This window comes from Perissodus microlepis, chromosome 13 (assembly GCF_051167445.1).
Source record: "Perissodus microlepis isolate ML-2025 ecotype Zambia chromosome 13, ASM5116744v1, whole genome shotgun sequence".
Taxonomy (NCBI): Eukaryota; Metazoa; Chordata; class Actinopteri; order Cichliformes; family Cichlidae; genus Perissodus; species Perissodus microlepis.
Window position 1 is genome coordinate 316,940 of NC_140473.1, and position 72,089 is coordinate 389,028.

Consider the following 72,089-nt stretch of genomic DNA (forward strand, 5'->3'; position numbering starts at 1 on the left):
CCAGCCCACAACCCCCCCACCCTCACCTTTACTACAGAGTCCTCTCCCCACTCTCCTACCTCCCTCGCTTCCCCCCCTTCCTGACACTATGACACCCCCCTCCTCCAATCCCTCTCTCAGCAGCAAGACATCTTCTCCCCCCCCCTCCTCCCAAACATCTCCCAGTGTCACAGTGGATCAGGTCAGGAGCCAACTGAGGAAGCTTCGCCCCAGAAAGGCAGCAGGCCCAGACAAGGTGTGTCCTAGGATGCTAAAGGCATGTGCTGCTAAACTTGGGGAGCCGCTACAACGAGTCTTCAACCTCAGTCTGCGACTGGGGAGAGTGCCCGCCCTATGGAAGACATCCTGCATCGTCCCGGTCCCCAAAAGGAACCGGCCCAATGAGCTGAATGACTTCCGACCGGTGGCACTGACGTCACATCTTATGAAGACTCTAGAGCGGCTCTTCCTCAACCTCCTCCGACCACAGGTACAACATGCCCAGGACCCACTACAGTTTGCATACAAGGCGGATGTCGGAGTGGAGGATGCCATCCTGTACCTCCTGCATAGAGCCCACTCACACCTGGATGGGGGAAAGGGCACGGTCAGGATCCTGTTTCTTGACTTTTCCAGTGCCTTTAATACCATCCGGCCCTGTATGCTTCAGGAAAAACTGAACAGGATGGAGGTGGACCCCTGCCTGGTGGCTTGGATCTAGAGGGGGAGGAGGTGGAGGTGGTCAACAAGTACAAGTACCTCGGGCTGTGGGTGGACAACAAACTGGACTGGTCATGCAACACAGAGCACCTGTATAAAAAAGCCCAAAGCCGACTGTACTTCCTCAGGAGGCTGAGGTCTTTTAACATCTGCAGGAAGCTCCTGAGGATGTTTTACCAGTCAGTGGTTGCTGGAGTACTTTTCTATGCTGTGGTGTGCTGGGGGAGCAGCACAGCAAAGAAGGACTCATCCAGGCTGGAGAAACTGATCAGGAAGGCGGGCTCTGTGGTCGGCATGAAGCTAGACACTCTGGTAACAGTGGCAGAGAAAAGGACACTAAAAAACTGCTGGACATTATGAACAATGCTGGGCATCCTCTGCACACGGCCATTAACAACCAGAAGAGTCTGTTCAGTGACAGGTTGCTTCTCCCCAAGACAAGAACCAACAGACTTAAAAACTCCTTTGTCCCACACGCCATCAAACTGTTTAACTCCTCTCTGGAGGGGAGAGGGAGGGGAGACAGGAGGACAAAGGAGGGGGGAACAACTAAGCTGTAGTGCCTCTTCACCTCACTGTGCAATACCTTTTGTGCAATACTTTTGTTAATAGTCAACGGTGCAATAGACTCCATACTTGAAATGTGCAATTCACTTGTATTTTTATTTTTATTCCTATTTATTCTATTTATCCCCTTCGTATATTTTATTTATATATGTCTCTGTATTTATATATGTGTGTGTGTGTATATATATATATATATAATATTCTGTAACTGTAACTTCTGTCGGTGCTGTGTTTTTGGAAACCGAATTTCCCAGAGGAACCCACCCGAGGGATTAATAAAGTTTTATCTTATCTTATCTTATCTTATCTTATCTTATCTTATCTTAATTTCTCAATAGCCTCTGGTCTTAAACTCAACATTCCAAAATGTGAACGTCTCCCTGTTAAATTCTGCACAGATACTATTATATCAGGTGTTCCTGTTAAAAATAATGTTAAATATCTTGGTATTATCATTCAAAGAGACCAAGATGCCAGATTATCTGAAAATTTTGACCCTCTTATAACTGCAATACAACATAGATTTAATCTTTGGCTTCAAAGAGATTTATCCATTACTGGAAGATCCTTGGTAGCCAAAGTTGAAGGCCTCTCCCGACTTATTTATGCAACTATGGCACTTGATGTTTCGAAAGAATTATGCACAAAAATTGATAAAATATTTGGTCGACACCCCCATCTCCTAGTAGACTTAATTTTTGGCCTGTTAGCCAGAGATGGGACTGAAACACCTCAGAGCTATGCTAAAAAGTGGGCTTTGTGGATGGCTTTGTCAACCTGGATTTATTTAAATCCAGGTTGAAGACTCACCTATTCTCAGCTGCATTTGAATAAAGCACCAAATCCACACTTTTAAGCTTAAATTTCAAAACTTACATTTAACTACTGATTTTATCTACTCTTCTGATTTTATCTGTTTTGATTTTATATACTGTTTTGTTTGTTCGTTTGTTTGTTAATTAGTTTGTTTGTTTGTTTGCTTGTTTTAATGAATTTTAAATCATGCTTTTTATTTGTTTTTGTTTCTAATGTCTCTGTAAAGCACTTTGAATCACCTTGTTGTTGAATTGTGCTATACAAATAAACTTGCCTTGCCTTGCCTTGCTGCTCTTCTTTCTGAAAGCAGCTGCAAAAACCAAAACCAATTAGACCTCTGAACTCCACACAGGCCTACAGATGATCAATAACTATAAAACAAAAAATCTCTGAATGTCTCACTTACACTTCTCCAAGACAAGATGGCTGAGGCCAACCGGACTTTTGCTGTCCTTGCTTCTTGGGGAAGCTTTTTCCAGTCTTTCTGTGGCACAATCTTTCCGTTTGGAGCTCTTGATTCGCCCATCTGACGTCCTGTCCTCTATCCTGAGGAACCAGGGATCAGAGTGGCGGTCTGCAGTTTGTACAAAGATCACTTGGTTACTACTGAATCAAAACACCTGAAGTAAAAGCCCCAAATTAAGATGACTTTAACAGGTAAAGGACTTTACTCACCTAGATATTTACGCACACCCACAGCACGTGGTGTGGTAAAGGTCGGCCAAGATTTTGACCACATGTCAGAAACTGGATCAAAATTGGACTAAACTCACTTGAACTCTGACTTTTTCTGCACTTAGAACTATCACAAGACATTAAAACAAAACATCGGGCATTGATGACATCATAGGAATCTAACATTCTAATCTATGCAAACTGTCTCCAAGGCTACATAATATCAAATTAAATCATAGCAAAGGAGTAAAAAGCAGGATCAGTCTTAGGGTGTATGTTACATGTTTGCCAGTTTGGATGAGTGAGTGCAGTACTTCATCGGCCTGTGTTGTAGCAACCTGTTGAACCTGCTGAGAAACTGTTCTTTGTCCACTGTGCCCCAAACTTCACATGCTCCATAAAAGTCGAGGCCTAGAGACCTCTGCATAGTTATTAGCATTAGGTTATCAGTATCATCTGATATATATGACATTTACAGTACAGTACTCACACATGACATAGGAGAGAATAAATATGAACATTTTGACATAAATTTGATCATATGAAATTGGATTTTTTTTTTAAATATGAAAAAATTTAACTTTTTCCTTCCGTCATACTTCAGAAATATAATATGTTAATTTTTTGAACATTTTAAAACATTTAAGTTTGCTCGTTGTATTTATAAGATCCTACATTGACGTGCTCCACAATCATTGGTCAGTCATGTTAAAATCCATTATCAGTGGAAAACAAACCTGATCCTCTACTAGAGGCGATTGTGCAATACCTTTTAGACATAACACTCAGCAAACAGTTATTATTAGTTAAAGTCAGTGAGATTTGGAGTGATACATGACACATGACGGAATAAGACACGCAGACTTAGCATGGCGAACCGACGAGGAACACGTACACTGTGAATACATACAGAGGGAAAAGGGGACTAGAGATGGGACATGGACATAACTAAGCACAAGCAGAACATGATGGCTGGGGGGGAAAACACACGCGACAGAAGGAATGGGTCACAAGGGCAAAGCATGTAAACGAGAGGAGGAGACGGGAGAAAAAGACATTACTGAAATACATGAAGGGCCAGGGCTGGGACAGCCAACCAGTCACAGACAAAGAGCCACATCATGCACCTGGGCACACATGAACATCACCCATCCCTTCCTCTGTCCTGCGTTCAGTTTAGGGTATCGAACTCAGGACCCTAGCCTCATCAGGCCGGGGTCTTTGTGTGGAGTCTGCATGTTCTCTCCAGCTTCCTCCCACAGTCTAAGGACATGCAGTTGGTGGGGGTCTTATCGCCCCGTTCACATTCACACAGAGATGAATTGAAGATCACCTTGTGGTTAGTGCCTTCTATTCGATGTACAGACTGAATAATAACACCTTCTAATTAGTTCTGTCTCCTATTGGTGCTCTTCTACGAGTAGTCAGTGCTTGATGGCTTACTAAGCTTAACTTTTTTCCACAACATTGATAACAAACACACACAAAACAACAACAACATATGTTATCTAAAAAAAACTTGATTGGACCACAGTTTTGATGTTCATCCTACATGTTTATTGAGATTGTCTAGTGTCTGCGACGGTATCTTCTCCCACGTCTGCGGACACCTGAGGCCTTGTGGGGTCTCCTGTGTCTGCGGGCGGGGCGAGAGGGCCTCGCATGTTTGCGTCTATACCTGCGTCGTGGCATTGTCCAAAACGGCGGTACCTGCTCCACGTCACGGGTTCTATTTATGGACTCACCTGGCAACTTTAGTGATGTCACTGCTGATGTTGTCACTGTTGGTGTGACCTCATGACCCATTCATGCCATCTGAACTGTGGTGTAATTATGAGGTCACAGGGGGACGTGAATTTATTCACAAAGTTGATAGAGAGTTTGGGTCATAACTCAAAGACGCAATGATGCAGTCAAATCATTTGGAATTAAATATCTCTGTCAGGGCGCCCCAGGGTGGCTGTGGCTACAATGTAGCTTGCCATCACCAGTGTGTGAATGGGTGGATGACTGGATGTGTAAAGTGCTTTGGGGTCCTTAGGGACTAGTAAAGCGCTATACAAATACAGGCCATTTACCATCTGTAAATTACAAGATTTAGAGGGTTCTGACATCACAGTCATCTTTCTGACATGACATCCAGTCTCTCTGCTGTGATGTCAAATATCAATGCCAGATTCGTCTCTCTGTTGTGATGTCAGATATCAATGCCAGATTCGTCTCTCTGTTGTGATGTCAAATATCAATGCCAGATTCATCTCTCTGTTGTGATGTCAAATATCAATGCCAGATTCGTCTCTCTGTTGTGATGTCAGATATCAATGCCAGATTCGTCTCTCTGTTGTGATGTCAAATATCAATGCCAGATTCGTCTCTCTGTTGTGATGTCAAATATCAATGCCAGATTCGTCTCTCTGTTGTGATGTCAAATATCAATGCCAGATTCGTGTCTCTGTTGTGATGTCAAATATCAATGCCAGATTCGTGTCTCTGTTGTGATGTCAGATATCAATGCCAGATTCATCTCTCTGTTGTGATGTCAAATATCAATGCCAGATTCGTGTCTCTGTTGTGATGTCAAATATCAATGCCAGATTCGTGTCTCTGTTGTGATGTCAAATATCAATGCCAGATTCATCTCTCTGTTGTGATGTCAAATATCAATGCCAGATTCGTGTCTCTGTTGTGATGTCAAATATCAATGCCAGATTCGTCTCTCTGTTGTGATGTCAAATATCAATGGCAGATTCGTGTCTCTGTTGTGATGTCAAATATCAATGCCAGATTCGTGTCTCTGTTGTGATGTCAAATATCAATGCCAGATTCATCTCTCTGTTGTGATGTCAAATATCAATGCCAGATTCGTGTCTCTGTTGTGATGTCAAATATCAATGCCAGATTCGTCTCTCTGTTGTGATGTCAAATATCAAAGCCAGACTCGACCTCTCTGTTGTGATGTCAAATATCAATGCCAGATTCGTGTCTGTGTTGTGATGTCAAATATCAATGCCAGATTCGTGTCTCTGTTGTGATGTCAAATATCAATGCCAGATTCGTGTCTCTGTTGTGATGTCAAATATCAATGCCAGATTCATCTCTCTGTTGTGATGTCAAATATCAATGCCAGATTCATCTCTCTGTAGTGATGTCAAATATCAATGCCAGATTTAATTCTCTGTTGTGATGTCAAATATCAAAGCCAGACTCGACCTCTCTGTTGTGATGTCAAATATCAATGCCAGATTCGTGTCTGTGTTGTGATGTCAAATATCAATGCCAGATTCGTCTCTCTGTTGTGATGTCAAATATCAAAGCCAGACTCGACCTCTCTGTTGTGATGTCAAATATCAATGCCAGATTCGTGTCTGTGTTGTGATGTCAAATATCAATGCCAGATTTAATTCTCTGTTGTGATGTCAAATATCAATGCCAGATTTAATTCTCTGTTGTGATGTCAAATATCAATGCCAGATTCATCTCTCTGTAGTGATGTCAAATATCAATGCCAGATTTAATTCTCTGTTGTGATGTCAAATATCAATGCCAGATTCGTGTCTCTGTAGTGATGTCAAATATCAATGCCAGATTTTAATTCTCTGTTGTGATGTCAAATATCAATGCCAGATTCGTGTCTCTGTTGTGATGTCAAATATCAATGCCAGATTCATCTCTCTGTTGTGATGTAGTTATAAAAACACAACAGCGCGGGAAAAAGACTTTGTGACACGCAGGCAGAACAAAGACTTTGTGACACGCGCGCGGGAAAAAGACTTTGTGACACGCAGGCAGAACAAAGACTTTGTGACACGCAGGTAGAACAAAGACTTTGTGACACGCGCGCGGGAAAAAGACTTTGTGACACGCAGGCAGAACAAAGACCTTGTGACACGAGTGCGGGAAAAAGACTTTGTGACACGCAGGCAGAACAAAGACTTTGTGACACGCGCGTGTGAAAAAGACTTTGTGACATGCAGGCAGAACAAAGACTTTGTGACACGCGCGCGTGAAAAAGACTTTGTGACACGCAGGCAGAACAAAGACTTTGTGACACGCAGGCAGAACAAAGACCTTGTGACACGCGCGCGGGAAAAACACTTTGTGACACGCAGATAGAACAAAGACTTTGTGACACGCAGGCAGAACAAAGACTTTGTGACACGCAGGCAGAACAAAGAGCTTGTGACACGCGCGCGGGAAAAACACTTTGTGACACGCAGATAGAACAAAGACTTTGTGACACGCAGGCAGAACAAAGACTTTGTGACACGCAGGACGAACAAAGACTTTGTGACACGAGTGCGGGAAAAAGACTTTGTGACACGCGCGCGGGAAAAACACTTTGTGACACGCAGATAGAACAAAGACTTTGTGACACGCAGGCAGAACAAAGACTTTGTGACACGCAGGCAGAACAAAGACTTTGTGACAAGCGCGCGGGAAAAAGACTTTGTGACACGCTGGCAGAACAAAGACTTTGTGACAAGCAGGCAGAACAAAGACTTTGTGACACGCGCGCGGGAAAAAGACTTTGTGACACGCAGGCAGAACAAAGTCTTTGTGACAAGCGCGCGGGAAAAAGACTTTGTGACACGCAGGCAGAACAAAGACTTTGTGACACGCAGGCAGAACAAAGACTTTGTGACAAGCGCGCGGGAAAAAGACTTGGTGACACGCAGGCAGAACAAAGACTTTGGGCGCTCATGCATGTACCGGCTCACTCCTGGTGGCCGATTGGCGGGGCCGGGCGCCTGTGGCCCGGCTGGGCTCCTTCCGGGGGGTGGGATGCCCTCAGGCCTCTGGCCTCTGGGCCTGAAGCTCGGTCCTCTCTGGCACAGCTGGCCTCACAGCTATATAAATAATTTGCATTTACTGAATATGTACTGACTGAGTCCCACTGTTCAAAAGTTGAATAAAGAAACAAACTACTTTTTGCCTCTTTTTTTTTATTTATTAAAACCACTTTATAGAACATCACATCCGTTACAGTGTAGAATCCATGTCATTTACAGTTTACAAATGACAAAATGTTTACATAAAATCATGAAGGGTTTACATGATATCACCCACTACTAACATTACTTTATTTACTGTATCTTCTGAAAAAATACCGCTATTTATACAGCACAAGACTTAAGAATATTTAACAGGAGCAAGTTTCATTGTTCCCTGCTTTTACTACCACACTGTTCAACAAACGCAGCAAACCTTCACCATCTTATCCAGAAGGGTCACCTCTTCACCCTCACATGGAAGAAGTAATCTGATTGGCATGGTGGTATGTTTGAAGCAGGTCCCTTGTGTAGCGCTGGAACCCAGTCATGATGTGCCATCCATTTCATAGGCTGGTTTGCTGCAATAATGCCAAATAATGAGCAACTCTATAAATAGAAGGTAGTTCTGCAAAATCACTCAGTAGGATGTTTGTTCTAATTTGCTATGAGCTCAGAGTGCATCGAAAATAAAACTAATAGGCTATAAAGAGTGATATGAACATATTAAGAACTTACCGGAATGAAAATGTCTGGAACACCAACAGATATTTGGAGATGGAAGAGAACTGGATATCAGCTCGTCTCACAGCTGCTATCCAGGCTAGACGCCTTCGTTTGGTAACATCGATACACGAGCTGCCTCATGTTGCTTCCAGGTTGGGAAACAATGAAAAGACAAACCCTTTTCAAGCTTATTCTCTTGCCGGTCGTGCGATCGAACATTGCAGCCGACCACACAGCAAGAACAAACCATGGCTGTTGTGTGTGCCTTCGCTCCTTTTTCGCTTGCGCTTAGACCCCCAAAATGGCGGATCGGGCCAAAATCCTTTCCACGCCCACCCCCGTGACATCACGCTCCAAAGCCCTATAGAACAGAGTTTGAATGAAAGCAACAGAATTCTAAAACAAACAATAGAATTTGAATAAAAAGAGTAGAATTAGAATGAAAACAAAATCATTTGAATGAAAACAGAGGAATTTCAATGAAAAGAACGGAATTAGAATGAAATGAATAGAATTTGAATGAAAACAACGGAATTTGAAAACAAACAACGGAATTTGAATGAACAGAACAGAATTTGAATCAAAACAACGGAAATAGAATGAACAGAACAGAATTTGAATCAAAACAATGAAATTTGAATGAAAACAACAGAATTAGAATGAAATGAATAGAATTTGAATGAAAACAACGGAATTAGAATGTATAGGGCTTTGGAGTTGACGTCACGCCGCAATGCATTGTGGGAGCGTGGCACCATTTTCGGGGTCTACGAATCAAAACAAACACACTGTGTTGGAACGACGATTACAAGATGCTTAAAAGCAGCTCAAAAGAGAATGGACTGTATAGAGACCGATTTCGTCCAGAGGCGAAGCGGCGGTTCTTGCAGAAAATAACGTGCATTGGAAATGTGGACCCGTATGAAACACGGCCGTGGAGTAGAAACCCTGAAGACCAACCGCTATTGACGTAGCCTGATATATTTTCGTACCTTATCTGTGGAATCAGCGCGTACAAGTCGTCATCCAAACAAAGGTAAGTCAGCTCGAGCACTGCGAGTAAAATGCGTTTGATTTCCCTGCAAACATTCACATTAGTGCAGCATAAATTCATTCATGAGGGGAAATTACAGTGATAACATGTGGAGGCTGTTAGATGGATAACATAGTGAGTTGTGTGTGACATTGTCCTGAAGGATTTAGTTATTCTTTATGGTTAAAGAAATTGCAATGATTTATTCATATTTATTATAAATAATTCTAATTATACATCTTGCTTCCATATTTGTATCCTGTGTCACTAAAAATACATTTTATTTTAATTTTATACATTGATTAATGACCTGCAGAATCTCCTTATCATATTAAGTGATTCATAATTGTCACTTTATGCTTTCTCCATCTCTAAAGTGATGACATCCTTGCATTACATACTTTAGGTTCATTTTCTGCAGGCAGGTTTCTGACAGAGAACAGGTAGATTTAGAATATATCATGCAGCGTTCTATAGATGGACACATAAAGAAATGAAAAATTACACGTACGTGCTAACTTTCTAAACACTTTGTTACATTTATGATAAAGTAGATAAAACACATTTATGTCGGCCTTGGCTCATAGTTCTTGTCTTTAAATGAACTTTGTGTGTGTTTCAGGTACTGCACTCTCAAAGACTGAATGAACCAGCATTGCAGCCGCGGGTCACTGTGAGCATCACAGGGAAGGTTGAAGCCGCCCACTGCACCTGTAAGGCCGGAGTCGCGGAGACCTGCACCCACGTCGCTTCTCTTCTGTTTAATGTAGAAGCAACAGTGTTGATCTGTGGCACAAGGACTGTTACAGATGAACCTGCATACTGGGTTTTGCTGGGTAATATGACCAAGATACAGGTCAGAGGCCATAAGGTAGACTTCTCCTCTTCAGCTGCCCAAAAAAAGGCTCTTGATCAAAACATAAACAGACCATCCGTAATGAAAGGTCAAAGGAGCCTCAAAAAAGAAAAATCCCACCTGCTACTGTGGAGGAGTTGTCACTGCTATAATGTTTTATCTAGGGGTCCAGATTTATGCCTGTAGTGCACTGCCGTGTAAATAATTTGCATTTACTGAATATGTACTGACTGAGTCCCACTGTTCAAAAGTTGAATAAAGAAACAAACTACTTTTTGCCTCTTTTTTTTTATTTATTAAAACCACTTTATAGAACATCACATCCGTTACAGTGTAGAATCCATGTCATTTACAGTTTACAAATGACAAAATGTTTACATAAAATCATGAAGGGTTTACATGATATCACCCACTACTAACATTACTTTATTTACTGTATCTTCTGAAAAAATACCGCTATTTATACAGCACAAGACTTAAGAATATTTAACAGGAGCAAGTTTCATTGTTCCCTGCTTTTACTACCACACTGTTCAACAAACGCAGCAAACCTTCACCATCTTATCCAGAAGGGTCACCTCTTCACCCTCACATGGAAGAAGTAATCTGATTGGCATGGTGGTATGTTTGAAGCAGGTCCCTTGTGTAGCGCTGGAACCCAGTCATGATGTGCCATCCATTTCATAGGCTGGTTTGCTGCAATAATGCCAAATAATTAGCAACTCTATAAATAGAAGGTAGTTCTGCAAAATCACTCAGTAGGATGTTTGTTCTAATTTGCTATGAGCTCAGAGTGCATCGAAAATAAAACTAATAGGCTATAAAGAGTGATATGAACATATTTAGAACTTACCGGAATGAAAATGTCTGGAGCACCAACAGATATTTGGAGATGGAAGAGAACTGGATATCAGCTCGTCTCACAGCTGCTATCCAGGCTAGACGCCTTCGTTTGGTAACATCGATACACGAGCTGCCTCATGTTGCTTCCAGGTTGGGAAACAATGAAAAGACAAACCCTTTTCAAGCTTATTCTCTTGCCGGTCGTGCGATCGAACATTGCAGCCGACCACACAGCAAGAACAAACCATGGCTGTTGTGTGTGCCTTCGCTCCTTTTTCGCTTGCGCTTAGACCCCCAAAATGGCGGATCGGGCCAAAATCCTTTCCACGCCCACCCCCGTGACATCACGCTCCAAAGGCCTATAGAACAGAGTTTGAATGAAAGCAACAGAATTCTAAAACAAACAATAGAATTTGAATAAAAAGAGTAGAATTAGAATGAAAACAAAATCATTTGAATGAAAACAGAGGAATTTCAATGAAAAGAACGGAATTAGAATGAAATGAATAGAATTTGAATGAAAACAACGGAATTTGAAAACAAACAACGGAATTTGAATGAACAGAACAGAATTTGAATCAAAACAACGGAAATAGAATGAACACAACAGAATTTGACTGAACAGAAGAGATTTTGAATCAAAACAATGAAATTTGAATGAAAACAACAGAATTAGAATGAAATGAATAGAATTTGAATGAAAACAACGGAATTAGAATGTATAGGGCTTTGGAGTTGACGTCACGCCGCAATGCATTGTGGGAGCGTGGCACCATTTTCGGGATCTACGAATCAAAACAAACACACTGTGTTGGAACGACGATTACAAGATGCTTAAAAGCAGCTCAAAAGAGAATGGACTGTATAGAGACCGATTTCGTCCAGAGGCGAAGCGGCGGTTCTTGCAGAAAATAACGTGCATTGGAAATGTGGACCCGTATGAAACACGGCCGTGGAGTAGAAACCCTGAAGACCAACCGCTATTGACGTAGCCTGATATATTTTCGTACCTTATCTGTGGAATCAGCGCGTACAAGTCGTCATCCAAACAAAGGTAAGTCAGCTCGAGCACTGCGAGTAAAATGCGTTTGATTTCCCTGCAAACATTCACATTAGTGCAGCATAAATTCATTCATGAGGGGAAATTACAGTGATAACATGTGGAGGCTGTTAGATGGATAACATAGTGAGTTGTGTGTGACATTGTCCTGAAGGATTTAGTTATTCTTTATGGTTAAAGAAATTGCAATGATTTATTCATATTTATTATAAATAATTCTAATTATACATCTTGCTTCCATATTTGTATCCTGTGTCACTAAAAATACATTTTATTTAAATTTTATACATTGATTAATGACCTGCAGAATCTCCTTATCATATTAAGTGATTCATAATTGTCACTTTATGCTTTCTCCATCTCTAAAGTGATGACATCCTTGCATTACATACTTTAGGTTCATTTTCTGCAGGCAGGTTTCTGACAGAGAACAGGCAGATTTAGAATATATCATGCAGCGTTCTATAGATGGACACATAAAGAAATGAAAAATTACATGTATGTGCTAACTTTCTAAACACTTTGTTACATTTATGATAAAGTAGATAAAACACATTTATGTCGGCCTTGGCTCATAGTTCTTGTCTTTAAATGAACTTTGTGTGTGTTTCAGGTACTGCACTCTCAAAGACTGAATGAACCAGCATTGCAGCCGCGGGTCACTGTGAGCATCACAGGGAAGGTTGAAGCCGCCCACTGCACCTGTAAGGCCGGAGTCGCGGAGACCTGCACCCACGTCGCTTCTCTTCTGTTTAATGTAGAAGCAACAGTGTTGATCTGTGGCACAAGGACTGTTACAGATGAACCTGCATACTGGGTTTTGCTGGGTAATATGACCAAGATACAGGTCAGAGGCCATAAGGTAGACTTCTCCTCTTCAGCTGCCCAAAAAAAGGCTCTTGATCAAAACATAAACAGACCATCCGTAATGAAAGGTCAAAGGAGCCTCAAAAAAGAAAAATCCCACCTGCTACTGTGGAGGAGTTGTCACTGCTATAATGTTTTATCTAGGGGTCCAGATTTATGCCTGTAGTGCACTGCCGTGTAAATAATTTGCATTTACTGAATATGTACTGACTGAGTCCCACTGTTCAAAAGTTGAATAAAGAAACAAACTACTTTTTGCCTCTTTTTTTTTATTTATTAAAACCACTTTATAGAACATCACATCCGTTACAGTGTAGAATCCATGTCATTTACAGTTTACAAATGACAAAATGTTTACATAAAATCATGAAGGGTTTACATGATATCACCCACTACTAACATTACTTTATTTACTGTATCTTCTGAAAAAATACCGCTATTTATACAGCACAAGACTTAAGAATATTTAACAGGAGCAAGTTTCATTGTTCCCTGCTTTTACTACCACACTGTTCAACAAACGCAGCAAACCTTCACCATCTTATCCAGAAGGGTCACCTCTTCACCCTCACATGGAAGAAGTAATCTGATTGGCATGGTGGTATGTTTGAAGCAGGTCCCTTGTGTAGCGCTGGAACCCAGTCATGATGTGCCATCCATTTCATAGGCTGGTTTGCTGTAATAATGCCAAATAATTAGCAACTCTATAAATAGAAGGTAGTTCTGCAAAATCACTCAGTAGGATGTTTGTTCTAATTTGCTATGAGCTCAGAGTGCATCGAAAATAAAACTAATAGGCTATAAAGAGTGATATGAACATATTTAGAACTTACCGGAATGAAAATGTCTGGAGCACCAACAGATATTTGGAGATGGAAGAGAACTGGATATCAGCTCGTCTCACAGCTGCTATCCAGGCTAGACGCCTTCGTTTGGTAACATCGATACACGAGCTGCCTCATGTTGCTTCCAGGTTGGGAAACAATGAAAAGACAAACCCTTTTCAAGCTTATTCTCTTGCCGGTCGTGCGATCGAACATTGCAGCCGACCACACAGCAAGAACAAACCATGGCTGTTGTGTGTGCCTTCGCTCCTTTTTCGCTTGCGCTTAGACCCCCAAAATGGCGGATCGGGCCAAAATCCTTTCCACGCCCACCCCCGTGACATCACGCTCCAAAGGCCTATAGAACAGAGTTTGAATGAAAGCAACAGAATTCTAAAACAAACAATAGAATTTGAATAAAAAGAGTAGAATTAGAATGAAAACAAAGTCATTTGAATGAAAACAGAGGAATTTCAATGAAAAGAACGGAATTAGAATGAAATGAATAGAATTTGAATGAAAACAACGGAATTTGAAAACAAACAACGGAATTTGAATGAACAGAACAGAATTTGAATCAAAACAACGGAAATAGAATGAACACAACAGAATTTGACTGAACAGAAGAGATTTTGAATCAAAACAATGAAATTTGAATGAAAACAACAGAATTAGAATGAAATGAATAGAATTTGAATGAAAACAACGGAATTAGAATGTATAGGGCTTTGGAGTTGACGTCACGCCGCAATGCATTGTGGGAGCGCGGCACCATTTTCGGGGTCTACGAATCAAAACAAACACACTGTGTTGGAACGACGATTACAAGATGCTTAAAAGCAGCTCAAAAGAGAATGGACTGTATAGAGACCGATTTCGTCCAGAGGCGAAGCGGCGGTTCTTGCAGAAAATGACATGCATTGGAAATGTGGACCCGTATGAAACACGGCCGTGGAGTAGAAACCCTGAAGACCAACCGCTATTGACGTAGCCTGATATATTTTCGTACCTTATCTGTGGAATCAGCGCGTACAAGTCGTTATCCAAACAAAGGTAAGTCAGCTCGAGCACTGCGAGTAAAATGCGTTTGATTTCCCTGCAAACATTCACATTAGTGCAGCATAAATTCATTCATGAGGGGAAATTACAGTGATAACATGTGGAGGCTGTTAGATGGATAACATAGTGAGTTGTGTGTGACATTGTCCTGAAGGATTTAGTTATTCTTTATGGTTAAAGAAATTGCAATGATTTATTCATATTTATTATAAATAATTCTAATTATACATCTTGCTTCCATATTTGTATCCTGTGTCACTAAAAATACATTTTATTTAAATTTTATACATTGATTAATGACCTGCAGAATCTCCTTATCATATTAAGTGATTCATAATTGTCACTTTATGCTTTCTCCATCTCTAAAGTGATGACATCCTTGCATTACATACTTTAGGTTCATTTTCTGCAGGCAGGTTTCTGACAGAGAACAGGTAGATTTAGAATATATCATGCAGCGTTCTATAGATGGACACATAAAGAAATGAAAAATTACATGTATGTGCTAACTTTCTAAACACTTTGTTACATTTATGATAAAGTAGATAAAACACATTTATGTCGGCCTTGGCTCATAGTTCTTGTCTTTAAATGAACTTTGTGTGTGTTTCAGGTACTGCACTCTCAAAGACTGAATGAACCAGCATTGCAGCCGCGGGTCACTGTGAGCATCACAGGGAAGGTTGAAGCCGCCCACTGCACCTGTAAGGCCGGAGTCGCGGAGACCTGCACCCACGTCGCTTCTCTTCTGTTTAATGTAGAAGCAACAGTGTTGATCTGTGGCACAAGGACTGTTACAGATGAACCTGCATACTGGGTTTTGCTGGGTAATATGACCAAGATACAGGTCAGAGGCCATAAGGTAGACTTCTCCTCTTCAGCTGCCCAAAAAAAGGCTCTTGATCAAAACATAAACAGACCATCCGTAATGAAAGGTCAAAGGAGCCTCAAAAAAGAAAAATCCCACCTGCTACTGTGGAGGAGTTGTCACTGCTATAATGTTTTATCAGGGGTCCAGATTTATGCCTGTAGTGCACTGCCGTGTAAATAATTTGCATTTACTGAATATGTACTGACTGAGTCCCACTGTTCAAAAGTTGAATAAAGAAACAAACTACTTTTTGCCTCTTTTTTTTTATTTATTAAAACCACTTTATAGAACATCACATCCGTTACAGTGTAGAATCCATGTCATTTACAGTTTACAAATGACAAAATGTTTACATAAAATCATGAAGGGTTTACATGATATCACCCACTACTAACATTACTTTATTTACTGTATCTTCTGAAAAAATACCGCTATTTATACAGCACAAGACTTAAGAATATTTAACAGGAGCAAGTTTCATTGTTCCCTGCTTTTACTACCACACTGTTCAACAAACGCAGCAAACCTTCACCATCTTATCCAGAAGGGTCACCTCTTCACCCTCACATGGAAGAAGTAATCTGATTGGCATGGTGGTATGTTTGAAGCAGGTCCCTTGTGTAGCGCTGGAACCCAGTCATGATGTGCCATCCATTTCATAGGCTGGTTTGCTGCAATAATGCCAAATAATTAGCAACTCTATAAATAGAAGGTAGTTCTGCAAAATCACTCAGTAGGATGTTTGTTCTAATTTGCTATGAGCTCAGAGTGCATCGAAAATAAAACTAATAGGCTATAAAGAGTGATATGAACATATTTAGAACTTACCGGAATGAAAATGTCTGGAGCACCAACAGATATTTGGAGATGGAAGAGAACTGGATATCAGCTCGTCTCACAGCTGCTATCCAGGCTAGACGCCTTCGTTTGGTAACATCGATACACGAGCTGCCTCATGTTGCTTCCAGGTTGGGAAACAATGAAAAGACAAACCCTTTTCAAGCTTATTCTCTTGCCGGTCGTGCGATCGAACATTGCAGCCGACCACACAGCAAGAACAAACCATGGCTGTTGTGTGTGCCTTCGCTCCTTTTTCGCTTGCGCTTAGACCCCCAAAATGGCGGATCGGGCCAAAATCCTTTCCACGCCCACCCCCGTGACATCACGCTCCAAAGGCCTATAGAACAGAGTTTGAATGAAAGCAACAGAATTCTAAAACAAACAATAGAATTTGAATAAAAAGAGTAGAATTAGAATGAAAACAAAATCATTTGAATGAAAACAGAGGAATTTCAATGAAAAGAACGGAATTAGAATGAAATGAATAGAATTTGAATGAAAACAACGGAATTTGAAAACAAACAACGGAATTTGAATGAACAGAACAGAATTTGAATCAAAACAACGGAAATAGAATGAACACAACAGAATTTGACTGAACAGAAGAGATTTTGAATCAAAACAATGAAATTTGAATGAAAACAACAGAATTAGAATGAAATGAATAGAATTTGAATGAAAACAACGGAATTAGAATGTATAGGGCTTTGGAGTTGACGTCACGCCGCAATGCATTGTGGGAGCGCGGCACCATTTTCGGGGTCTACGAATCAAAACAAACACACTGTGTTGGAACGACGATTACAAGATGCTTAAAAGCAGCTCAAAAGAGAATGGACTGTATAGAGACCGATTTCGTCCAGAGGCGAAGCGGCGGTTCTTGCAGAAAATGACATGCATTGGAAATGTGGACCCGTATGAAACACGGCCGTGGAGTAGAAACCCTGAAGACCAACCGCTATTGACGTAGCCTGATATATTTTCGTACCTTATCTGTGGAATCAGCGCGTACAAGTCGTTATCCAAACAAAGGTAAGTCAGCTCGAGCACTGCGAGTAAAATGCGTTTGATTTCCCTGCAAACATTCACATTAGTGCAGCATAAATTCATTCATGAGGGGAAATTACAGTGATAACATGTGGAGGCTGTTAGATGGATAACATAGTGAGTTGTGTGTGACATTGTCCTGAAGGATTTAGTTATTCTTTATGGTTAAAGAAATTGCAATGATTTATTCATATTTATTATAAATAATTCTAATTATACATCTTGCTTCCATATTTGTATCCTGTGTCACTAAAAATACATTTTATTTAAATTTTATACATTGATTAATGACCTGCAGAATCTCCTTATCATATTAAGTGATTCATAATTGTCACTTTATGCTTTCTCCATCTCTAAAGTGATGACATCCTTGCATTACATACTTTAGGTTCATTTTCTGCAGGCAGGTTTCTGACAGAGAACAGGTAGATTTAGAATATATCATGCAGCGTTCTATAGATGGACACATAAAGAAATGAAAAATTACATGTATGTGCTAACTTTCTAAACACTTTGTTACATTTATGATAAAGTAGATAAAACACATTTATGTCGGCCTTGGCTCATAGTTCTTGTCTTTAAATGAACTTTGTGTGTGTTTCAGGTACTGCACTCTCAAAGACTGAATGAACCAGCATTGCAGCCGCGGGTCACTGTGAGCATCACAGGGAAGGTTGAAGCCGCCCACTGCACCTGTAAGGCCGGAGTCGCGGAGACCTGCACCCACGTCGCTTCTCTTCTGTTTAATGTAGAAGCAACAGTGTTGATCTGTGGCACAAGGACTGTTACAGATGAACCTGCATACTGGGTTTTGCTGGGTAATATGACCAAGATACAGGTCAGAGGCCATAAGGTAGACTTCTCCTCTTCAGCTGCCCAAAAAAAGGCTCTTGATCAAAACATAAACAGACCATCCGTAATGAAAGGTCAAAGGAGCCTCAAAAAAGAAAAATCCCACCTGCTACTGTGGAGGAGTTGTCACTGCTATAATGTTTTATCTAGGGGTCCAGATTTATGCCTGTAGTGCACTGCCGTGTAAATAATTTGCATTTACTGAATATGTACTGACTGAGTCCCACTGTTCAAAAGTTGAATAAAGAAACAAACTACTTTTTGCCTCTTTTTTTTTATTTATTAAAACCACTTTATAGAACATCACATCCGTTACAGTGTAGAATCCATGTCATTTACAGTTTACAAATGACAAAATGTTTACATAAAATCATGAAGGGTTTACATGATATCACCCACTACTAACATTACTTTATTTACTGTATCTTCTGAAAAAATACCGCTATTTATACAGCACAAGACTTAAGAATATTTAACAGGAGCAAGTTTCATTGTTCCCTGCTTTTACTACCACACTGTTCAACAAACGCAGCAAACCTTCACCATCTTATCCAGAAGGGTCACCTCTTCACCCTCACATGGAAGAAGTAATCTGATTGGCATGGTGGTATGTTTGAAGCAGGTCCCTTGTGTAGCGCTGGAACCCAGTCATGATGTGCCATCCATTTCATAGGCTGGTTTGCTGCAATAATGCCAAATAATTAGCAACTCTATAAATAGAAGGTAGTTCTGCAAAATCACTCAGTAGGATGTTTGTTCTAATTTGCTATGAGCTCAGAGTGCATCGAAAATAAAACTAATAGGCTATAAAGAGTGATATGAACATATTTAGAACTTACCGGAATGAAAATGTCTGGAGCACCAACAGATATTTGGAGATGGAAGAGAACTGGATATCAGCTCGTCTCACAGCTGCTATCCAGGCTAGACGCCTTCGTTTGGTAACATCGATACACGAGCTGCCTCATGTTGCTTCCAGGTTGGGAAACAATGAAAAGACAAACCCTTTTCAAGCTTATTCTCTTGCCGGTCGTGCGATCGAACATTGCAGCCGACCACACAGCAAGAACAAACCATGGCTGTTGTGTGTGCCTTCGCTCCTTTTTCGCTTGCGCTTAGACCCCCAAAATGGCGGATCGGGCCAAAATCCTTTCCACGCCCACCCCCGTGACATCACGCTCCAAAGGCCTATAGAACAGAGTTTGAATGAAAGCAACAGAATTCTAAAACAAACAATAGAATTTGAATAAAAAGAGTAGAATTAGAATGAAAACAAAATCATTTGAATGAAAACAGAGGAATTTCAATGAAAAGAACGGAATTAGAATGAAATGAATAGAATTTGAATGAAAACAACGGAATTTGAAAACAAACAACGGAATTTGAATGAACAGAACAGAATTTGAATCAAAACAACGGAAATAGAATGAACACAACAGAATTTGACTGAACAGAAGAGATTTTGAATCAAAACAATGAAATTTGAATGAAAACAACAGAATTAGAATGAAATGAATAGAATTTGAATGAAAACAACGGAATTAGAATGTATAGGGCTTTGGAGTTGACGTCACGCCGCAATGCATTGTGGGAGCGTGGCACCATTTTCGGGGTCTACGAATCAAAACAAACACACTGTGTTGGAACGACGATTACAAGATGCTTAAAAGCAGCTCAAAAGAGAATGGACTGTATAGAGACCGATTTCGTCCAGAGGCGAAGCGGCGGTTCTTGCAGAAAATAACGTGCATTGGAAATGTGGACCCGTATGAAACACGGCCGTGGAGTAGAAACCCTGAAGACCAACCGCTATTGACGTAGCCTGATATATTTTCGTACCTTATCTGTGGAATCAGCGCGTACAAGTCGTCATCCAAACAAAGGTAAGTCAGCTCGAGCACTGCGAGTAAAATGCGTTTGATTTCCCTGCAAACATTCACATTAGTGCAGCATAAATTCATTCATGAGGGGAAATTACAGTGATAACATGTGGAGGCTGTTAGATGGATAACATAGTGAGTTGTGTGTGACATTGTCCTGAAGGATTTAGTTATTCTTTATGGTTAAAGAAATTGCAATGATTTATTCATATTTATTATAAATAATTCTAATTATACATCTTGCTTCCATATTTGTATCCTGTGTCACTAAAAATACATTTTATTTAAATTTTATACATTGATTAATGACCTGCAGAATCTCCTTATCATATTAAGTGATTCATAATTGTCACTTTATGCTTTCTCCATCTCTAAAGTGATGACATCCTTGCATTACATACTTTAGGTTCATTTTCTGCAGGCAGGTTTCTGACAGAGAACAGGCAGATTTAGAATATATCATGCAGCGTTCTATAGATGGACACATAAAGAAATGAAAAATTACATGTATGTGCTAACTTTCTAAACACTTTGTTACATTTATGATAAAGTAGATAAAACACATTTATGTCGGCCTTGGCTCATAGTTCTTGTCTTTAAATGAACTTTGTGTGTGTTTCAGGTACTGCACTCTCAAAGACTGAATGAACCAGCATTGCAGCCGCGGGTCACTGTGAGCATCACAGGGAAGGTTGAAGCCGCCCACTGCACCTGTAAGGCCGGAGTCGCGGAGACCTGCACCCACGTCGCTTCTCTTCTGTTTAATGTAGAAGCAACAGTGTTGATCTGTGGCACAAGGACTGTTACAGATGAACCTGCATACTGGGTTTTGCTGGGTAATATGACCAAGATACAGGTCAGAGGCCATAAGGTAGACTTCTCCTCTTCAGCTGCCCAAAAAAAGGCTCTTGATCAAAACATAAACAGACCATCCGTAATGAAAGGTCAAAGGAGCCTCAAAAAAGAAAAATCCCACCTGCTACTGTGGAGGAGTTGTCACTGCTATAATGTTTTATCTAGGGGTCCAGATTTATGCCTGTAGTGCACTGCCGTGTAAATAATTTGCATTTACTGAATATGTACTGACTGAGTCCCACTGTTCAAAAGTTGAATAAAGAAACAAACTACTTTTTGCCTCTTTTTTTTTATTTATTAAAACCACTTTATAGAACATCACATCCGTTACAGTGTAGAATCCATGTCATTTACAGTTTACAAATGACAAAATGTTTACATAAAATCATGAAGGGTTTACATGATATCACCCACTACTAACATTACTTTATTTACTGTATCTTCTGAAAAAATACCGCTATTTATACAGCACAAGACTTAAGAATATTTAACAGGAGCAAGTTTCATTGTTCCCTGCTTTTACTACCACACTGTTCAACAAACGCAGCAAACCTTCACCATCTTATCCAGAAGGGTCACCTCTTCACCCTCACATGGAAGAAGTAATCTGATTGGCATGGTGGTATGTTTGAAGCAGGTCCCTTGTGTAGCGCTGGAACCCAGTCATGATGTGCCATCCATTTCATAGGCTGGTTTGCTGCAATAATGCCAAATAATTAGCAACTCTATAAATAGAAGGTAGTTCTGCAAAATCACTCAGTAGGATGTTTGTTCTAATTTGCTATGAGCTCAGAGTGCATCGAAAATAAAACTAATAGGCTATAAAGAGTGATATGAACATATTTAGAACTTACCGGAATGAAAATGTCTGGAGCACCAACAGATATTTGGAGATGGAAGAGAACTGGATATCAGCTCGTCTCACAGCTGCTATCCAGGCTAGACGCCTTCGTTTGGTAACATCGATACACGAGCTGCCTCATGTTGCTTCCAGGTTGGGAAACAATGAAAAGACAAACCCTTTTCAAGCTTATTCTCTTGCCGGTCGTGCGATCGAACATTGCAGCCGACCACACAGCAAGAACAAACCATGGCTGTTGTGTGTGCCTTCGCTCCTTTTTCGCTTGCGCTTAGACCCCCAAAATGGCGGATCGGGCCAAAATCCTTTCCACGCCCACCCCCGTGACATCACGCTCCAAAGCCCTATAGAACAGAGTTTGAATGAAAGCAACAGAATTCTAAAACAAACAATAGAATTTGAATAAAAAGAGTAGAATTAGAATGAAAACAAAGTCATTTGAATGAAAACAGAGGAATTTCAATGAAAAGAACGGAATTAGAATGAAATGAATAGAATTTGAATGAAAACAACGGAATTTGAAAACAAACAACGGAATTTGAATGAACAGAACAGAATTTGAATCAAAACAACGGAAATAGAATGAACAGAACAGAATTTGACTGAACAGAAGAGATTTTGAATCAAAACAATGAAATTTGAATGAAAACAACAGAATTAGAATGAAATGAATAGAATTTGAATGAAAACAACGGAATTAGAATGTATAGGGCTTTGGAGTTGACGTCACGCCGCAATGCATTGTGGGAGCGTGGCACCATTTTTGGGGTCTACGAATCAAAACAAACACACTGTGTTGGAACGACGATTACAAGATGCTTAAAAGCAGCTCAAAAGAGAATGGACTGTATAGAGACCGATTTCGTCCAGAGGCGAAGCGGCGGTTCTTGCAGAAAATAACGTGCATTGGAAATGTGGACCCGTATGAAACACGGCCGTGGAGTAGAAACCCTGAAGACCAACCGCTATTGACGTAGCCTGATATATTTTCGTACCTTATCTGTGGAATCAGCGCGTACAAGTCGTCATCCAAACAAAGGTAAGTCAGCTCGAGCACTGCGAGTAAAATGCGTTTGATTTCCCTGCAAACATTCACATTAGTGCAGCATAAATTCATTCATGAGGGGAAATTACAGTGATAACATGTGGAGGCTGTTAGATGGATAACATAGTGAGTTGTGTGTGACATTGTCCTGAAGGATTTAGTTATTCTTTATGGTTAAAGAAATTGCAATGATTTATTCATATTTATTATAAATAATTCTAATTATACATCTTGCTTCCATATTTGTATCCTGTGTCACTAAAAATACATTTTATTTAAATTTTATACATTGATTAATGACCTGCAGAATCTCCTTATCATATTAAGTGATTCATAATTGTCACTTTATGCTTTCTCCATCTCTAAAGTGATGACATCCTTGCATTACATACTTTAGGTTCATTTTCTGCAGGCAGGTTTCTGACAGAGAACAGGCAGATTTAGAATATATCATGCAGCGTTCTATAGATGGACACATAAAGAAATGAAAAATTACACGTATGTGCTAACTTTCTAAACACTTTGTTACATTTATGATAAAGTAGATAAAACACATTTATGTCGGCCTTGGCTCATAGTTCTTGTCTTTAAATGAACTTTGTGTGTGTTTCAGGTACTGCACTCTCAAAGACTGAATGAACCAGCATTGCAGCCGCGGGTCACTGTGAGCATCACAGGGAAGGTTGAAGCCGCCCACTGCACCTGTAAGGCCGGAGTCGCGGAGACCTGCACCCACGTCGCTTCTCTTCTGTTTAATGTAGAAGCAACAGTGTTGATCTGTGGCACAAGGACTGTTACAGATGAACCTGCATACTGGGTTTTGCTGGGTAATATGACCAAGATACAGGTCAGAGGCCATAAGGTAGACTTCTCCTCTTCAGCTGCCCAAAAAAAGGCTCTTGATCAAAACATAAACAGACCATCCGTAATGAAAGGTCAAAGGAGCCTCAAAAAAGAAAAATCCCACCTGCTACTGTGGAGGAGTTGTCACTGCTATAATGTTTTATCTAGGGGTCCAGATTTATGCCTGTAGTGCACTGCCGTGTAAATAATTTGCATTTACTGAATATGTACTGACTGAGTCCCACTGTTCAAAAGTTGAATAAAGAAACAAACTACTTTTTGCCTCTTTTTTTTTATTTATTAAAACCACTTTATAGAACATCACATCCGTTACAGTGTAGAATCCATGTCATTTACAGTTTACAAATGACAAAATGTTTACATAAAATCATGAAGGGTTTACATGATATCACCCACTACTAACATTACTTTATTTACTGTATCTTCTGAAAAAATACCGCTATTTATACAGCACAAGACTTAAGAATATTTAACAGGAGCAAGTTTCATTGTTCCCTGCTTTTACTACCACACTGTTCAACAAACGCAGCAAACCTTCACCATCTTATCCAGAAGGGTCACCTCTTCACCCTCACATGGAAGAAGTAATCTGATTGGCATGGTGGTATGTTTGAAGCAGGTCCCTTGTGTAGCGCTGGAACCCAGTCATGATGTGCCATCCATTTCATAGGCTGGTTTGCTGCAATAATGCCAAATAATTAGCAACTCTATAAATAGAAGGTAGTTCTGCAAAATCACTCAGTAGGATGTTTGTTCTAATTTGCTATGAGCTCAGAGTGCATCGAAAATAAAACTAATAGGCTATAAAGAGTGATATGAACATATTTAGAACTTACCGGAATGAAAATGTCTGGAGCACCAACAGATATTTGGAGATGGAAGAGAACTGGATATCAGCTCGTCTCACAGCTGCTATCCAGGCTAGACGCCTTCGTTTGGTAACATCGATACACGAGCTGCCTCATGTTGCTTCCAGGTTGGGAAACAATGAAAAGACAAACCCTTTTCAAGCTTATTCTCTTGCCGGTCGTGCGATCGAACATTGCAGCCGACCACACAGCAAGAACAAACCATGGCTGTTGTGTGTGCCTTCGCTCCTTTTTCGCTTGCGCTTAGACCCCCAAAATGGCGGATCGGGCCAAAATCCTTTCCACGCCCACCCCCGTGACATCACGCTCCAAAGGCCTATAGAACAGAGTTTGAATGAAAGCAACAGAATTCTAAAACAAACAATAGAATTTGAATAAAAAGAGTAGAATTAGAATGAAAACAAAGTCATTTGAATGAAAACCGAGGAATTTCAATGAAAAGAACGGAATTAGAATGAAATGAATAGAATTTGAATGAAAACAACGGAATTTGAAAACAAACAACGGAATTTGAATGAACAGAACAGAATTTGAATCAAAACAACGGAATTAGAATGAAATGAATAGAATTTGAATGAAAACAACGGAATTAGAATGTATAGGACTTTGGAGTTGACGTCACGCCGCAATGCATTGTGGGAGCGTGGCACCATTTTCGGGGTCTACGAATCAAAACAAACACACTGTGTTGGAACGACGATTACAAGATGCTTAAAAGCAGCTCAAAAGAGAATGGACTGTATAGAGACCGATTTCGTCCAGAGGCGAAGCGGCGGTTCTTGCAGAAAATAACGTGCATTGGAAATGTGGACCCGTATGAAACACGGCCGTGGAGTAGAAACCCTGAAGACCAACCGCTATTGACGTAGCCTGATATATTTTCGTACCTTATCTGTGGAATCAGCGCGTACACGTCGTCATCCAAACAAAGGTAAGTCAGCTCGAGCACTGCGAGTAAAATGCGTTTGATTTCCCTGCAAACATTCATATTAGTGCAGCATAAATTCATTCATGAGGGGAAATTACAGTGATAACATGTGGAGGCTGTTAGATGGATAACATAGTGAGTTGTGTGTGACATTGTCCTGAAGGATTTAGTTATTCTTTATGGTTAAAGAAATTGCAATGATTTATTCATATTTATTATAAATAATTCTAATTATACATCTTGCTTCCATATTTGTATCCTGTGTCACTAAAAATACATTTTATTTAAATTTTATACATTGATTAATGACCTGCAGAATCTCCTTATCATATTAAGTGATTCATAATTGTCACTTTATGCTTTCTCCATCTCTAAAGTGATGACATCCTTGCATTACATACTTTAGGTTCATTTTCTGCAGGCAGGTTTCTGACAGAGAACAGGCAGATTTAGAATATATCATGCAGCGTTCTATAGATGGACACATAAAGAAATGAAAAATTACACGTATGTGCTAACTTTCTAAACACTTTGTTACATTTATGATAAAGTAGATAAAACACATTTATGTCGGCCTTGGCTCATAGTTCTTGTCTTTAAATGAACTTTGTGTGTGTTTCAGGTACTGCACTCTCAAAGACTGAATGAACCAGCATTGCAGCCGCGGGTCACTGTGAGCATCACAGGGAAGGTTGAAGCCGCCCACTGCACCTGTAAGGCCGGAGTCGCGGAGACCTGCACCCACGTCGCTTCTCTTCTGTTTAATGTAGAAGCAACAGTGTTGATCTGTGGCACAAGGACTGTTACAGATGAACCTGCATACTGGGTTTTGCTGGGTAATATGACCAAGATACAGGTCAGAGGCCATAAGGTAGACTTCTCCTCTTCAGCTGCCCAAAAAAAGGCTCTTGATCAAAACATAAACAGACCATCCGTAATGAAAGGTCAAAGGAGCCTCAAAAAAGAAAAATCCCACCTGCTACTGTGGAGGAGTTGTCACTGCTATAATGTTTTATCTAGGGGTCCAGATTTATGCCTGTAGTGCACTGCCGTGTAAATAATTTGCATTTACTGAATATGTACTGACTGAGTCCCACTGTTCAAAAGTTGAATAAAGAAACAAACTACTTTTTGCCTCTTTTTTTTTATTTATTAAAACCACTTTATAGAACATCACATCCGTTACAGTGTAGAATCCATGTCATTTACAGTTTACAAATGACAAAATGTTTACATAAAATCATGAAGGGTTTACATGATATCACCCACTACTAACATTACTTTATTTACTGTATCTTCTGAAAAAATACCGCTATTTATACAGCACAAGACTTAAGAATATTTAACAGGAGCAAGTTTCATTGTTCCCTGCTTTTACTACCACACTGTTCAACAAACGCAGCAAACCTTCACCATCTTATCCAGAAGGGTCACCTCTTCACCCTCACATGGAAGAAGTAATCTGATTGGCATGGTGGTATGTTTGAAGCAGGTCCCTTGTGTAGCGCTGGAACCCAGTCATGATGTGCCATCCATTTCATAGGCTGGTTTGCTGCAATAATGCCAAATAATTAGCAACTCTATAAATAGAAGGTAGTTCTGCAAAATCACTCAGTAGGATGTTTGTTCTAATTTGCTATGAGCTCAGAGTGCATCGAAAATAAAACTAATAGGCTATAAAGAGTGATATGAACATATTTAGAACTTACCGGAATGAAAATGTCTGGAGCACCAACAGATATTTGGAGATGGAAGAGAACTGGATATCAGCTCGTCTCACAGCTGCTATCCAGGCTAGACGCCTTCGTTTGGTAACATCGATACACGAGCTGCCTCATGTTGCTTCCAGGTTGGGAAACAATGAAAAGACAAACCCTTTTCAAGCTTATTCTCTTGCCGGTCGTGCGATCGAACATTGCAGCCGACCACACAGCAAGAACAAACCATGGCTGTTGTGTGTGCCTTCGCTCCTTTTTCGCTTGCGCTTAGACCCCCAAAATGGCGGATCGGGCCAAAATCCTTTCCACACCCACCCCCGTGACATCACGCTCCAAAGCCCTATAGAACAGAGTTTGAATGAAAGCAACAGAATTCTAAAACAAACAATAGAATTTGAATAAAAAGAGTAGAATTAGAATGAAAACAAAGTCATTTGAATGAAAACAGAGGAATTTCAATGAAAAGAACGGAATTAGAATGAAATGAATAGAATTTGAATGAAAACAAACAACGGAATTTGAATGAACAGAACAGAATTTGAATCAAAACAACGGAAATAGAATGAACACAACAGAATTTGAATCAAAACAATGAAATTTGAATGAAAACAACAGAATTAGAATGAAATGAATAGAATTTGAATGAAAACAACGGAATTAGAATGTATAGGGCTTTGGAGTTGACGTCACACCGCAATGCATTGTGGGAGCGTGGCACCATTTTCGGGGTCTACGAATCAAAACAAACACACTGTGTTGGAACGACGATTACAAGATGCTTAAAAGCAGCTCAAAAGAGAATGGACTGTATAGAGACCGATTTCGTCCAGAGGCGAAGCGGCGGTTCTTGCAGAAAATAACGTGCATTGGAAATGTGGACCCGTATGAAACACGGCCGTGGAGTAGAAACCCTGAAGACCAACCGCTATTGACGTAGCCTGATATATTTTCGTACCTTATCTGTGGAATCAGCGCGTACACGTCGTCATCCAAACAAAGGTAAGTCAGCTCGAGCACTGCGAGTAAAATGCGTTTGATTTCCCTGCAAACATTCATATTAGTGCAGCATAAATTCATTCATGAGGGGAAATTACAGTGATAACATGTGGAGGCTGTTAGATGGATAACATAGTGAGTTGTGTGTGACATTGTCCTGAAGGATTTAGTTATTCTTTATGGTTAAAGAAATTGCAATAATTTATTCATATTTATTATAAATAATTCTAATTATACATCTTGCTTCCATATTTGTATCCTGTGTCACTAAAAATACATTTTATTTAAATTTTATACATTGATTAATGACCTGCAGAATCTCCTTATCATATTAAGTGATTCATAATTGTCACTTTATGCTTTCTCCATCTCTAAAGTGATGACATCCTTGCATTACATACTTTAGGTTCATTTTCTGCAGGCAGGTTTCTGACAGAGAACAGGCAGATTTAGAATATATCATGCAGCGTTCTATAGATGGACACATAAAGAAATGAAAAATTACATGTACGTGCTAACTTTCTAAACACTTTGTTACATTTATGATAAAGTAGATAAAACACATTTATGTCGGCCTTGGCTCATAGTTCTTGTCTTTAAATGAACTTTGTGTGTGTTTCAGGTACTGCACTCTCAAAGACTGAATGAACCAGCATTGCAGCCACGGGTCACTGTGAGCATCACAGGGAAGGTTGAAGCCGCCCACTGCACCTGTAAGGCCGGAGTCGCGGAGACCTGCACCCACGTCGCTTCTCTTCTGTTTAATGTAGAAGCAACAGTGTTGATCTGTGGCACAAGGACTGTTACAGATGAACCTGCATACTGGGTTTTGCTGGGTAATATGACCAAGATACAGGTCAGAGGCCATAAGGTAGACTTCTCCTCTTCAGCTGCCCAAAAAAAGGCTCTTGATCAAAACATAAACAGACCATCCGTAATGAAAGGTCAAAGGAGCCTCAAAAAAGAAAAATCCCACCTGCTACTGTGGAGGAGTTGTCACTGCTATAATGTTTTATCTAGGGGTCCAGATTTATGCCTGTAGTGCACTGCCGTGTAAATAATTTGCATTTACTGAATATGTACTGACTGAGTCCCACTGTTCAAAAGTTGAATAAAGAAACAAACTACTTTTTGCCTCTTTTTTTTAATTTATTAAAACCACTTTATAGAACATCACATCCGTTACAGTGTAGAATCCATGTCATTTACAGTTTACAAATGACAAAATGTTTACATAAAATCATGAAGGGTTTACATGATATCACCCACTACTAACATTACTTTATTTACTGTATCTTCTGAAAAAATACCGCTATTTATACAGCACAAGACTTAAGAATATTTAACAGGAGCAAGTTTCATTGTTCCCTGCTTTTACTACCACACTGTTCAACAAACGCAGCAAACCTTCACCATCTTATCCAGAAGGGTCACCTCTTCACCCTCACATGGAAGAAGTAATCTGATTGGCATGGTGGTATGTTTGAAGCAGGTCCCTTGTGTAGCGCTGGAACCCAGTCATGATGTGCCATCCATTTCATAGGCTGGTTTGCTGCAATAATGCCAAATAATTAGCAACTCTATAAATAGAAGGTAGTTCTGCAAAATCACTCAGTAGGATGTTTGTTCTAATTTGCTATGAGCTCAGAGTGCATCGAAAATAAAACTAATAGGCTATAAAGAGTGATATGAACATATTTAGAACTTACCGGAATGAAAATGTCTGGAGCACCAACAGATATTTGGAGATGGAAGAGAACTGGATATCAGCTCGTCTCACAGCTGCTATCCAGGCTAGACGCCTTCGTTTGGTAACATCGATACACGAGCTGCCTCATGTTGCTTCCAGGTTGGGAAACAATGAAAAGACAAACCCTTTTCAAGCTTGTTCTCTTGCCGGTCGTGCGATCGAACATTGCAGCCGACCACACAGCAAGAACAAACCATGGCTGTTGTGTGTGCCTTCGCTCCTTTTTCGCTTGCGCTTAGACCCCCAAAATGGCGGATCGGGCCAAAATCCTTTCCACGCCCACCCCCGTGACATCACGCTCCAAAGGCCTATAGAACAGAGTTTGAATGAAAGCAACAGAATTCTAAAACAAACAATAGAATTTGAATAAAAACAGTAGAATTAGAATGAAAACAAAATCATTTGAATGAAAACAGAGGAATTTCAATGAAAAGAACGGAATTAGAATGAAATGAATAGAATTTGAATAAAAACAACGGAATTAGAATGTACAGAACAGAGTTTGAATGAAAACAACGGAATTAGAATGTACAGAAAAGAGTTTGAATGAAAACAACAAAATTAGAATGAACAGAACAGAATTTTAATGAAAAGAACAGAATTTGAATAAAAAGAGTAGAATTAGAATGAAAACAAAAGCATTTGAATGAAAAAAACGGAATTTCAATAAAAAGAACGGAATTAGAATGAAATGAATAGAATTTGAATGAAAACAACGGAATTAGAATGAAGAGAACAGAGTTTGAATCAAAACAATGGGATTTGAATGAAAACAACACAATTGAAATGAAAACAATGGAATTTGAATGAAAACAACGGAATTTGAATGAAAACAATGGAATTAGAATGTACAGAACAGGGTTTGAATGAAAAAAACGGAATTAGAATGTACAGAACAGAGTTTGAATGAAAACAACGGAATTAGAATGAACAGAACAGAATTTGAATCAAAACAATGGAATTTGAATGAAAACAACAGAATTTGAATGAAAACAATGGAAGTTTAAAACAAACAACAGAATTAGAATGAAAACAATAGAATTTGAATGAAAACAATGGAATTAGAATGTACAGAACAGAGTTTGAATGAAAAAAACGGAATTAGAATGTACAGAACAGAGTTTGAATGAAAACAACGGAATTAGAATGAACAGAACAGAATTTTAATCAAAACAATGGAATTTGAATGAAAACAACAGAATTTGAATGAAAACAATGGAAGTTTAAAACAAACAACAGAATTAGAATGAAAACAACGGAATTTCAATGAAAACAACGGAATTTCAATAAAAAGAACGGAATTAGAATCAAATGAATAGAATTTGAATGAAAACAACAGAATTTGAATGAAAACAATGGAAGTTTAAAACAAACAAAAGAATTAGAATAAAAACAACGGAATTTGAATGAAAACAACAGAATTAGAATGAAAACAACGGAATTTGAATGAAACCAATGGAATTTGAATGAAAACAACGGAATTTCAATAAAAAGAACGGAATTAGAATCAAATGAATAGAATTTGAATGAAAACAAAAGAATTTGAATGAAAACAATGGAAGTTTAAAACAAACAAAAGAATTAGAATAAAAAAAATGGAATTTGAATGAAAACAACGGAATTAGAATGTAGAGAACAGAGTTTGAATGAAAATAAATGAATTAGAATGTACAGAACAGAGTTTGAATGAAAACAACGGAATTAGAATGTACAGAACAGAGTTTGAATGAAAACACCGGAATTAGAATGTACAGAACAGAGTTTGAATGAAAACAACGGAATTAGAATGTACAGAAAAGAGTTTGAATAAAAAAACAATGGAATTTGAATGAAAACAACAGAATTTTAATGAAAACAACAGAATTAGAATGAAAACAACGGAATTAACATGAAAACGACGGAATTTTAATGAAAACAACAGAATTTGAGTAAAAAGAGTAGAATTAGAATGAAAACAAATGCATTTGAATAAAAACAACAGTATTTCAATAAAAAGAACGGAATTAGAATGAAAAGAATAGAATTTGAATGAAAACAACGGAATTAGAATGTACAGAACAGAATTTGAATGAAAAAAATGGAATTTGAATGAAAACAACAGAATTTGAATGAAAATAATGGAAGTTTAAAACAAACAACAGAATTAGAATCAAAACAATGGAATTTGAATGAAAACAACGGAATTAGAATGTACAGAACAGAATTTGAATGAAAACAAAGGAATTAGAATGTATAGGGCTTTGGAGTTGACGTCACGCCGCAATGCATTGTGGGAGCGCGGCACCATTTTCGGGGTCTACGAATCAAAACAAACACACTGTGTTGGAACGACGATTACGAGATGCTTAAAAGCAGCTCAAAAGAGAATGGACTGTATAGAGACCGATTTCGTCCAGAGGCGAAGCGGCGGTTCTTGCAGAAAATAACGTGCATTGGAAATGTGGACCCGTATGAAACACGGCCGTGGAGTAGAAACCCTGAAGACCAACCGCTATTGACGTAGCCTGATATATTTTCGTACCTTATCTGTGGAATCAGCGCGTACAAGTCGTCATCCAAACAAAGGTAAGTCAGCTTGAGCACTGCGAGTAAAATGCGTTTGATTTCCCTGCAAACATTCACATTAGTGCAGCATAAATTCATTCATGAGGGGAAATTACAGTGATAACATGTGGAGGCTGTTAGATGGATAACATAGTGAGTTGTGTGTGACATTGTCCTGAAGGATTTAGTTATTCTTTATGGTTAAAGAAATTGCAATGATTTATTCATATTTATTATAAATAATTCTAATTATACATCTTGCTTCCATATTTGTATCCTGTGTCACTAAAAATACATTTTATTTAAATTTTATACATTGATTAATGACCTGCAGAATCTCCTTATCATATTAAGTGATTCATAATTGTCACTTTATGCTTTCTCCATCTCTAAAGTGATGACATCCTTGCATTACATACTTTAGGTTCATTTTCTGCAGGCAGGTTTCTGACAGAGAACAGGCAGATTTAGAATATATCATGCAGCGTTCTATAGATGGACACATAAAGAAATGAAAAATTACATGTATGTGCTAACTTTCTAAACACTTTGTTACATTTATGATAAAGTAGATAAAACACATTTATGTCGGCCTTGGCTCATAGTTCTTGTCTTTAAATGAACTTTGTGTGTGTTTCAGGTACTGCACTCTCAAAGACTGAATGAACCAGCATTGCAGCCGCGGGTCACTGTGAGCATCACAGGGAAGGTTGAAGCCGCCCACTGCACCTGTAAGGCCGGAGTCGCGGAGACCTGCACCCACGTCGCTTCTCTTCTGTTTAATGTAGAAGCAACAGTGTTGATCTGTGGCACAAGGACTGTTACAGATGAACCTGCATACTGGGTTTTGCTGGGTAATATGACCAAGATACAGGTCAGAGGCCATAAGGTAGACTTCTCCTCTTCAGCTGCCCAAAAAAAGGCTCTTGATCAAAACATAAACAGACCATCCGTAATGAAAGGTCAAAGGAGCCTCAAAAAAGAAAAATCCCACCTGCTACTGTGGAGGAGTTGTCACTGCTATAATGTTTTATCTAGGGGTCCAGATTTATGCCTGTAGTGCACTGCCGTGTAAATAATTTGCATTTACTGAATATGTACTGACTGAGTCCCACTGTTCAAAAGTTGAATAAAGAAACAAACTACTTTTTGCCTCTTTTTTTTTATTTATTAAAACCACTTTATAGAACATCACATCCGTTACAGTGTAGAATCCATGTCATTTACAGTTTACAAATGACAAAATGTTTACATAAAATCATGAAGGGTTTACATGATATCACCCACTACTAACATTACTTTATTTACTGTATCTTCTGAAAAAATACCGCTATTTATACAGCACAAGACTTAAGAATATTTAACAGGAGCAAGTTTCATTGTTCCCTGCTTTTACTACCACACTGTTCAACAAACGCAGCAAACCTTCACCATCTTATCCAGAAGGGTCACCTCTTCACCCTCACATGGAAGAAGTAATCTGATTGGCATGGTGGTATGTTTGAAGCAGGTCCCTTGTGTAGCGCTGGAACCCAGTCATGATGTGCCATCCATTTCATAGGCTGGTTTGCTGCAATAATGCCAAATAATTAGCAACTCTATAAATAGAAGGTAGTTCTGCAAAATCACTCAGTAGGATGTTTGTTCTAATTTGCTATGAGCTCAGAGTGCATCGAAAATAAAACTAATAGGCTATAAAGAGTGATATGAACATATTAAGAACTTACCGGAATGAAAATGTCTGGAGCACCAACAGATATTTGGAGATGGAAGAGAACTGGATATCAGCTCGTCTCACAGCTGCTATCCAGGCTAGACGCCTTCGTTTGGTAACATCGATACACGAGCTGCCTCATGTTGCTTCCAGGTTGGGAAACAATGAAAAGACAAACCCTTTTCAAGCTTATTCTCTTGCCGGTCGTGCGATCGAACATTGCAGCCGACCACACAGCAAGAACAAACCATGGCTGTTGTGTGTGCCTTCGCTCCTTTTTCGCTTGCGCTTAGACCCCCAAAATGGCGGATCGGGCCAAAATCCTTTCCACGCCCACCCCCGTGACATCACGCTCCAAAGGCCTATAGAACAGAGTTTGAATGAAAGCAACAGAATTCTAAAACAAACAATAGAATTTGAATAAAAAGAGTAGAATTAGAATGAAAACAAAATCATTTGAATGAAAACAGAGGAATTTCAATGGAAAGAACGGAATTAGAATGAAATGAAAAGAATTTGAATGAAAACAACGGAATTTGAAAACAAACAACGGAATTTGAATGAACAGAACAGAATTTGAATCAAAACAACGGAAATAGAATGAACACAACAGAATTTGAATCAAAACAATGAAATTTGAATGAAAACAACAGAATTAGAATGAAATGAATAGAATTTGAATGAAATGAATAGAATTTGAATGGAAACAACGGAATTAGAATGTATAGGGCTTTGGAGTTGACGTCACGCCGCAATGCATTGTGGGAGCGCGGCACCATTTTTGGGGTCTACGAATCAAAACAAACACACTGTGTTGGAACGACGATTACAAGATGCTTAAAAGCAGCTCAAAAGAGAATGGACTGTATAGAGACCGATTTCGTCCAGAGGCGAAGCGGCGGTTCTTGCAGAAAATAACGTGCATTGGAAATGTGGACCCGTATGAAACACGGCCGTGGAGTAGAAACCCTGAAGACCAACCGCTATTGACGTAGCCTGATATATTTTCGTACCTTATCTGTGGAATCAGCGCGTACAAGTCGTCATCCAAACAAAGGTAAGTCAGCTCGAGCACTGCGAGTAAAATGCGTTTGATTTCCCTGCAAACATTCACATTAGTGCAGCATAAATTCATTCATGAGGGGAAATTACAGTGATAACATGTGGAGGCTGTTAGATGGATAACATAGTGAGTTGTGTGTGACATTGTCCTGAAGGATTTAGTTATTCTTTATGGTTAAAGAAATTGCAATGATTTATTCATATTTATTATAAATAATTCTAATTATACATCTTGCTTCCATATTTGTGTCCTGTGTCACTAAAAATACATTTTATTTTAATTTTATACATTGATTAATGACCTGCAGAATCTCCTTATCATATTAAGTGATTCATAATTGTCACTATATGCTTTCTCCATCTCTAAAGTGATGACATCCTTGCATTACATACTTTAGGTTCATTTTCTGCAGGCAGGTTTCTGACAGAGAACAGGCAGATTTAGAATATATCATGCAGCGTTCTATAGATGGACACATAAAGAAATGAAAAATTACATGTATGTGCTAACTTTCTAAACACTTTGTTACATTTATGATAAAGTAGATAAAACACATTTATGTCGGCCTTGGCTCATAGTTCTTGTCTTTAAATGAACTTTGTGTGTGTTTCAGGTACTGCACTCTCAAAGACTGAATGAACCAGCATTGCAGCCACGGGTCACTGTGAGCATCACAGGGAAGGTTGAAGCCGCCCACTGCACCTGTAAGGCCGGAGTCGCGGAGACCTGCACCCACGTCGCTTCTCTTCTGTTTAATGTAGAAGCAACAGTGTTGATCTGTGGCACAAGGACTGTTACAGATGAACCTGCATACTGGGTTTTGCTGGGTAATATGACCAAGATACAGGTCAGAGGCCATAAGGTAGACTTCTCCTCTTCAGCTGCCCAAAAAAAGGCTCTTGATCAAAACATAAACAGACCACCCGTAATGAAAGGTCAAAGGAGCCTCAAAAAAGAAAAATCCCACCTGCTACTGTGGAGGAGTTGTCACTGCTATAATGTTTTATCTAGGGGTCCAGATTTATGCCTGTAGTGCACTGCCGTGTAAATAATTTGCATTTACTGAATATGTACTGACTGAGTCCCACTGTTCAAAAGTTGAATAAAGAAACAAACTACTTTTTGCCTCTTTTTTTAATTTATTAAAACCACTTTATAGAACATCACATCCGTTACAGTGTAGAATCCATGTCATTTACAGTTTACAAATGACAAAATGTTTACATAAAATCATGAAGGGTTTACATGATATCACCCACTACTAACATTACTTTATTTACTGTATCTTCTGAAAAAATACCGCTATTTATACAGCACAAGACTTAAGAATATTTAACAGGAGCAAGTTTCATTGTTCCCTGCTTTTACTACCACACTGTTCAACAAACGCAGCAAACCTTCACCATCTTATCCAGAAGGGTCACCTCTTCACCCTCACATGGAAGAAGTAATCTGATTGGCATGGTGGTATGTTTGAAGCAGGTCCCTTGTGTAGCGCTGGAACCCAGTCATGATGTGCCATCCATTTCATAGGCTGGTTTGCTGCAATAATGCCAAATAATTAGCAACTCTATAAATAGAAGGTTGTTCTGCAAAATCACTCAGTAGGATGTTTGTTCTAATTTGCTATGAGCTCAGAGTGCATCGAAAATAAAACTAATAGGCTATAAAGAGTGATATGAACATATTTAGAACTTACCGGAATGAAAATGTCTGGAGCACCAACAGATATTTGGAGATGGAAGAGAACTGGATATCAGCTCGTCTCACAGCTGCTATCCAGGCTAGACGCCTTCGTTTGGTAACATCGATACACGAGCTGCCTCATGTTGCTTCCAGGTTGGGAAACAATGAAAAGACAAACCCTTTTCAAGCTTGTTCTCTTGCCGGTCGTGCGATCGAACATTGCAGCCGACCACACAGCAAGAACAAACCATGGCTGTTGTGTGTGCCTTCGCTCCTTTTTCGCTTGCGCTTAGACCCCCAAAATGGCGGATCGGGCAAAAATCCTTTCCACGCCCACCCCCGTGACATCACGCTCCAAAGCCCTATAGAACAGAGTTTGAATGAAAGCAACAGAATTCTAAAACAAACAATAGAATTTGAATAAAAAGAGTAGAATTAGAATGAAAACAAAATCATTTGAATGAAAACAGAGGAATTTCAATGAAAAGAACGGAATTAGAATGAAATGAATAGAATTTGAATAAAAACAACGGAATTAGAATGTACAGAACAGAGTTTGAATGAAAACAACGGAATTAGAATGTACAGAAAAGAGTTTGAATGAAAACAACAAAATTAGAATGAACAGAACAGAATTTTAATGAAAAGAACAGAATTTGAATAAAAAGAGTAGAATTAGAATGAAAACAAAAGCATTTGAATGAAAACAACGGAATTTCAATAAAAAGAACGGAATTAGAATGAAATGAATAGAATTTGAATGAAAACAACGGAATTAGAATGAACAGAACAGAGTTTGAATCAAAACAATGGGATTTCAATGAAAACAACACAATTGGAATGAAAACAATGGAATTTGAATGAAAACAACGGAATTTGAATGAAAACAATGGAATTAGAATGTACAGAAGAGAGTTTGAATGAAAAAAACGGAATTAGAATGTACAGAACAGAGTTTGAATGAAAACAACGGAATTAGAATGAACAGAACAGAATTTGAATCAAAACAATGGAATTTGAATGAAAACAACAGAATTTGAATGAAAACAATGGAAGTTTAAAACAAACAACAGAATTAGAATGAAAACAACGGAATTTGAATGAAAACAATGGAATTAGAATGTACAGAAGAGAGTTTAAATGAAAAAAACGAAATTAGAATGTACAGAACAGAGTTTGAATGAAAACAACGGAATTAGAATGAACAGAACAGAATTTGAATCAAAACAATGGAATTTGAATGAAAACAACAGAATTTGAATGAAAACAATGGAAGTTTAAAACAAACAACAGAATTAGAATGAAAACAACGGAATTTGAATGAAACCAATGGAATTTGAATGAAAACAACGGAATTTCAATAAAAAGAACGGAATTAGAATCAAATGAATAGAATTTGAATGAAAACAACAGAATTTGAATGAAAACAACAGAATTAGAATGAAAACAACGGAATTAACATGAAAACGACGGAATTTTAATGAAAACAACAGAATTTGAGTAAAAAGAGTAGAATTAGAATGAAAACAAATGCATTTGAATAAAAACAACAGTATTTCAATAAAAAGAACGGAATTAGAATGAAAAGGATAGAATTTGAATGAAAACAACGGAATTAGAATGTACAGAACAGAATTTGAATGAAAACAATGGAATTTGAATGAAAACAACAGAATTTGAATGAAAATAATGGAAGTTTAAAACAAACAACAGAATTAGAATCAAAACAACGGAATTTGAATGAAAACAACGGAATTAGAATGTAGAGAACAGAGCTTGATTGAAAACAACGGAATTAGAATGTAGAGAACAGAGGTTGAATGAAAATAAAGGAATTAGAATGTACAGAACAGAGTTTGAATGAAAACAACGGAATTAGAATGTACAGAACAGAGTTTGAATGAAAAGAAAGGAATTAGAATGTACAGAACAGAGTTTGAATGAAAACAACGGGATTAGAATGTACAGGACAGAGTTTGAATGAAAACAACAGAATTTGAGTAAAAAGAGTAGAATTAGAATGAAAACAAATGCATTTGAATGAAAACAACGGAATTTCAATAAAAATAACGGAATTAGAATGAAATGAATAGAATTTGAATGAAAACAACAGAATTTGAATGAAAACAATGGAAGTTTAAAACAAACAACAGAATTAGAATGAAAACAACGGAATTTGAATGAAAACAACGGAATTAGAATGTAGAGAACAGAGCTTGATTGAAAACAACGGAATTAGAATGTAGAGAACAGAGGTTGAATGAAAATAAAGAAATTAGAATGTACAGAACAGAGTTTGAATGAAAAGAAAGGAATTAGAATGTACAGAACAGAGTTTGAATGAAAACAACGGGATTAGAATGAACAGGACAGAGTTTGAATGAAAACATCGGGATTAGAATGTACAGAACAGAGTTTGAATGAAAACAACGGAATTAGAATGTACAGAACAGAATTTGAATAAAAAAACAAAAGAATTTGAATGAAAATAATGGAAGTTTAAAACAAACAACAGAGTTTGAATGAAAACAACAGAATTAGAATGTACAGAACAGAGGTTGAATGAAATCAACAGAATTTGAATGAAAATAATGGAAGTTTAAAACAAACAACAGAATTAGAATCAAAACAACGGAATTTGAATGAAAACAACGGAATTAGAATGTAAAGAAGAGAATTTGAATGAAAACAAAGGAATTTGAATGAAAACAACAGAATTTGAATGAAAATAATGGAAGTTTAAAACAAACAACAGAATTAGAATCAACACAACGGAATTTGAATGAAAACAACGGAATTAGAATGTAGAGAACATAGGTTGAATGAAAATAAAGGAATTAGAATGTGCAGAACAGAGTTTGAATGAAAACAACGGAATTAGAATGTACAGAACAGAGTTTGAATGAAAACAACGGAATTAGAATGTAGAGAACAGAGTTTGAATGAAAACAAAGGAATTAGAATGTGCAGAACAGAGTTTGAATGAAAACAAAGGAATTAGAATGTACAGAACAGAGTTTGAATGAAAACAACGGAATTAGAATGTAGAGAACAGAGTTTGAATGAAAACAAAGGAATTAGAATGTAGAGAACAGAGTTTGAATGAAAACAACGGAATTAGAAAGTACAGAACAGAGTTTGAATGAAAACAACGTAATTAGAATGTACAGAACAGAGTTTGAATGAAAACAACGCAATTAGAATGTACAGAACAGAGTTTGAATGAAAACAACGGAATTAGAATATACAGAACAGAATTTGAATGAAAACAATGGAATTTGAATGAAAACAACAGAATGTGAATGAAAACAACTGGATTTGAATAAAAAGAGTAGAATTAGAATGAAAAGAAAAGCATTAGAATGAAAACAACGGAATTTCAATAAAAAGAACGGAATTAGAATGAAATGAATAGAATTTGAATGAAAACAAGGGATTTAGAATGAACAGAACAGCATTTGAATGAAAACAATGGAATTTGAATGAAAACAACAGAATTAGAATGAAAACAACGGAATTTGAATGAAAATAAAGGAGTTAGAATGTACAGAACAGAGTTTGAATGAAAACAACGGAATTAGAATGTACAGTACAGAGTTTGAATGAAAACAACGGAATTAGAATGTACAGAATAGAATTTGAATAAAAAAACAATGGAATTTGAATGAAAACAACAGAATTTGAATGAAAACAACAGAATTTGAGTAAAAAGAGTAGAATTAGAATGAAAAGAAATGCATTTGAATGAAAACAACGGAATTTCAATAAAAAGAACGGAATCAGAATGAAATGAATAGAATTTGAATGAAAACAACGGAATTAGAATGAACAGAACAGAGTTTGAATCAAAACAATGGAATTTGAATGAAAACAAAAGAATTAGAATGAAAACAACGGAATTAGAATGAAAACAACGGAATTTGAATGAAAACAATGGAATTAGAATTTACAGAACAGAGTTTGAATGAAAACAAAGGAATTAGAATGTACAAAACAGAGTTTGATTGAAAACAACGGAATTAGAATGTACAGAACAGAGTTTGAATGAAAACAACGGAATTAGAATGTACAGAACAGAGTTTGAATGAAAACAACAGAATTAGCATGAACAGAACAGAGTTTGAATGAAAACAACAGAATTAGAGTGTACAGAATAGAGTTTGAATGAAAACAATGGAATTAGAATGTACAGAACAGAGTTTGAATGAAAACAACGGAATTAGAATGTACAGAACAGGATTTGAATAAAAAAACAATGGAATTTGAATGAAAACAACAGAATTTGAATGAAAACAACAGAATTAGAATGAAAACAACGGAATTAACATGAAAAGGAAGGAATTTTAATGAAAACAAAGGAATTTGCGTAAAAAGAGTAGAATTAGAATGAAAACAAATGCATTTGAATGAAAACAACGGTATTTCAATAAAAAGAACGGAATTAGAATGAAAACAATAGAATTTGAATGAAAACAAGGGAATTTGAAAGAAAATAATGGAAGTTTAAAACAAACAACAGAATTAGAATCAAAACAACGGAATTTGAATGAAAACAACGGAATTAGAATGTACAGAACAGAATTTGAATGAAAACAAAGGAATTAGAATGTAGAGAACAGAGTTTGAATGAAAACAAAGGAATTAGAATGTACAGAACAGAGTTTGAATGAAAACAACGGGATTAGAATGTACAGAACAGAGTTTGAATGAAAACAACAGAATTAGAATGTACAGAACAGAGTTTGAATGAAAACAACGGAATTAGAATGAACAGAACAGAATTTGAATGAAAATAATGGAAGTTTAAAACAAACAACAGAATTAGAATCAACACAACGGAATTTGAATGAAAACAACGGAATTAGAATGTAGAGAACATAGGTTGAATGAAAATAAAGGAATTAGAATGTGCAGAACAGAGTTTGAATGAAAACAACGGAATTAGAATGGACAGAACAGAGTTTGAATGAAAACAACGGAATTAGAATGTAGAGAACAGAGTTTGAATGAAAACAAAGGAATTAGAATGTGCAGAACAGAGTTTGAATGAAAACAAAGGAATTAGAATGTACAGAACAGAGTTTGAATGAAAACAACGGAATTAGAATGTACAGAACAGAATTTGAATGAAAACAATGGAATTTGAATGAAAACAACAGAATTTGAAAGAAAATAATGGAAGTTTAAAACAAACAACAGAATTAGAATCAAAACAACGGAATTTGAATGAAAACAACGGAATTAGAATGTACAGAACAGAATTTGAATGAAAACAAAGGAATTAGAATGTAGAGAACAGAGTTTGAATGAAAACAAAGGAATTAGAATGTACAGAACAGAGTTTGAATGAAAACAACGGGATTAGAATGTACAGAACAGAGTTTGAATGAAAACAACAGAATTAGAATGTACAGAACAGAGTTTGAATGAAAACAACGGAATTAGAATGAACAGAACAGAATTTGAATGAAAATAATGGAAGTTTAAAACAAACAACAGAATTAGAATCAACACAACGGAATTTGAATGAAAACAACGGAATTAGAATGTAGAGAACATAGGTTGAATGAAAATAAAGGAATTAGAATGTGCAGAACAGAGTTTGAATGAAAACAACGGAATTAGAATGGACAGAACAGAGTTTGAATGAAAACAACGGAATTAGAATGTAGAGAACAGAGTTTGAATGAAAACAAAGGAATTAGAATGTGCAGAACAGAGTTTGAATGAAAACAAAGGAATTAGAATGTACAGAACAGAGTTTGAATGAAAACAACGGAATTAGAATGTACAGAACAGAATTTGAATGAAAACAATGGAATTTGAATGAAAACAACAGAATTTGAAAGAAAATAATGGAAGTTTAAAACAAACAACAGAATTAGAATGAAAACAACGGAATTTGAATGAAAACAACGGAATTAGAATGTACAGAACAGAATTTGAATGAAAACAAAGGAATTAGAATGTACAGAACAGAGTTTGAATGAAAACAAAGGAATTAGAATGTACAGAACAGAGTTTGAATGAAAACAACGGGATTAGAATGTACAGAACAGAGTTTGAATGAAAACAACAGAATTAGAATGTACAGAACAGAGTTTGAATGAAAACAACGGAATTAGAATGAACAGAACAGAATTTGAATCAAAACAATGGAATTTGAATGAAAACAACAGAATTTGAATGAAAATAATGGAAGTTTAAAACAAACAACAGAATTAGAATCAAAACAACGGAATTTGAATGAAAACAACGGAATTAGAATGTACAGAACAGAATTTGAATGAAAACAACGGAATTAGAATGTACAGAACAGAGTTTGAATGAAAACAACGGGATTAGAATGTACAGAACAGAGTTTGAATGAAAACAACAGAATTAGAATGTACAGAACAGAGTTTGAATGAAAACAACGGAATTAGAATGAACAGAACAGAATTTGAATCAAAACAATGGAATTTGAATGAAAACAACAGAATTTGAATGAAAATAATGGAAGTTTAAAACAAACAACAGAATTAGAATCAAAACAACGGAATTTGAATGAAAACAACGGAATTAGAATGTACAGAACAGAATTTGAATGAAAACAACGGAATTAGAATGTACAGAACAGAGTTTGAATGAAAACAACGGAATTAGAATGAACAGAACAGAATTTGAATCAAAACAATGGAATTTGAATGAAAACAACAGAATTTGAATGAAAATAATGGAAGTTTAAAACAAACAACAGAATTAGAATCAAAACAACGGAATTTCAATGAAAACAACGGAATTAGAATGTGCAGAACAGAGTTTGAATGAAAACAACGGAATTAGAATGTACAGAACAGAGTTTGAATGAAAACAACGGAATTAGAATGTACAGAAAAGAGTTTGAATGAAAACAACGGAATTAGAATGTACAGAACAAAGTTTGAATAAAAAAACAATGGAATTTGAATGAAAACAACAGAATTTTAATGAAAACAACAGAATTTGAATGAAAATAATGGAAGTTTAAAACAAAAAACAGAATTAGAATCAAAACAACGGAATTTGAATGAAAACAACGGAATTAGAATGTACAGAACAGAATTTGAATGAAAACAAAGGAATTAGAATGTACAGAACAGAGTTTGAATGAAAACAACGGAATTAGAATGAACAGAACAGAATTTGAATCAAAACAATGGAATTTGAATCAAAACAACAGAATTTGAATGAAAATAATGGAAGTTTAAAACAAACAACAGAATTAGAATCAAAACAACGGAATTTGAATGAAAACAACGGAATTAGAATGTACAGAACAGAGTTTGAATGAAAACAACGGAATTAGAATGTACAGAAAAGAGTTTGAATGAAAACAACGGAATTAGAATGTACAGAACCGAGTTTGAATAAAAAAACAATGGAATTTGAATGAAAACAACAGAATTTTAATGAAAACAACAGAATTAGAATGAAAACAACGGAATTAAGATGAAAACGACGGAATTTTAATGAAAACAACAGAATTTGAGTAAAAAGAGTAGAATTAGAATAAAAACAAATGCATTTGAATGAAAACAACGGAATTTCAATAAAAAGAACGGAATTAGAATGAAATGAATAGAATTTGAATGAAAACAACAGAATTTGAATGAAAACAATGGAAGTTTAAAACAAACAACAGAATTTGAATGAAAACAACGGAATTTGAATGAAAACAATGGAATTTGAATGAAAACAACGGAATTAGAATGAACAGAACAGAGTTTGAATCAAAACAATGGAATTTGAATGAAAACAAAAGAATTAGAATGAAAACAACGGAATTTGAATGAAAACAACGGAATTTGAATGAAAACAATGGAATTAGAATGTACAGAACAGAGTTTGAATGAAAACAACGGAATTAGAATGTAGAGAACAGAATTTGAATAAAAAACAATGGAATTTGAATGAAAACAACAGAATTTGAATGAAAACAACAGAATTAGAATGAAAACAACGGAATTAACATGAAAAGGACGGAATTTTAATGAAAACAACAGAATTTGAATGTACAGAACAGAATTTGAATGAAAAAAACGGAATTAGAATGTAAAGAACAGAGTTTAAATGAAAACAACGGAATTAGAATGTACAGAACAGAGTTTGAATGAAAACAACGGGATTAGAATGTACAGAACAGAGTTTGAATGAAAACAACAGAATTAGAATGAACAGAACAGAATTTGAATGAAAATAATGGAAGTTTAAAACAAACAACAGAATTAGAATCAACACAACGGAATTTGAATGAAAACAACGGAATTAGAATGTAGAGAACATAGGTTGAATGAAAATAAAGGAATTAGAATGTGCAGAACAGAGTTTGAATGAAAACAACGGAATTAGAATGGACAGAACAGAGTTTGAATGAAAACAACGGAATTAGAATGTAGAGAACAGAGTTTGAATGAAAACAAAGGAATTAGAATGTGCAGAACAGAGTTTGAATGAAAACAAAGGAATTAGAATGTACAGAACAGAGTTTGAATGAAAACAACGGAATTAGAATGTACAGAACAGAATTTGAATGAAAACAATGGAATTTGAATGAAAACAACAGAATTTGAAAGAAAATAATGGAAGTTTAAAACAAACAACAGAATTAGAATCAAAACAACGGAATTTGAATGAAAACAACGGAATTAGAATGTACAGAACAGAATTTGAATGAAAACAAAGGAATTAGAATGTAGAGAACAGAGTTTGAATGAAAACAAAGGAATTAGAATGTACAGAACAGAGTTTGAATGAAAACAACGGGATTAGAATGTACAGAACAGAGTTTGAATGAAAACAACAGAATTAGAATGTACAGAACAGAGTTTGAATGAAAACAACGGAATTAGAATGAACAGAACAGAATTTGAATCAAAACAATGGAATTTGAATCAAAACAACAGAATTTGAATGAAAATAATGGAAGTTTAAAACAAACAACAGAATTAGAATCAAAACAACGGAATTTGAATGAAAACAACGGAATTAGAATGTACAGAACAGAGTTTGAATGAAAACAACGGGATTAGAATGTACAGAACAGAGTTTGAATGAAAACAACAGAATTAGAATGTACAGAACAGAGTTTGAATGAAAACAACGGAATTAGAATGTACAAAACAGAGTTTCAATGAAAACAACGGCATTAGAATGTACAGAACAGAGTTTGAATGAAAACAACGGAATTAGAATGTACAGAACAGAGTTTGAATGAAAACAACGGAATTTGAATGTACAGAACAGAATTTGAATGAAAAAAACGGAATTAGAATGTAAAGAACAGAGTTTAAATGAAAACAACGGAATTAGAATGTACAGAACAGAGTTTGAATGAAAACAACGGAATTAGAATGAACAGAACAGAATTGGAATCAAAACAATGGAATTTGAATGAAAACAACAGAATTTGAATGAAAATAATGGAAGTTTAAAACAAACAACAGAATTAGAATCAAAACAACGGAATTTGAATGAAAACAACGGAATTTGAATGAAAACAACGGAATTAGAATGAAAAGAACAGAGTTTGAATGAAAACAACGGAATTAGAATGGACAGAACAGAGTTTGAATGAAAACAAAGGAATTAGAATGTGCAGAACAGAGTTTGAATGAAAACAAAGGAATTAGAATGTACAGAACAGAGTTTGAATGAAAACAACGGAATTAGAATGTAGAGAACAGAGTTTGAATGAAAACAAAGGAATTAGAATGTAGAGAACAGAGTTTGAATGAAAACAACGGAATTAGAATGTACAGGACAGAGTTTGAATGAAAACAACGTAATTAGAATGTACAGAACAGAGTTTGAATGAAAACAACGCAATTAGAATGTACAGAACAGAGTTTGAATGAAAACAACGGAATTAGAATATACAGAACAGAATTTGAAAGAAAACAATGGAATTTGAATGAAAACAACAGAATGTGAATGAAAACAACTGGATTTGAATAAAAAGAGTAGAATTAGAATGAAAAGAAAAGCATTAGAATGAAAACAACGGAATTTCAATAAAAAGAACGGAATTAGAATGAAATGAATAGAATTTGAATGAAAACAAGGGATTTAGAATGAACAGAACAGCATTTGAATGAAAACAATGGAATTTGAATGAAAACAACAGAATTAGAATGAAAACAACGGAATTTGAATGAAAACAAAGGAGTTAGAATGTACAGAACAGAGTTTGAATGAAAACGACGGAATTAGAATGTACAGTACAGAGTTTGAATGAAAACAACGGAATTAGAATGTACAGAATAGAATTTGAATAAAAAAACAATGGAATTTGAATGAAAACAACAGAATTTGAGTAAAAAGAGTAGAATTAGAATGAAAAGAAATGCATTTGAATGAAAACAACGGAATTTCAATAAAAAGAACGGAATCAGAATGAAATGAATAGAATTTGAATGAAAACAACGGAATTAGAATGAACAGAACAGAGTTTGAATCAAAACAATGGAATTTGAATGAAAACAAAAGAATTAGAAAGAAAACAACGGAATTTGAATGAAAACAACGGAATTTGAATGAAAACAATGGAATTAGAATGTACAGAACAGAGTTTGAGTGAAAACAACGGAATTAGAATGAACAGAACAGAGTTTGAATGAAAACAACGGAATTAGAATGTAGAGAACAGAGTTTGAATGAAAACAAAGGAATTAGAATGTACAAAACAGAGTTTGATTGAAAACAACGGAATTAGAATGTACAGAACAGAGTTTGAATGAAAACAACGGAATTAGAATGTACAGAACAGAGTTTGAATGAAAACAACAGAATTAGAATGAAAACAACAGAATTAGAATGAAAACAACGGAATTAAGATGAAAACGACGGAATTTTAATGAAAACAACAGAATTTGAGTAAAAAGAGTAGAATTAGAATAAAAACAAATGCATTTGAATGAAAACAACGGAATTTCAATAAAAAGAACGGAATTAGAATGAAATGAATAGAATTTGAATGAAAACAACAGAATTTGAATGAAAACAATGGAAGTTTAAAACAAACAACAGAATTTGAATGAAAACAACGGAATTTGAATGAAAACAATGGAATTTGAATGAAAACAACGGAATTAGAATGAACAGAACAGAGTTTGAATCAAAACAATGGAATTTGAATGAAAACAAAAGAATTAGAATGAAAACAACGGAATTTGAATGAAAACAACGGAATTTGAATGAAAACAATGGAATTAGAATGTACAGAACAGAGTTTGAATGAAAACAACGGAATTAGAATGTAGAGAACAGAATTTGAATAAAAAACAATGGAATTTGAATGAAAACAACAGAATTTGAATGAAAACAACAGAATTAGAATGAAAACAACGGAATTAACATGAAAAGGACGGAATTTTAATGAAAACAACAGAATTTGAATGTACAGAACAGAATTTGAATGAAAAAAACGGAATTAGAATGTAAAGAACAGAGTTTAAATGAAAACAACGGAATTAGAATGTACAGAACAGAGTTTGAATGAAAACAACGGAATTAGAATGAACAGAACAGAATTGGAATCAAAACAATGGAATTTGAATGAAAACAACAGAATTTGAATGAAAATAATGGAAGTTTAAAACAAACAACAGAATTAGAATCAAAACAACGGAATTTGAATGAAAACAACGGAATTTGAATGAAAACAACGGAATTAGAATGAAAAGAACAGAGTTTGAATGAAAACAACGGAATTAGAATGGACAGAACAGAGTTTGAATGAAAACAAAGGAATTAGAATGTACAGAACAGAGTTTGAATGAAAACAACGGAATTAGAATGTAGAGAACAGAGTTTGAATGAAAACAACGGAATTAGAATGTACAGAACAGAGTTTGAATGAAAACAACGTAATTAGAATGTACAGAACAGAGTTTGAATGAAAACAACGCAATTAGAATGTACAGAACAGAGTTTGAATGAAAACAACGGAATTAGAATATACAGAACAGAATTTGAAAGAAAACAATGGAATTTGAATGAAAACAACAGAATGTGAATGAAAACAACTGGATTTGAATAAAAAGAGTAGAATTAGAATGAAAAGAAAAGCATTAGAATGAAAACAACGGAATTTCAATAAAAAGAACGGAATTAGAATGAAATGAATAGAATTTGAATGAAAACAAGGGATTTAGAATGAACAGAACAGCATTTGAATGAAAACAATGGAATTTGAATGAAAACAACAGAATTAGAATGAAAACAACGGAATTTGAATGAAAACAACGGAATTTGAATGAAAACAACGGAATTTGAATGAAAACAATGGAATTAGAATGTACAGAACAGAGTTTGAGTGAAAACAACGGAATTAGAATGAACAGAACAGAGTTTGAATGAAAACAACGGAATTAGAATGTAGAGAACAGAGTTTGAATGAAAACAAAGGAATTAGAATGTACAAAACAGAGTTTGATTGAAAACAACGGAATTAGAATGTACAGAACAGAGTTTGAATGAAAACAACGGAATTAGAATGTACAGAACAGAGTTTGAATGAAAACAACAGAATTAGAATGAAAACAACAGAATTAGAATGAAAACAACGGAATTAAGATGAAAACGACGGAATTTTAATGAAAACAACAGAATTTGAGTAAAAAGAGTAGAATTAGAATAAAAACAAATGCATTTGAATGAAAACAACGGAATTTCAATAAAAAGAACGGAATTAGAATGAAATGAATAGAATTTGAATGAAAACAACGGAATTTGAATGAAAACAACGGAATTTGAATGAAAACAACGGAATTAGAATGAAAAGAACAGAGTTTGAATGAAAACAACGGAATTAGAATGGACAGAACAGAGTTTGAATGAAAACAAAGGAATTAGAATGTACAGAACAGAGTTTGAATGAAAACAACGGAATTAGAATGTAGAGAACAGAGTTTGAATGAAAACAACGGAATTAGAATGTACAGAACAGAGTTTGAATGAAAACAACGTAATTAGAATGTACAGAACAGAGTTTGAATGAAAACAACGCAATTAGAATGTACAGAACAGAGTTTGAATGAAAACAACGGAATTAGAATATACAGAACAGAATTTGAAAGAAAACAATGGAATTTGAATGAAAACAACAGAATGTGAATGAAAACAACTGGATTTGAATAAAAAGAGTAGAATTAGAATGAAAAGAAAAGCATTAGAATGAAAACAACGGAATTTCAATAAAAAGAACGGAATTAGAATGAAATGAATAGAATTTGAATGAAAACAAGGGATTTAGAATGAACAGAACAGCATTTGAATGAAAACAATGGAATTTGAATGAAAACAACAGAATTAGAATGAAAACAACGGAATTTGAATGAAAACAAAGGAGTTAGAATGTACAGAACAGAGTTTGAATGAAAACAACGGAATTAGAATGTACAGTACAGAGTTTGAATGAAAACAACGGAATTAGAATGTACAGAATAGAATTTGAATAAAAAAACAATGGAATTTGAATGAAAACAACAGAATTTGAATGAAAACAACAGAATTTGAGTAACAAGAGTAGAATTAGAATGAAAAGAAATGCATTTGAATGAAAACAACGGAATTTCAATAAAAAGAACGGAATCAGAATGAAATGAATAGAATTTGAATGAAAACAACGGAATTAGAATGAACAGAACAGAGTTTGAATCAAAACAATGGAATTTGAATGAAAACAAAAGAATTAGAATGAAAACAACGGAATTTGAATGAAAACAACGGAATTTGAATGAAAACAATGGAATTAGAATGTACAGAACAGAGTTTGAGTGAAAACAACGGAATTAGAATGAACAGAACAGAGTTTGAATGAAAACAACGGAATTAGAATGTACAGAACAGAGTTTGAATGAAAACAACAGAATTAGAATGAAAACAACAGAATTAGAATGAAAACAACGGAATTAAGATGAAAACGACGGAATTTTAATGAAAACAACAGAATTTGAGTAAAAAGAGTAGAATTAGAATAAAAACAAATGCATTTGAATGAAAACAACGGAATTTCAATAAAAAGAACGGAATTAGAATGAAATGAATAGAATTTGAATGAAAACAACAGAATTTGAATGAAAACAATGGAAGTTTAAAACAAAGAACAGAATTAGAATGAAAACAACGGAATTTGAATGAAAACAATGGAATTTGAATGAAAACAACGGAATTAGAATGAACAGAACAGAGTTTGAATCAAAACAATGGAATTTGAATGAAAACAAAAGAATTAGAATGAAAACAACGGAATTTGAATGAAAACAACGGAATTTGAATGAAAACAATGGAATTAGAATGTACAGAACAGAGTTTGAATGAAAACAACGGAATTAGAATGTAGAGAACAGAATTTGAATAAAAAACAATGGAATTTGAATGAAAACAACAGAATTTGAATGAAAACAACAGAATTAGAATGAAAACAACGGAATTAACATGAAAAGGACGGAATTTTAATGAAAACAACAGAATTTGAATGTACAGAACAGAATTTGAATGAAAAAAACGGAATTAGAATGTACAGAACAGAGTTTAAATGAAAACAACGGAATTAGAATGTACAGAACAGAGTTTGAATGAAAACAACGGAATTAGAATGAACAGAACAGAATTGGAATCAAAACAATGGAATTTGAATGAAAACAACAGAATTTGAATGAAAATAATGGAAGTTTAAAACAAACAACAGAATTAGAATCAAAACAACGGAATTTGAATGAAAACAACGGAATTTGAATGAAAACAACGGAATTAGAATGAAAAGAACAGAGTTTGAATGAAAACAACGGAATTAGAATGGACAGAACAGAGTTTGAATGAAAACAAAGGAATTAGAATGTGCAGAACAGAGTTTGAATGAAAACAAAGGAATTAGAATGTACAGAACAGAGTTTGAATGAAAACAACGGAATTAGAATGTAGAGAACAGAGTTTGAATGAAAACAAAGGAATTAGAATGTAGAGAAAAGAGTTTGAATGAAAACAACGGAATTAGAATGTACAGAACAGAGTTTGAATGAAAACAACGTAATTAGAATGTACAGAACAGAGTTTGAATGAAAACAACGCAATTAGAATGTACAGAACAGAGTTTGAATGAAAACAACGGAATTAGAATATACAGAACAGAATTTGAAAGAAAACAATGGAATTTGAATGAAAACAACAGAATGTGAATGAAAACAACTGGATTTGAATAAAAAGAGTAGAATTAGAATGAAAAGAAAAGCATTAGAATGAAAACAACGGAATTTCAATAAAAAGAACGGAATTAGAATGAAATGAATAGAATTTGAATGAAAACAAGGGATTTAGAATGAACAGAACAGCATTTGAATGAAAACAATGGAATTTGAATGAAAACAACAGAATTAGAATGAAAACAACGGAATTTGAATGAAAACAAAGGAGTTAGAATGTACAGAACAGAGTTTGAATGAAAACAACGGAATTAGAATGTACAGTACAGAGTTTGAATGAAAACAACGGAATTAGAATGTACAGAATAGAATTTGAATAAAAAAACAATGGAATTTGAATGAAAACAACAGAATTTGAATGAAAACAACAGAATTTGAGTAAAAAGAGTAGAATTAGAATGAAAAGAAATGCATTTGAATGAAAACAACGGAATTTCAATAAAAAGAACGGAATCAGAATGAAATGAATAGAATTTGAATGAAAACAACGGAATTAGAATGAACAGAACAGAGTTTGAATCAAAACAATGGAATTTGAATGAAAACAAAAGAATTAGAATGAAAACAACGGAATTTGAATGAAAACAACGGAATTTGAATGAAAACAATGGAATTAGAATGTACAGAACAGAGTTTGAGTGAAAACAACGGAATTAGAATGAACAGAACAGAGTTTGAATGAAAACAACGGAATTAGAATGTAGAGAACAGAGTTTGAATGAAAACAAAGGAATTAGAATGTACAAAACAGAGTTTGATTGAAAACAACGGAATTAGAATGTACAGAACAGAGTTTGAATGAAAACAACGGAATTAGAATGTACAGAACAGAGTTTGAATGAAAACAACAGAATTAGAATGAAAACAACAGAATTAGAATGAAAACAACGGAATTAAGATGAAAACGACGGAATTTTAATGAAAACAACAGAATTTGAGTAAAAAGAGTAGAATTAGAATAAAAACAAATGCATTTGAATGAAAACAACGGAATTTCAATAAAAAGAACGGAATTAGAATGAAATGAATAGAATTTGAATGAAAACAACAGAATTTGAATGAAAACAATGGAAGTTTAAAACAAACAACAGAATTTGAATGAAAACAACGGAATTTGAATGAAAACAATGGAATTTGAATGAAAACAACGGAATTAGAATGAACAGAACAGAGTTTGAATCAAAACAATGGAATTTGAATGAAAACAAAAGAATTAGAATGAAAACAACGGAATTTGAATGAAAACAACGGAATTTGAATGAAAACAATGGAATTAGAATGTACAGAACAGAGTTTGAGTGAAAACAACGGAATTAGAATGAACAGAACAGAGTTTGAATGAAAACAAAGGAATTAGAATGTAGAGAACAGAGTTTGAATGAAAACAAAGGAATTAGAATGTACAGAACAGAGTTTGAATGAAAACAACGGAATTAGAATGTAGAGAACAGAGTTTGAATGAAAACAAAGGAATTAGAATGTGCAGAACAGAGTTTGAATGAAAACAACGGAATTAGAATGTACAGAACAGAGTTTGAATGAAAACAACGGAATTAGAATGTAGAGAACAGAGTTTGAATGAAAACAACGGAATTAGAATGTAGAGAACAGAGTTTGAATGAAAACAAAGGAATTAGAATGTGCAGAACAGAGTTTGAATGAAAACAACGGAATTAGAATGTACAGAACAGAGTTTGAATGAAAACAACGGAATTAGAATGTAGAGAACAGAGTTTGAATGAAAACAAAGGAATTAGAATGTACAGAACAGAGTTTGAATGAAAACAACGGAATTAGAATGTAGAGAACAGAGTTTGAATGAAAACAAAGGAATTAGAATGTACAGAACAGAGTTTGAATGAAAACAAAGGAATTAGAATGTGCAGAACAGAGTTTGAATGAAAACAAAGGAATTAGAATGTACAGAACAGAGTTTGAATGAAAACAACGGAATTAGAATGTACAGAACAGAGTTTGAATGAAAACAACGGAATTAGAATGTACAGAACAGAATTTGAATAAAAAAACAATGGATTTTGAATGAAAACAACAGAATTTGAATGAAAACAATACAATTTGAGTAAAAAGAGTAGAATTAGAATGAAAAGAAATGCATTTGAATGAAAACAACGGAATTTCAATAAAAAGAACGGAATTAGAATGAAATGAATAGAATTTGAATGAAAACAACAGAATTTGAATGAAAACAATGGAAGTTTAAAACAAACAACAGAATTAGAATGAAAACAATGGAATTTGAATGAAAACAACGGAATTAGAATGTAGAGAACAGAGCTTGATTGGAAACAACGGAATTAGAATGTAGAGAACAGAGGTTGAATGAAAACAAAGGAATTAGAATGTACAGAACAGAGTTTGAATGAAAACAAAGGAATTAGAATGTGCAGAACAGAGTTTGAATGAAAACAAAGGAATTAGAATGTACAGAACAGAGTTTGAATGAAAACAACGGAATTAGAATGAAAACAACGGAATTAGAATGTAGAGAACAGAGTTTGAATGAAAACAAAGGAATTAGAATGTACAGAACAGAGTTTGAATGAAAACAAAGGAATTAGAATGTGCAGAACAGAGTTTGAATGAAAACAAAGGAATTAGAATGTACAGAACAGAGTTTGAATGAAAACAACGGAATTAGAATGAACAGAACAGAATTTGAATCAAAACAATGGAATTTGAATGAAAACAACAGAATTTGAATGAAAATAATGGAAGTTTAAAACAAACAACAGAATTAGAATCAAAACAATGGAATTTGAATGAAAACAACGGAATTTGAATGAAAACAACGGAATTAGAATGTACAGAACAGAATTTGAATGAAAACAAAGGAATTAGAATGTAGAGAACAGAGTTTGAATGAAAACAAAGGAATTAGAATGTGCAGAACAGAGTTTGAATGAAAACAAAGGAATTAGAATGTGCAGAACAGAGTTTGAATGAAATCAACGGAATTAGAATGTACAAAGCAGAGTTTGATTGAAAACAACGGAATTAGAATGTACAGAACAGAGTTTGAATCAAAACAATGGAATTTGAATGAAAACAACAGAATTTTAATGAAAACAACAGAATTAGAATGAAAACAACGGAATTAACATGAAAACGACGGATTTTTAATGAAAACAACAGAATTTGAGTAAAAAGAGTAGAATTAGAATGAAAACAAATGCATTTGAATGAAAACAACGGTATTTCAATAAAAAGAACGGAATTAGAATGAAAAGAATAGAATTTGAATGAAAACAACGGAATTAGAATGTACAGAACAGAATTTGAATGAAAACAATGGAATTTGAATGAAAACAACAGAATTTGAATGAAAATAATGGAAGTTTAAAACAAACAACAGAATTAGAATCAAAACAACGGAATTTGAATGAAAACAACGGAATTAGAATGTACAGAACAGAATTTGAATGAAAACAAAGGAATTAGAATGTAGAGAACAGAGTTTGAATGAAAACAAAGGAATTAGAATGTACATAACAGAGTTTGAATGAAAACAACGGAATTAGAATGAACAGAACAGAATTTGAATCAAAACAATGGAATTTGAATGAAAACAACAGAATTTGAATGAAAATAATGGAAGTTTAAAACAAACAACAGAATTAGAATGAAAACAATGGAATTTGAATGAAAACAACGGAATTTCAATATAAAGAACGGAATTAGAATGAAATGAATAGAATTTGAATGAAAACAATGGAATTAGAATGTACAGAACAGAATTTGAATGAAAACAAAGGAATTAGAATGTAGAGAACAGAGATTGAATCAAAACAAAGGAATTAGAATGTACAGAACAGAGTTTGAATGAAAACAACGGAATTAGAATGTACAGAACAGAATTTGAATAAAGAAACAATGGAATTTGAATGAAAACAACAGAATTTTAATGAAAACAACAGAATTAGAATGAAAACAACGGAATTAACATAAAAACGACGGAATTTTAATGAAAACAACAGAATTTGAGTAAAAAGAGTAGAATTAGAATGAAAACAAATGCATTTGAATGAAAACAACGGAATTTAAATAAAAAGAACGGAATTAGAATGAAATGAATAGAATTTGAATGAAAACAACAGAATTTGAATGAAAACAATGGAAGTTTAAAACAAACAACAGAATTAGAATGAAAACAATGGAATTTGAATGAAAACAACGGAATTAGAATGTAGAGAACAGAGGTTGAATGAAAATAAAGGAATTAGAATGTACAGAACAGAGTTTGAATGAAAACAACGGAATTAGAATGTACAAAACAGAGTTTGATTGAAAACAAAGGAATTAGAATGTACAGAACAGAGTTTGAATGAAAACAACGGAATTAGAATGTACAGAACAGAGTTTGAATGAAAACAACGGAATTAGAATGTACAGAACAGAATTTGAATAAAAAAACAATGGATTTTTAATGAAAACAACAGAATTTGAATGAAAACAATAGAATTTGAGTAAAAAGAGTAGAATTAGAATGAAAAGAAATGCATTTGAATGAAAACAACGGAATTTCAATAAAAAGAACGGAATTAGAATGAAATGAATAGAATTTGAATGAAAACAACAGAATTTGAATGAAAACAATGGAAGTTTAAAACAAACAACAGAATTAGAATGAAAACAATGGAATTTGAATGAAAACAACGGAATTAGAATGTAGAGAACAGAGTTTGAATGAAAACAACGGAATTAGAATGTACAAAACAGAGTTTGATTGAAAACAACGGAATTAGAATGTACAGAACAGAGTTTGAATGAAAACAACGGAATTAGAATGTACAGAACAGAGTTTGAATGAAAACAACGGAATTAGAATGTACAGAACAGAATTTGAATAAAAAAACAATGGAATTTGAATGAAAACAACAGAGTTTGAATGAAAACAATAGAATTTGAGTAAAAAGAGTAGAATTAGAAAGAAAAGAAATGCATTTGAATGAAAACAACGGAATTTCAATAAAAAGAACGGAATTAGAATGAAGTAAATAGAATTTGAATGAAAACAATGGAATTTGAATGTAGAGAACAGAGTTTGAATGAAAACAAAGGAATTAGAATGTGCAGAACAGAGTTTGAATGAAAACAAAGGAATTAGAATGTACAGAACAGAGTTTGAATGAAAACAACGGAATTAGAATGTAGAGAACAGAGTTTGAATGAAAACAAAGGAATTAGAATGTAGAGAACAGAGTTTGAATGAAAACAACGGAATTAGAATGTACAGAACAGAGTTTGAATGAAAACAACGTAATTAGAATGTACAGAACAGAGTTTGAATGAAAACAACGCAATTAGAATGTACAGAACAGAGTTTGAATGAAAACAACGGAATTAGAATATACAGAACAGAATTTGAAAGAAAACAATGGAATTTGAATGAAAACAACAGAATGTGAATGAAAACAACTGGATTTGAATAAAAAGAGTAGAATTAGAATGAAAAGAAAAGCATTAGAATGAAAACAACGGAATTTCAATAAAAAGAACGGAATTAGAATGAAATGAATAGAATTTGAATGAAAACAAGGGATTTAGAATGAACAGAACAGCATTTGAATGAAAACAATGGAATTTGAATGAAAACAACAGAATTAGAATGAAAACAACGGAATTTGAATGAAAACAAAGGAGTTAGAATGTACAGAACAGAGTTTGAATGAAAACAACGGAATTAGAATGTACAGTACAGAGTTTGAATGAAAACAACGGAATTAGAATGTACAGAATAGAATTTGAATAAAAAAACAATGGAATTTGAATGAAAACAACAGAATTTGAATGAAAACAACAGAATTTGAGTAAAAAGAGTAGAATTAGAATGAAAAGAAATGCATTTGAATGAAAACAACGGAATTTCAATAAAAAGAACGGAATCAGAATGAAATGAATAGAATTTGAATGAAAACAACGGAATTAGAATGAACAGAACAGAGTTTGAATCAAAACAATGGAATTTGAATGAAAACAAAAGAATTAGAATGAAAACAACGGAATTTGAATGAAAACAACGGAATTTGAATGAAAACAATGGAATTAGAATGTACAGAACAGAGTTTGAGTGAAAACAACGGAATTAGAATGAACAGAACAGAGTTTGAATGAAAACAACGGAATTAGAATGTAGAGAACAGAGTTTGAATGAAAACAAAGGAATTAGAATGTACAAAACAGAGTTTGATTGAAAACAACGGAATTAGAATGTACAGAACAGAGTTTGAATGAAAACAACGGAATTAGAATGTACAGAACAGAGTTTGAATGAAAACAACAGAATTAGAATGAAAACAACAGAATTAGAATGAAAACAACGGAATTAAGATGAAAACGACGGAATTTTAATGAAAACAACAGAATTTGAGTAAAAAGAGTAGAATTAGAATAAAAACAAATGCATTTGAATGAAAACAACGGAATTTCAATAAAAAGAACGGAATTAGAATGAAATGAATAGAATTTGAATGAAAACAACAGAATTTGAATGAAAACAATGGAAGTTTAAAACAAACAACAGAATTTGAATGAAAACAACGGAATTTGAATGAAAACAATGGAATTTGAATGAAAACAACGGAATTAGAATGAACAGAACAGAGTTTGAATCAAAACAATGGAATTTGAATGAAAACAAAAGAATTAGAATGAAAACAACGGAATTTGAATGAAAACAACGGAATTTGAATGAAAACAATGGAATTAGAATGTACAGAACAGAGTTTGAATGAAAACAACGGAATTAGAATGTAGAGAACAGAATTTGAATAAAAAACAATGGAATTTGAATGGAAACAACAGAATTTGAATGAAAACAACAGAATTAGAATGAAAACAACGGAATTAACATGAAAAGGACGGAATTTTAATGAAAACAACAGAATTTGAATGTACAGAACAGAATTTGAATGAAAAAAACGGAATTAGAATGTAAAGAACAGAGTTTGAATGAAAACAACGTAATTAGAATGTACAGAACAGAGTTTGAATGAAAACAACGCAATTAGAATGTACAGAACAGAGTTTGAATGAAAACAACGGAATTTCAATAAAAAGAACGGAATCAGAATGAAATGAATAGAATTTGAATGAAAACAACGGAATTAGAATGAACAGAACAGAGTTTGAATCAAAACAATGGAATTTGAATGAAAACAAAAGAATTAGAATGAAAACAACGGAATTTGAATGAAAACAACGGAATTTGAATGAAAACAATGGAATTAGAATGTACAGAACAGAGTTTGAGTGAAAACAACGGAATTAGAATGAACAGAACAGAGTTTGAATGAAAACAAAGGAATTAGAATGTAGAGAACAGAGTTTGAATGAAAACAAAGGAATTAGAATGTACAGAACAGAGTTTGAATGAAAACAACGGAATTAGAATGTAGAGAACAGAGTTTGAATGAAAACAAAGGAATTAGAATGTGCAGAACAGAGTTTGAATGAAAACAACGGAATTAGAATGTACAGAACAGAGTTTGAATGAAAACAACGGAATTAGAATGTAGAGAACAGAGTTTGAATGAAAACAACGGAATTAGAATGTAGAGAACAGAGTTTGAATGAAAACAAAGGAATTAGAATGTGCAGAACAGAGTTTGAATGAAAACAACGGAATTAGAATGTACAGAACAGAGTTTGAATGAAAACAACGGAATTAGAATGTAGAGAACAGAGTTTGAATGAAAACAAAGGAATTAGAATGTACAGAACAGAGTTTGAATGAAAACAACGGAATTAGAATGTAGAGAACAGAGTTTGAATGAAAACAAAGGAATTAGAATGTACAGAACAGAGTTTGAATGAAAACAAAGGAATTTGAATGTGCAGAACAGAGTTTGAATGAAAACAAAGGAATTAGAATGTACAGAACAGAGTTTGAATGAAAACAACGGAATTAGAATGTACAGAACAGAGTTTGAATGAAAACAACGGAATTAGAATGTACAGAACAGAATTTGAATAAAAAAACAATGGATTTTGAATGAAAACAACAGAATTTGAATGAAAACAATACAATTTGAGTAAAAAGAGTAGAATTAGAATGAAAAGAAATGCATTTGAATGAAAACAACGGAATTTCAATAAAAAGAACGGAATTAGAATGAAATGAATAGAATTTGAATGAAAACAACAGAATTTGAATGAAAACAATGGAAGTTTAAAACAAACAACAGAATTAGAATGAAAACAATGGAATTTGAATGAAAACAACGGAATTAGAATGTAGAGAACAGAGCTTGATTGGAAACAACGGAATTAGAATGTAGAGAACAGAGGTTGAATGAAAACAAAGGAATTAGAATGTACAGAACAGAGTTTGAATGAAAACAAAGGAATTAGAATGTGCAGAACAGAGTTTGAATGAAAACAAAGGAATTAGAATGTACAGAACAGAGTTTGAATGAAAACAACGGAATTAGAATGAAAACAACGGAATTAGAATGTAGAGAACAGAGTTTGAATGAAAACAAAGGAATTAGAATGTACAGAACAGAGTTTGAATGAAAACAAAGGAATTAGAATGTGCAGAACAGAGTTTGAATGAAAACAAAGGAATTAGAATGTACAGAACAGAGTTTGAATGAAAACAACGGAATTAGAATGAACAGAACAGAATTTGAATCAAAACAATGGAATTTGAATGAAAACAACAGAATTTGAATGAAAATAATGGAAGTTTAAAACAAACAACAGAATTAGAATCAAAACAATGGAATTTGAATGAAAACAACGGAATTTGAATGAAAACAACGGAATTAGAATGTACAGAACAGAATTTGAATGAAAACAAAGGAATTAGAATGTAGAGAACAGAGTTTGAATGAAAACAAAGGAATTAGAATGTGCAGAACAGAGTTTGAATGAAAACAAAGGAATTAGAATGTGCAGAACAGAGTTTGAATGAAATCAACGGAATTAGAATGTACAAAGCAGAGTTTGATTGAAAACAACGGAATTAGAATGTACAGAACAGAGTTTGAATCAAAACAATGGAATTTGAATGAAAACAACAGAATTTTAATGAAAACAACAGAATTAGAATGAAAACAACGGAATTAACATGAAAACGACGGATTTTTAATGAAAACAACAGAATTTGAGTAAAAAGAGTAGAATTAGAATGAAAACAAATGCATTTGAATGAAAACAACGGTATTTCAATAAAAAGAACGGAATTAGAATGAAAAGAATAGAATTTGAATGAAAACAACGGAATTAGAATGTACAGAACAGAATTTGAATGAAAACAATGGAATTTGAATGAAAACAACAGAATTTGAATGAAAATAATGGAAGTTTAAAACAAACAACAGAATTAGAATCAAAACAACGGAATTTGAATGAAAACAACGGAATTAGAATGTACAGAACAGAATTTGAATGAAAACAAAGGAATTAGAATGTAGAGAACAGAGTTTGAATGAAAACAAAGGAATTAGAATGTACATAACAGAGTTTGAATGAAAACAACGGAATTAGAATGAACAGAACAGAATTTGAATCAAAACAATGGAATTTGAATGAAAACAACAGAATTTGAATGAAAATAATGGAAGTTTAAAACAAACAACAGAATTAGAATGAAAACAATGGAATTTGAATGAAAACAACGGAATTTCAATAAAAAGAACGGAATTAGAATGAAATGAATAGAATTTGAATGAAAACAATGGAATTAGAATGTACAGAACAGAATTTGAATGAAAACAAAGGAATTAGAATGTAGAGAACAGAGATTGAATCAAAACAAAGGAATTAGAATGTACAGAACAGAGTTTGAATGAAAACAACGGAATTAGAATGTACAGAACAGAATTTGAATAAAGAAACAATGGAATTTGAATGAAAACAACAGAATTTTAATGAAAACAACAGAATTAGAATGAAAACAACGGAATTAACATAAAAACGACGGAATTTTAATGAAAACAACAGAATTTGAGTAAAAAGAGTAGAATTAGAATGAAAACAAATGCATTTGAATGAAAACAACGGAATTTAAATAAAAAGAACGGAATTAGAATGAAATGAATAGAATTTGAATGAAAACAACAGAATTTGAATGAAAACAATGGAAGTTTAAAACAAACAACAGAATTAGAATGAAAACAATGGAATTTGAATGAAAACAACGGAATTAGAATGTAGAGAACAGAGGTTGAATGAAAATAAAGGAATTAGAATGTACAGAACAGAGTTTGAATGAAAACAACGGAATTAGAATGTACAAAACAGAGTTTGATTGAAAACAAAGGAATTAGAATGTACAGAACAGAGTTTGAATGAAAACAACGGAATTAGAATGTACAGAACAGAGTTTGAATGAAAACAACGGAATTAGAATGTACAGAACAGAATTTGAATAAAAAAACAATGGATTTTTAATGAAAACAACAGAATTTGAATGAAAACAATAGAATTTGAGTAAAAAGAGTAGAATTAGAATGAAAAGAAATGCATTTGAATGAAAACAACGGAATTTCAATAAAAAGAACGGAATTAGAATGAAATGAATAGAATTTGAATGAAAACAACAGAATTTGAATGAAAACAATGGAAGTTTAAAACAAACAACAGAATTAGAATGAAAACAATGGAATTTGAATGAAAACAACGGAATTAGAATGTAGAGAACAGAGTTTGAATGAAAACAACGGAATTAGAATGTACAAAACAGAGTTTGATTGAAAACAACGGAATTAGAATGTACAGAACAGAGTTTGAATGAAAACAACGGAATTAGAATGTACAGAACAGAGTTTGAATGAAAACAACGGAATTAGAATGTACAGAACAGAATTTGAATAAAAAAACAATGGAATTTGAATGAAAACAACAGAGTTTGAATGAAAACAATAGAATTTGAGTAAAAAGAGTAGAATTAGAAAGAAAAGAAATGCATTTGAATGAAAACAACGGAATTTCAATAAAAAGAACGGAATTAGAATGAAGTAAATAGAATTTGAATGAAAACAATGGAATTTGAATGAAAACAAAAGAATTAGAATGAAAACAACGGAATTTGAATGAAAACAACGGAATTTGAATGAAAACAACGGAACTAGAATGTTGAGAACAGAGTTTGAATGAAAACAAAGGAATTAGAATGTACAGAACAGAGTTTGAATGAAAACAACGGAATTAGAATGTACAGAACAGAGTTTGAATGAAAACAACGGAATTAGAATGTACAAAAGAGAGTTTGATTGAAAACAACGGAATTAGAATGTACCTAACAGAGTTTGAATGAAAACAACGGAATTAGAATGAACAGAACAGAATTTGAATCAAAACAATGGAATTTTAATGAAAAAAACGGAATTTGAGTAAAAAGAGTAGAATTAGAATGAAAACAAATGCATTTGAATGAAAACAACAGTATTTCAATAAAAAGAACGGAATTAGAATGAAAAGAATAGAATTTGAATGAAAACAACAGAATTAGAATGTACAGAACAGAATTTGAATGAAAACAATGGAATTTAAATGAAAACAACAGAATTTGAATGAAAATAATGGAAGTTTAAAACAAACAACAGAATTAGAATCAAAACAATGGAATTTGAATGAAAACAACGGAATTAGAATGTACAGAACAGAATTTGAATGAAAACAAAGGAATTAGAATGTAGAGAACAGAGTTTGAATGAAAACAACGGAATTAGAATGTACAAAACAGAGTTTGAATGAAAACAACGGAATTAGAATGTACAGAACAGAGTTTGAATGAAAACAACGGAATTATAATGTACAGAACAGAATTTGAATAAAAAAACAATGGAATTTGAATGAAAACAACAGAGTTTGAATGAAAACAATAGAATTTGAGTAAAAAGAGTAGAATTAGAAAGAAAAGAAATGCATTTGAATGAAAACAACGGAATTTCAATAAAAAGAACGGAATTAGAATGAAGTAAATAGAATTTGAATGAAAACAATGGAATTTGAATGAAAACAAAAGAATTAGAATGAAAACAACGGAATTTGAATGAAAACAACGGAATATGAATGAAAACAACGGAACTAGAATGTAGAGAACAGAGTTTGAATGAAAACAAAGGAATTAGAATGTACAGAACAGAGTTTGAATGAAAACAACGGAATTAGAATGTACAGAACAGAGTTTGAATGAAAACAACGGAATTAGAATGTACAAAAGAGAGTTTGATTGAAAACAACGGAATTAGAATGTACCTAACAGAGTTTGAATGAAAACAACGGAATTAGAATGAACAGAACAGAATTTGAATCAAAACAATGGAATTTTAATGAAAAAAACGGAATTTGAGTAAAAAGAGTAGAATTAGAATGAAAACAAATGCATTTGAATGAAAACAACAGTATTTCAATAAAAAGAACGGAATTAGAATGAAAAGAATAGAATTTGAATGAAAACAACGGAATTAGAATGTACAGAACAGAATTTGAATGAAAACAATGGAATTTAAATGAAAACAACAGAATTTGAATGAAAATAATGGAAGTTTAAAACAAACAACAGAATTAGAATCAAAACAATGGAATTTGAATGAAAACAACAGAGTTTGAATGAAAACAATAGAATTTGAGTAAAAAGAGTAGAATTAGAATGAAAAGAAATGCATTTGAATGAAAACAACGGAATTTCAATAAAAAGAACGGAATTAGAATGAAGTAAATAGAATTTGAATCAAAACAATGGAATTTGAATGAAAACAAAAGAATTAGAATGAAAACAACGGAATTTGAATGAAAACAACGGAATTTGAATGAAAACAACGGAATTAGAATGTAGAGAACAGAGTTTGAATGAAAACAAAGGAATTAGACTGTACAGAACAGAGTTTGAATGAAAACAACGGAATTAGAATGTACAAAACAGAGTTTGATTGAAAACAACGGAATTAGAATGTACAGAACAGAGTTTGAATGAAAACAACGGAATTAGAATGTACAGAACAGAGTTTGAATAAAAAAACAATGGAATTTGAATGAAAACAACAGAATTTTAATGGAAACAACAGAATTAGAATGAAAACAACGGAATTAACATGAAAACGATGGAATTTTAATGAAAACAACAGAATTTGAGTAAAAAGAGTAGAATTAGAATGAAAACAATGGAATTTGAATGAAAACAACGGAATTAGAATGTAGAGAACAGAGCTTGATTGAAAACAACGGAATTAGAATGTAGAGAACAGAGGTTGAATGAAAACAACGGAATTAGAATGTACAGAACAGAGTTTGAATCAAAACAATGGAATTTGAATGAAAACAACAGAATTTTAATGAAAACAACAGAATTAGAATGAAAACAACGGAATTAACATAAAAACGACGGAATTTTAATGAAAACAACAGAATTTGAGTAAAAAGAGTAGAATTAGAATGAAAACAAATGCATTTGAATGAAAACAACGGAATTTCAATAAAAAGAACGGAATTAGAATGAAATGAATAGAATTTGAATGAAAACAACAGAATTTGAATGAAAACAATGGAAGTTTAAAACAAACAACAGAATTAGAATGAAAACAATGGAATTTGAATGAAAACAACGGAATTAGAATTTACAGAACGGAGTTTGAATGAAAACAATGGAATTTAAATGAAAACAACAGAATTTGAATGAAAATAATGGAAGTTTCAAACAAACAACAGAATTAGAATCAAAACAACGAAATTTGAATGAAAACAACGGAATTAGAATGTACAGAACAGAATTTGAATGAAAACAAAGGAATTAGAATGTAGAGAACAGAGTTTGAATGAAAACAAAGGAATTAGAATGTACAGAACAGAGTTTGAATGAAAACAACAGAATTTGAATGTACAGAACAGAGTTTGAATGAAAACAACGGAATTAGAATGAACAGAACAGAATTTGAATCAAAACAATGGAATTTGAATTAAAACAACAGAATTTGAATGAAAATAATGGAAGTTTAAAACAAACAACAGAATTAGAATCAAAACAATGGAATTTGAATGAAAACAACGGAATTTCAATAAAAAGAACGGAATTAGAATGAAATGAATAGAATTTGAATGAATACAACGGAATTAGAATGAGCAGAACAGAGTTTGAATCAAAACAATGGAATTAGAATGAAAACAAAAGAATTAGAATGTACAGAACAGAGTTTGAATGAAAACAAAGGAATTAGAATGTACAGAACAGAGTTTGAATGAAAACAACGGAATTAGAATGTACAGAACAGAGTTTGAATGAAAACAACGGAATTAGAATGTACAGAACAGAGTTTGAATGAAAACAACAGAATTTGAATGAAAACAACGGAATTAGAATGTACAGAACAGAATTTGAATGAAAACAAAGGAATTAGAATGTAGAGAACAGAGTTTGAATGAAAACAAAGGAATTAGAATGTGCAGAACAGAGTTTGAATGAAAAAGACGGAATTAGAATGTACAGAACAGAGTTTGACTGAAAACAACGGAATTAGAATGTACAGAACAGGATTTGAATAAAAAAACAATGGAATTTGAATGAAAACAACAGAATTTTAATGAAAACAACAGAATTAGAATGAAAACAACGGAATTAACATAAAAACGACGGAATTTTAATGAAAACAACAGAATTTGAGTAAAAAGGGTAGAATTAGAATGAAAACAAATGCATTTGAATGAAAACAACGGAATTTCAATAAAAAGAACGGAATTAGAATGAAATGAATAGAATTTGAATGAAAAAAACAGAATTTGAATGAAAACAATGGAAGTTTAAAACAAACAACAGAATTAGAATGAAAACAATGGAATTTGAATGAAAACAACGGAATTAGAATGTAGAGAACAGAGCTTGATTGGAAACAACGGAATTAGAATGTACAAAACAGAGGTTGAATGAAAATAAAGGAATTAGAATGTACAGAACAGAGTTTGAATGAAAACAACGGAATTTGAATGAAAACAACAGAGTTTGAATGAAAACAATAGAATTTGAGTAAAAAGAGTAGAATTAGAATGAAAAGAAATGCATTTGAATGAAAACAACGGAATTTCAATAAAAAGAACGGAATTAGAATGAAGTAAATAGAATTTGAATCAAAACAATGGAATTTGAATGAAAACAAAAGAATTAGAATGAAAACAACGGAATTTGAATGAAAACAACGGAATATGAATGAAAACAACGGAACTAGAATGTAGAGAACAGAGTTTGAATGAAAACAAAGGAATTAGAATGTACAGAACAGAGTTTGAATGAAAACAAAGGAATTAGACTGTACAGAACAGAGTTTGAATGAAAACAACGGAATTAGAATGTACAGAACAGAGTTTGATTGAAAACAACGGAATTAGAATGTACAGAACAGAGTTTGAATGAAAACAACGGAATTAACATGAAAACGACGGAGTTTTAATGAAAACAAAAGAATTTGAGTAAAAAGAGTAGAATTAGAATGAAAACAAATGCATTTGAATGAAAACAACGGAATTTCAACAAAAAGAACCGAATTAGAATGAAATGAATAGAATTTGAATGAAAACAACGGAATTTGAATGAAAACAATGGAAGTTTAAAACAAAGAACAGAATTAGAATGAAAACAACGGAATTTGAATGAAAACAACGGAATTAGAATGTACAGAACAGGATTTGAATAAAAAAACAATGGAAGTTGAATGAAAACAACAGAATTTTAATGAAAACAACAGAATTAGAATGAAAACAACGGAATTAACATGAAAACGACGGAATTTTAATGAAAACAACAGAATTTGAGTAAAAAGAGTAGAATTAGAATGAAAACAAATGCATTTGAATGAAAACAACGGTATTTCAATAAAAAGAACGGAATTAGAATGAAAAGAATAGAATTTGAATGAAAACAACGGAATTAGAATGTACAGAACAGAATTTGAATGAAAACAAAGGAATTAGAATGTAGAGAACAGAGTTTGAATGAAAACAAAGGAATTAGAATGTACAAAACAGAGTTTGAATGAAAACAACGGGATTAGAATGTACAGAACACAGTTTGAATGAAAACAACAGAATTTGAATGTACAGAACAGAGTTTGAATGAAAACAACGGAATTAGAATGAACAGAACAGAATTTGAATCAAAACAATGGAATTTGAATGAAAACAACAGAATTTGAATGAAAACAATGGAAGTTTAAAACAAACAACAGAATTAGAATGAAAACAATGGAATTTGAATGAAAACAACGGAATTAGAATGTAGAGAACAGAGCTTGATTGAAAACAACGGAATTAGAATGTACAGAACAGAGTTTGAATGAAAACAATAGAATTTGAGTAAAAAGAGTAGAATTAGAATGAAAAGAAATGCATTTGAATGAAAACAACGGAATTTCAATAAAAAGAACGGAATTAGAATGAAGTAAATAGAATTTGAATCAAAACAATGGAATTTGAATGAAAACAAAAGAATTAGAATGAAAACAACGGAATTTCAATGAAAACAACGGAATTAGAATGTAGAGAACAGAGTTTGAATGAAAACAAAGGAATTAGACTGTACAGAACAGAGTTTGAATGAAAACAACGGAATTAGAATGTACAAAACAGAGTTTGATTGAAAACAACGGAATTAGAATGTACAGAACAGAGTTTGAATGAAAACAACGGAATTAGAATGTACAGAACAGAGTTTGAATAAAAAAACAATGGAATTTGAATGAAAACAACAGAATTTGAATGAAAACAACAGAATTAGAATGAAAACAACGGAATTAACATGAAAACGACGGAATTTTAATGAAAACAACAGAAATTGAGTAAAAAGAGTAGAATTAGAATGAAAACAAATGCATTTGAATGAAAACAACGGAATTTCAACAAAAAGAACCGAATTAGAATGAAATGAATAGAATTTGAATGAAAACAACAGAATTTGAATGAAAACAATGGAAGTTTAAAACAAACAACAGAATTAGAATGAAAATAATGGAATTTGAATGAAAACAACGGAATTAGAATGTAGAGAACAGAGTTTGAATGAAAACAACGGAATTAGAATGTACAAAACAGAGTTTGATTGAAAAAAACGGAATTAGAATGTACAGAACAGTTTGAATCAAAACAATGGAATTTGAATGAAAACAACAGAATTTTAATGAAAACAACAGAATTAGAATGAAAACAACGGAATTAACATGAAAACGACGGAATTTTAATGAAAACAACAGAATTTGAGTAAAAAGAGTAGAATTAGAATGAAAACAAATGCATTTGAATGAAAACAACGGTATTTCAATAAAAAGAACGGAATTAGAATGAAAAGAATAGAATTTGAATGAAAACAACGGAATTAGAATGTACAGAACAGAATTTGAATGAAAACAACAGAATTTGAATGAAAACAATGGAATTAGAATGTAGAGAACAGAGCTTGATTGAAAACAACGGAATTAGAATGTAGAGAACAGAGTTTGAATGAAAATAAAGGAATTAGAATGTAGAAAACAGAGTTTGATTGAAAACAACGGAATTAGAATGTACAGAACAGAGTTTGAATGAAAACAACGGAATTAGAATGATGAGAACAGAGTTTGAATGAAAACAAAGGAATTAGAATGTACAGAACACAGTTTGAATGAAAACAACGGAATTAGAATGTACAGAACAGAGTTTGAATGAAAACAACGGAATTAGAATGAACAGAACAGAATTTGAATCAAAACAATGGAATTTGAATGAAAACAACAGAATTTGAATGAAAATAATGGAAGTTTAAAACAAACAACAGAATTAGAATCAAAGCAACGGAATTTGAATGAAAACAACGGAATTTGAATGAAAACAACGGAATTAGAATGTACAGAACAGAATTTGAATGAAAACAAAGGAATTAGAATGTAGAGAACAGAGTTTGAATGAAAACAACGGGATTAGAATGTACAGAACACAGTTTGAATGAAAACAACAGAATTTGAATGTACAGAACAGAGTTTGAATGAAAACAACGGAATTAGAATGAACAGAACAGAATTTGAATCAAAACAATGGAATTTGAATGAAAACAACAGAATTTGAATGAAAACAATGGAAGTTTAAAACAAACAACAGAATTAGAATGAAAACAATGGAATTTGAATGAAAACAACGGAATTAGAATGTAGAGAACAGAGCTTGATTGAAAACAACGGAATTAGAATGTACAGAACAGAGTTTGAATGAAAACAATAGAATTTGAGTAAAAAGAGTAGAATTAGAATGAAAAGAAATGCATTTGAATGAAAACAACGGAATTTCAATAAAAAGAACGGAATTAGAATGAAGTAAATAGAATTTGAATCAAAACAATGGAATTTGAATGAAAACAAAAGAATTAGAATGAAAACAACGGAATTTGAATGAAAACAACGGAATTAGAATGTAGAGAACAGAGTTTGAATGAAAACAAAGGAATTAGACTGTACAGAACAGAGTTTGAATGAAAACAACGGAATTAGAATGTACAAAACAGAGTTTGATTGAAAACAACGGAATTAGAATGTACAGAACAGAGTTTGAATGAAAACAACGGAATTAGAATGTACAGAACAGAGTTTGAATAAAAAAACAATGGAATTTGAATGAAAACAACAGAATTTGAATGAAAACAACAGAATTAGAATGAAAACAACGGAATTAACATGAAAACGACGGAATTTTAATGAAAACAACAGAATTTGAGTAAAAAGAGTAGAATTAGAATGAAAACAAATGCATTTGAATGAAAACAACGGAATTTCAACAAAAAGAACCGAATTAGTATGAAATGAATAGAATTTGAATGAAAACAACAGAATTTGAATGAAAACAATGGAAGTTTAAAACAAACAACAGAATTAGAATGAAAATAATGGAATTTGAATGAAAACAACGGAATTAGAATGTAGAGAACAGAGCTTGATTGGAAACAACGGAATTAGAATGTAGAGAACAGAGGTTGAATGAAAATAAAGGAATTAGAATGTACAGAACAGAGTTTGAATGAAAACAACGGAATTAGAATGTACAAAACAGAGTTTGATTGAAAAAAACGGAATTAGAATGTACAGAACAGTTTGAATCAAAACAATGGAATTTGAATGAAAACAACAGAATTTTAATGAAAACAACAGAATTAGAATGAAAACAACGGAATTAACATGAAAACGACGGAATTTTAATGAAAACAACAGAATTTGAGTAAAAAGAGTAGAATTAGAATGAAAACAAATGCATTTGAATGAAAACAACGGTATTTCAATAAAAAGAACGGAATTAGAATGAAAAGAATAGAATTTGAATGAAAACAACGGAATTAGAATGTACAGAACAGAATTTGAATGAAAACAACAGAATTTGAATGAAAACAATGGAATTAGAATGTAGAGAACAGAGCTTGATTGAAAACAACGGAATTAGAATGTAGAGAACAGAGTTTGAATGAAAATAAAGGAATTAGAATGTAGAAAACAGAGTTTGATTGAAAACAACGGAATTAGAATGTACAGAACAGAGTTTGAATGAAAACAACGGAATTAGAATGATGAGAACAGAGTTTGAATGAAAACAAAGGAATTAGAATGTACAGAACACAGTTTGAATGAAAACAACGGAATTAGAATGTACAGAACAGAGTTTGAATGAAAACAACGGAATTAGAATGAACAGAACAGAATTTGAATCAAAACAATGGAATTTGAATGAAAAC